Source organism: Lepidothrix coronata, unplaced genomic scaffold (assembly GCF_001604755.1).
Source record: "Lepidothrix coronata isolate B3197 unplaced genomic scaffold, Lepidothrix_coronata-1.0 Scaffold103, whole genome shotgun sequence".
NCBI lineage: Eukaryota > Metazoa > Chordata > Aves > Passeriformes > Pipridae > Lepidothrix > Lepidothrix coronata.
In genome coordinates this window covers 1,364,181-1,426,088 of record NW_016690283.1, presented here as the reverse complement: position 1 = coordinate 1,426,088, position 61,908 = coordinate 1,364,181, and the positions used below count along the sequence as shown (strand labels likewise).

At 40.0% G+C, this 61,908-nt stretch overlaps 2 protein-coding genes across 6 annotated transcripts in view; both read right to left on the bottom strand.

Moving 5' to 3' along the window:
- Positions 1-3,080: 3,080 nt before the first annotated feature.
- EPB41L5 (erythrocyte membrane protein band 4.1 like 5) lies at positions 3,081-57,587 on the bottom strand. 3 transcript variants are annotated; one of them, XM_017823511.1, is made up of 26 exons: positions 57,413-57,587; positions 56,272-56,456; positions 46,050-46,154; positions 40,749-40,791; positions 39,555-39,633; positions 37,021-37,065; positions 36,676-36,728; positions 33,855-33,975; positions 33,359-33,446; positions 32,652-32,740; positions 32,406-32,475; positions 31,532-31,701; positions 30,399-30,505; positions 29,732-29,759; positions 27,361-27,403; positions 26,145-26,260; positions 15,468-15,634; positions 14,874-14,968; positions 9,611-9,739; positions 8,991-9,052; positions 8,245-8,355; positions 7,590-7,683; positions 6,568-6,645; positions 5,697-5,738; positions 5,170-5,300; positions 3,081-4,484 (listed from the first exon to the last, which is right to left on the bottom strand). In XM_017823511.1, the coding sequence occupies exons 2-26, from the start codon at positions 56,449-56,451 to the stop codon at positions 4,427-4,429; spliced, it is 2,304 nt and encodes a 767-aa protein (XP_017679000.1). In that variant the 5' UTR covers positions 56,452-56,456; positions 57,413-57,587; the 3' UTR covers positions 3,081-4,426. The 3 variants fall into 3 exon arrangements, with proteins under 3 accessions (XP_017679000.1, XP_017678999.1, XP_017679001.1); XM_017823510.1 differs by lacking the exon at positions 57,413-57,587 and adding an exon at positions 57,208-57,281; XM_017823512.1 differs by lacking the exons at positions 6,568-6,645; positions 57,413-57,587.
- An 864-nt stretch (positions 57,588-58,451) lies between these two features.
- Positions 58,452-61,908, bottom strand: part of PTPN4 (protein tyrosine phosphatase, non-receptor type 4) — a 113,233-nt gene continuing 109,776 nt past the window's right edge. For 2 of the 3 annotated variants that reach the window (XR_001876203.1, XM_017823508.1), the window contains one exon: positions 59,946-61,908. This exon is cut by the window's right edge and continues 4,635 nt beyond it. Coding sequence is in view for 1 of the 3 variants with exons in the window: in XM_017823509.1 (XP_017678998.1) it covers positions 58,513-58,524 (12 nt within the window). In the remaining 2 variants the exon portion in view is untranslated. Of the gene's footprint in view, positions 58,525-59,945 lie in introns of those variants that run through there. The other variant, XM_017823509.1, reaches the window with a different exon arrangement.

The window sequence follows — 61,908 nt, the reverse complement described above, 5'->3', positions numbered from 1 at the left end:
ATGAAACAGAGTGCTCAAGCCAAGCAGTCAAAACAAGGTGAGTTTTGTAGGAGAATCTTGCAGCTCCCTGCTGCAGGGGTCCAGCAGTGCTGCAGAGGCAGTGCCCCCCCCCACTGGCTTTCACTAGGCTGTGCTGACCACCTGGATCAACCCCCTGAGCACTGGAGCCACTGCAGCACCCAGCGGGATCCCCCTGGCTCCGCCTCCGTGAGGGCATCGTGGGGAGGGCCCTGAACTCACATCTGTAATGCCAACACCCAGACCAAACACATGGATCACACCTGCATCACTGAAAGGCCATTAGCATGGGTTGTTTCTATTTTCTGGTTTAAAAGTTATGATTGTCCAGCTGCATTTCAAAGCAGTGATGTTACCATGTCCAATAGCTATATATATACATATATATATGTATATATATACACTACAACTTTTTAAACTAATAAACACTCTATGTGCCTAGATAGAGCTTTAAATGCTAGCTGGCCATGAAACAGAGGTGCTAACACTTCACCAGTAGATTTGGGGTGTACCAGAACATGTTCACAATGTGAAAAATACATCCAGTGCTGCTTGTGAAAGACATGCTCCTCCTAACAGTACTTCTCTGCTTCATGAAACGAGAATGAGCAGGGTGCAGACAAAGGCAGAGCAGGCAAGGACTGGAAACAGTTTGTAGAGAGAGACCCAAACATAGTTGGACTGTTCACCTGAGCTCCTCTAACTGGGCTGCAAATTTTCTTGCCAAAGTTGCGTGCCCAAAAAATTGCCCAAAACATAGCTCTTACACAGCTGTCTGTCTTTGACAAAGTATGAGTGGAATTTAAGCCAAACACATTCCAGCTATAACACATTAGCCATAACTGATTACCAGGTAAGTAGATATTTTATGTCATATAACATACCTGATATTAAATGCCTTTACCACTGAATCAATGAAGATATTCCCTTACTTCCAGTGTAAGAAGGCCTGAACTCCCACATTTTAACACTCAAAAGCCTGGAAACACACACAGACTGATGGACTAAATGGGTGAGACTGAAATGCATCTCCCCAAGGTTAATTAGTTTGAGGTAAGGGCTGGGGTGTTGTTACTATAAATGTTAAGATTTTATAAAACCTTTTACTCCAATCACTTATAGAGTGTGACTGGAGTAAAATCACTTTTAGATCCAATCATTTAACATGCATTAATTCATTCCTGTCAACTCTTAGAGCTTTCAAGTGGTTGGCAGACCTGCCAACATCCTGATACCAGATTCACACAAAAGTTTTATTTATAAAACTCTTTAAATAAATACCAAAAAATAAACTTTAAGAGAATGCTTGGACCCTATAGCCAATCAATCAATAGTAGAGCAATGGTAAGAAAATCCTTTTTTCTCAGTAGTATAAAAGCATTAATTAATATTTTATAACACTAACTATAGGAACAATTATCCCTATTTGTGTCTGATAAAATGCAGGTGCTGAGCAATGCTGTATTACCTGCTAACTAGTCATGATACAACACAATACCTCTAGTTTCAAAGCAAAACAGTGATACCAAACTGCAGGATGTTCAGATCACAAACCTGTGACCTTGGTCTTGCCAGGCTTCCTATAGAAGCAATCATTTGGGTTAGCTAAATAAGCTACATTGACTTAAATGGAGTGAATATTTGCTCTGAATATAATCAGATATCACTGAAAAGAGTTGGTTGCAAATCTATTAGAAATTGCAGGTTCCCAAATTAACAGTTGAAATTTTTGAATTTCTAAGTAAAAATTTTCAAATATGAGTCCTCTGAAAATTGAGGAAAGCCTCACCCTTTGAAATTTGTGTGTGAATGAATATGTGTAATTACAACATTCCCCTCCAATCACCACTATCCCAACCATGCTGAAATAACAGTTGGCTACTTGGTACCATTTAGATTTTAGGGGGACACACTCACCACACGTTATTTACTTGTTATTTGCTGTATGTGATTGCCTGGGAGGAATCCAAGGCTGGTATTCAACACGCAGTGCTGTAAAACTGTAAACTTCTGTTATTCCACTTTTGGGAGGAATTCAAGCTGACAGTTCACAGAGCTCCTGAACCCAATGGGAAGAGTCAAATATCAAACATGCCTAAGAAAATGCTACTTCATTCTGTCTATTTACAAACCCAACACATGTAGCTGGTGAATGCCAGCTCAGCTGCTGAGCAAACAGATCAACAGCTAGTGCCAAGTTTCCCCACACAGTCCTGGCTTTGTGCAGGAAGCAGACTGTTGCAGCCATAGCTTCCCTTTTCCTGCAGGAACTTTGCTGGCAACTGCATTATTAATCCAGACTACGACATTTGATATTTGAATCGTGAATCTTCTACATTTTAATAAGCACTACGGCTCAGACTTAAAAGTGTAAGAAAAGTCAATATAAACTGGAAGTAGCAATGACAGAACTGAAGGGCTGGTGAGCAGGAACCCTGCGCCTGCCTGGTCCAGAACAGGGGCTTCCCTCTGGCAGAGGGGGTACCTGCCCATGCAGCGCTTCAGGTGCTGACTGGAGTGGAACCTGCAGCACCTGCCACCCATTTTGACTCCTGATTCTTGAGGCAATGGCTACAAATCATTGTCTGCAGAGTCACTCTGGTATGTCAGTCCTAAGCGCTTTCTCTGGTTCCTACACTTCTTTATTAAGGCCTCAGGGGTTTTGAGAAGTGGCAGTGTGCCACGCAAAATCCAGGTGGCTTCTCCCTTAACACTCTCAGCATCTTGCAAAGAAGAGCACAAGAGCAACAGCAGCAAGAATGCCTTGGTCTGAACAGAGCAGCCTCGCAGGGCACCAGCTTACTTGCACAATCCATAGTGGTTTGGTCCAAATCTTTGTTTATGTTGAGACACATGCCCGCAGCCAGTGGGCAGAAATGAAGTTGTGCATAGAGGTTCCAGAATCAACTTTCACATTTAAGTTTGCTTCTAAGAACCACCTGCATATAAATATTTATAAACAGCAGCACTATGCAGAAAACATCCTCCAACCACAGTCGTATGTACAAACTTCTTCCTAAGAAAGAAAGATCCCAGTTGTTTCATCTGTGCTTCCCTGTTAGATGTGGAATTCATCATCATCTTTATTTCTCCTCCCTTCTGACTCTGCATTGACCTTTTTCACAGGTTGTATCCCCAGGGTCCACGTGCTCACCTCTCCATGTCCATGTGAGGATATTGCTGCCCAGGGCTCAAATGATCTCTTTCAACTGCACCCTCTACTTCACCTGAGCACCAAAAGGCCTTCGCCAGCTCTGTGGAGTGTGTGCTCTTACCTTCCTTCTAGCGAGACGTGAACTGCTTACAGGAATTTTTCATCTTTTTCTCCTGTTTTCACCCTATTCTTTCTATTCTTTGTTCCACGTAAAACTATTAGATGACACTTGAAACAGGATTCAAGGTGGCGTTAAGAACTGATCTAGTTGTACCCTCATGCCGCAAAAATACCTGGCAAGTATTCCTGAAGCACAGCATCTGGAAAAAACACCCAGAAATAATATGAAGAGAAACAAAGAAATTCTTTTCCTTTCTAGTCCTACAAGACAACAAAACTAATCAATAAGCAGTTCCTGAAGCAAGCTGTACTTATACATTCCCTGCTTTGGCATTTAAAACATACACATCTCTAGCCTAAACCAGATGTATTTGAGTCATGTAGGAAATTAAATAATCAGTGCCAAATGTGAGACCTCTGCTGTAGTCTGCTAATGCTATAAGCTGTTTGGCAGGTCAATTTTCATTTTCCTGGTTGCAATGAGCAGCAGCTCAAATCCAGTCAATGTAGCTGGTCACTGATGGACTAGATTTGCATGCTTTCCACATACTGTAATAAGGGGTGCAAGGATTATTAAGGTGTTTAAGGCCAAAAAGGAGAGTATGTGTTGTTAAAATGAAGGAAAAACAGAGGGAATAATCACACAGAAGAACATGTCCTTGGCCATATGAAACAGTCACCACTGTGAGTCCCTGTACAGAGCATGGCCACGAGGTGGCCCTATGAGTTCTCTTAAACTCTGTGATATTAATCACTCTACAGCGGTCACCGAGCTCACACCACACCCCACATCACAGTGAGAGCCTTCCACAGGGTAAGTAACAATAAACCCAGCATGAGTAGAACACAACTGTTTTCTGTTCCTCAGTTCAGAACTAGCTCCAGTGGGACATTTTGCTCCTCCCAAGGGAGAAGATCAAACGTGTATGTGGTTTTACATCCCGGTTTAGACTGAAATTCCAGTTAGATTGCAATAAATGTAGGAGTCTCTTCCTGGATCCTAGCAAACCAGATGGTTGTTTGACTCCCATTCAACATGAGTTTGATCCCAAGCAAGTCTTTTGGAAGGATCCCTTGGAGATGTGTTAGAAGATTTGAGTTTTTACAAGGTGAGAAGTTCAGAAACTCCTTCTTCTAGAGTTCAGTGGTGAGTAAACATTTTGTTCTTACTGTAGCATCTTCAGTAACTGGGCTGAAAGAGGAAAAAAAATGAGGCTCTGTAAATACATTCCTCCTAAAAGGTCTGCCATGACGCATTAAAAAAGAAAAAGGTGAGTATTGCTCCAAAGAGCATTAATGGTTGTTCACCTCCTAATTTAATGAGACCAATGGACAAAGCTTTCTAATGGACAATTGCAGAAGAGCAAACAATCACATTCAAACAGTGCAGCAGTAGCATCACTGCCACTCTTTTAGAGCCTTTGCTGAAAGGCCTGATCATCACTGCCATCATTCTCCCTCATCAGTGTGGCAGAATGGAATAGCAAGGGGGAAGGCTTCTACCAATTTGGTTTTCTGACATCCTTATAGCTTGGAAATAAGTGGGAGACATCCCTCTCTACCCCCACCAATCCTCTGACAGGTACTGAAACACTGTAAAGAGATTTCTCAGAAAATTTATCTGTACCATAATTTTAATCCAATACTAGAACATGTTAGGGCATAAGGAAAGAAACTGAAGTGAAATGATAATATACACATATTAGCTGTTCTATTTATTTGTAATATTTCAAATGCTATAAAGTGAGACACAAACTGCAGTTTATAAGCACAGCAAAACAAGGCACTGTGTCTAAATGACCAGTGGAAGCAGCAGGGGCACAGGTTTCCTTCCCACTCCATAGAGATTTCTGAAGTGAGTGCTGAGGAGATCTTACCTTGCAAGGACTTCGGCTGTCTGCTGGGATGGTGTCAATCCAGCTGACAGCAGAGTCTCTGTGCTGCCTTTCGCTGCCTTCATGGATAAGGCAAAATCATTTCCTAAAGGCCCGTTGGAAATCAGTCCTGTCTGAATGGGGGAGAATGAAACAAAAACCTGAAATAAGCACCTGCCAGGACAAGACAAGCTAATTTTTCAATATGATTTATTTATAACTGGAAAAAATAAGATTCATCAACCTCCAGTTTGGGTTTCACTAAATGCAAATTCTTAAAGAAATTTTAAGGTATTTACCTGCAGTGCAATACAGCAAAAATGAAGTTTAACTATTAACAGGGCACGTATGTTGTCTGATTTACTCCAGCCCAATTAGTTTGCTTTATTTTTGGTCTGGTACATTATTTTATAGGCTTTCATATTATTACAAATTATTGTATTTTACTGTTTTACTTGAACTCCTGTTTCTTAATGAAGACAAAAGCTTTCTTTTTTATTTGATTGCTAAGGAATGGTCAAGCAACTCACTGGCACTAACCACCTCGGTGTTATGATGGGCTGGGAAGACACCTACAAAAAAAGCAAACAAAAGCTCAATGAAAAGGTTGGAAGTAGCAGAGAACATTCTCAAAATAATATTGCCTCCCTAAACAACACTTCTCCCTAAAACAATCTCAGATATTTGCCTCTTGTTAGTCTTTGCACCACAATAGTGATGAGCTGCACGTGTGGCACCCGCTCAGCCAATCCCACTCACTCACAGACACACTGGGAGCAGCGTCAGCTCAGCCCTCCCTTCCCCAGGGTCAGGGAACCCATTACTTTTTTAGTGCTTTGTGGACAACATTAACTAAGAGCATGCTTCTGTGAACAGTTTAAAGGTTCTTCTTCCCCCCTTCTTTTTTGGTGCATGCAATATAACTCCATTTTGCCAGTGCAGATTGTAAGAGATTTTTTTTTATCTACATAAAAGGGTTGACTTGTATTAAAAGTTTAATTTTTGAGTATTTATTTCATATGCATATGTGTATATACGTATACATATATATGTGTATATACACATTTACATATAATTTCTGAAGTGTTATGTATACCCAAAAGCCTGAGAAGCAGGCTGACACTTGCAGGTGTACTAAAATAAGATTAGAGGTTCCTGTGGCACAGATACAAGTTCACTCTTCAGGTTCCTTCACTTCTCTTACAAAGCTGTAAGGTCTAAACCCCTACATCAGCCACCCTACAAGTGGCGGGGGGCACATATGCAGTGATCCATGTCCAACACTTCATTCCACTGCAGCAGATCCAAGCCTGGCAGATAGAAACTAAAGCCAGAGGAGAGTTCATGAGTAAAAACCACTATATGTGTGAAGGAAGAAGTTTGGTTTTGAAATACATTTACCCGAGGTGTGGCTTCTGTAAAGTCAATTAGATTCTCTGTCAGTGATGTTAAGGAAACGTCCTGGTCATCTGGAGTGCTCTATGGAATAAATCAGTTTTGAATTGAATTCCCAGTAGTAACCACATAGGTCTGCTGAATACTCTAGTGGCTTCTCAAGTTACAGACCAGTGTCTTTAATGAACACCATTGTTTTTCAGGCCTGTTTTCTCAAATCTTTCCATGTGAGCTTTTTTAATAGCCTTTTAATTTCAGCTATTCTCACCAATGTACTAGAAACAACGTCATTGCCATTGTCAGCAAGCAGTGCACTGTCCCATCCTCCTATCCAAAGGTGGGGTACTGTGCCATTCCACAAGGTCAGCAAGGTCTGTGAGCTGAGCGTTTGAACTCAGAAGATGAAATTGGTAATTCTTTAGTGGGATCAACTACATAATACTGGTTTAGAGGCAAAACAGCTACAGGTCACGGTGCTTTAGTCATCCAGAACAACCCATCAGTCTGCTGAAATAATAGCAGAATCTACTGTTGGACTCCACTTCTCTTTTGGAGAGGGACAAAGGAAAGCTGACCCCTGAATTACTTTGTGCGTTTCATGGAGTCTAGTTAAAAATTAGCTTATCCTTAAGGGAACCAGAATATAACAATTAAACATTTCAATTTAAACTTTTCCCTCTGTGGTTATTTTGATAGGAACTGCCTATGTCAGAATTTCATCCCTACAGTCTCTTTCCTGGAGCATCAAATCATTGGCATGTAAGAGGCTTCCCATCAGTGTGAGAAAATCAATCAGTTTGGAAAAAAAACAGTGTCAGGCCAAGAACCTGAAAGAACATGCAGAAATGGCCTTTGGAGAGATCTATGCAGTGTCCCTGCCGGCTCCAGAAAGCACTCTCTGGCATTCACTGGCGCCTGGTATTCACTGAGTTATGAGAGGCATGCGGCAAGGTCTGCTGGGCTTGCCTGGAGGCATCGGTAGCTCAGAATGTGACACAGAAACCTTCCAGGCTGGCAGGTGGTGATACCTTTGAAACAGCAGCCTCCTCAGCCGGAGCCAGATTAGCTGGAATTAGCAGGTCCTCGTGGTTAGAGGCAGCATTGTCCTCATTCAATGCATTACTGAAAGGAGAAAACATTCTCATTAGCACCCTGAGTGGTTAGTAGAAAATAGTGCTGCTTCCCAGATAGCCCAGAAACTTAACACCAACTCCACTGAGGCAGACAAAAGACTGATATCTGTATGTTAACGTAAATGCCTTCCAACTACCTCCACAGATTACTGCTCTCTGTCATAGTTTCAGCTACAGCTGTGTATAGACCCAACAGTATCGATGTCTTCTATCTCAGAGGAGTTTCTTCAGCCCTCATGTCTAATTCGCCTGAAGCCTTTCCTGTCATCCTCTTATCTTCCTCTTTAGAGCCAGGGGCACCAGGATGTCAGGCATCTCAGTCCTTTCAGAAGATGAAAGAAATTCTCTTACTGCTTGCTAGGATACTCACCCCAAGGCCTGGCCTACACTGATTAACTGCTGCAACAGGAATTAAGGATGCATTGGTAAACCTGCTTAGTTAGATATAGCCTAAATGCTCAGCAACTGTTCCTCATCTTTTCAGACCTGTTTATGATAATCTCCACATGGTCCCCTTACCCCAAAAACATGTTTCTCCAGAATCACTTACGGAACAAAGGTGTTTGAAGCAGGGATTGCTTTCAGCAGCTCTCTCGGGTCTTGAAATACTGGACTGGTTGCTGGGGGGCTATGCTGTGATTTGCCTGACAGGAGAATGTTCCTGGCACAAACCAACAAAAAACAAACAAACCAAAAAACAGGTATAACCTTCCATGGAAAGCTCTTCATGAATCACTTGTTACAGCATAGTTTGGGGATTGCTTCATGTACGTTTTGTTCAGTATGACCATGTGAGGTCTGAGATGTACATCTTCACAAATGGTCAAGAAAATAGATGTTGTAACCCTTAGAATTTTTTCAATGCCTGCAATTCCACTGGACCCAGCAATCATTTGAGATTTAATAATTCTCAGGAAAACAACTGTCAGTGTCAGAGGTTTGTACACAATCTTCTTCTCCACTAGAAAACAGCTGCTGTAAGCAGACCCACCCCCTCTCCCCACACTGAAGCTATTCACATATCAGAAATAACTACAGTGATTGAAGCTGCTGTTGCAACCATGTTCATCAAATTAAAGCATGGGAGAATAAAGAGCATCTGCATTACCTTGTAAATAATAAAACTACAGTCTTGGTTTTCATTTTGAAAGCACTTCACACTCTGCAGTTAAGCTACACTATGCAAAGGTAAAATGCAGCTATCACTGAGCCACTGACAGAGCCCACTGAACTGCAGGTTCTCAGCACTGTACTTGGGTAGCTACATCACCTGTTTCTTCCAAATCTGTTCAGTACCTGGCAGCAGCATCCTGAATATTAGAATTCTTGACACCTGTCATGCTGTCATCTTTTATAACCTAAGAGGAAGAAATGAACACAGACATATATTTCTGATACCTGTTTCCATCTTGTATCTGTTCTGGGATTCACAGTAGAGCTGAGTGTCTCTGTCCCAGAACAAAAATGTCCTGTTCATCTACAGCTCAGGGACTTAAAACATCAGTTCTGTGTGAAAACTTCAGAGCAGACATAAAAATAATTCACCAAGATAACCAAATAAAATACCATTATTTGCTAAAGAATTTACTACAACAAGCAAGAAGAACAGTCTTAGTCACAGAATCATGGAATAACTGCTTGGTTAGAAGACAACCCTTGGAGGTTATCTGGCTCAGTGACCACTCAAACTAGGGCTTGCTGAAGGTCTTGTCCAGTTACTTGTTGAGTATCATCAAAGATGGATATTCCTCCTTGGGCAACTATCACTGTGAAGAAAGGCTGAAAAGCTCTCCAACTCTACCTTGGACAAGGCTCTTGGAACACCCTTATCTGCAAGGCACCTTCTCCAACATCAGGCAATTGAAGAAAAATAAAACATTTGAGAGCGTCACAGTCCTACTCAGGTGAGCATTTACCTTGTGACCTGCTTCTGCCTGGGCCTTCAGGATATTGCTTTTGAGATCTGCTGGAAGCCACTTTGCTGCTACAATTGGGCTCTCGATTGCATTGTTAAGACATTTATCTGTCAACTTCACCACTTCATCCTAGACAGGAAAAGATCTTTATTAGAAGCAGTTCCCATACGAAAATCTCTAAATAACAATAGGGCTCTGAGTGAAAGGAAAGTCAGCAGATTTATACTGAAAAGGAGGCAAATGTTTTCCTTTATTTTGGAACTCAGTTGTAAAGTCACAGCAACACAAAGTAAAAAAGGCACAATGCTTAAATGTGGAGATGAAAAATGCTATGCTAAAAATACAGAGTGCGAGAAATGAAGTGCATCCTAAAACGGCAGCCTAGTTTACTGATTGGAGATCAACATAGCAGCCATTATATATCATATCACTATAGCCTAAGTAAAAGTAGATAATTTACTCTGGAATGCAAATTGGGGAAATTTTTACCTTAAAATCCACTTATAAATTAGAACAAGAGTTTAATTAATGTGCTATTAGCTACCTCTCCAGCCACTGATTATATCAGAGCAAAATGGCAGCCACAGACATAATGAAGACAAATAAAAACGAGATACCTTTCACTACAGTATATTTCATTATGTGAATCGTATTTCTTAATTATAAAATGTTAATTAAGCATTCAATCTACTAATTGCTATTTGATTAGTGGCAGAAGTTAATTAACTGAGTGAAAACTAAACCTTGTGACCTTCCTTCTCAGGGTATGACTCAGCAGGGGGAGACAGAGTCCTGCTTTCCTCACCATATGCCACTGTCTAGGCAGGCTCTTCCCTGGAGGTAAGTGCTGCATTTCTGCAGCACTCCCTGGAGCAGGGACAATCCTGCTGCACTCCTACTTGCACCAACTGCAGCGTGTCCAGAAGGAATGAAGCCCATTGCACAGAGAGAGAGCAGGAGAGAGAAGTTAAAAATTTGAGATGAATACCTGTCCCCCCACAGCTCTCCATCCGCTTTCAGCTTTTTTCATTCAATGGAAACACTGGTGAGAACTTGTAGGTATTTGGTCTCTAGAGAGGGGAAAAGCATTTTCTTCTCTTGTCTCCCTCTAAATCACATTTCAGAATATCCAAATAGGATCTTATGAGACTATCTAAAGGAGAATTCGTTTTAAAATTTTGACCCCAGTCAGCAATGAACTTCGCAAAATATTCAAGGGTCACTGTCAACATAAAAAGGTATGAGGACCAACAACCCACTGCTGATGATGATTACTGCTGGCAGATATTAAGAGATGCATTCACATAATTTATGAAGATTAACAATTATTAAACATTTAAGTGTTTTTATTTTAGAGAAGCTGCTGGAATTGCCAAAAGTCTGGAATAACTACAACCAAATTATTATTTGTACAGTCACAGTAACCAACTGTGATAATGCTTAAATCCCTACATGGGACCTCACTGAACCAGACGCTCTAAGTAAGAGTTCCTGCACAGAATTTCAAGTGCATTATTCCACTAATACAGTAAATCTCATCATTTTAACTGAGCGCCTGAAGCACCATTTTGTCGTTTAACTTCCTCTCAGCTTTCTCCACCTGAACAACCAATTTCATTAGGTCACTCCAGTCTATTAACAATTAGATTCTCTACTTTTGAAAAGTTTAGTACTATTACAAAATATTTTAGTGTAATTGAGTATAAATTTCATACCACTACAGAAATATTTGCATCAATATTAATGATCCATTTTTCTCAAGCCTTTCTATTTTGTGCCTGAAAAATCATGTAGCTACAGGGAAAAGCATCCATCAACTGATAAAGCCTCAAGATGTCTAAATGACAAGACACTTCAGGTGTTCACACAAAACAAGAAAGCTGTTGGGGTTTGTCATTATTCTAGCTTGTTACAAATGTTTGTTGTTTCCATGGACTAGACAAATTACATTCTCCAAATCAAAGCTAGGGAGCTAGGCAGCGATGTAAAAAGGTAAGGAAAGATTAAAGGCAGCAGCAAGGCATGCAATCCCAATACTTTCTGCTTTTGAGCAGTGTTCCTAGAGCCACTGAAAATCACTTTATGCAGGAAGATGAAGTCTAATACAGGCATGTTTTGGAGCAACTTCCATGTATTTACAGATCACAACAAATTCAGAAAAAGCAAACACTCGTGTTCTTGCATTTCTGACCCTGGAGCAGACTTCGAACACGGGCAAACAGGGTGAACATTTTATTGTTCATTTCACTTCAGAAGCTGATGAAAGCAGTGCATTGGTGTACTTAAAACTATTTGCTCTCTTTTGTCAGATCTGGTCACTGCACTGGTGAAAGCTGGGAAAGGACAAAGTCGCATTCTTCCATCCCAACAGATTTTGGCAGTGAGCAGCAGTGAAGAATGAAGCTATTCATTCCCCCCTTCCCAGTTCTCATTCTGGAAAGATTTCTCTTTCTCCCTAGAAGAACAGGGATAGCTAGATAAATATTTCCCTATCAAAGGAATCAATCAAGATAGAATGACTACAAATAAAGAATTACATAAAGATGACTATCAGGCTACCTCTGACCCCTGACAGAAGACAGGTAAAGATTTTTCATTTACAAGGTTTAAATGAGTACTTCATTGGCATATGAGTGTCATGAAGTTCAGGATACAGCTCTGCCTTCATAAGCAGAAAGATAATGCTTTCCCCCAATGCATTTTACCAAACCTCTTACGTTCTGTAACTGTTTTTACATAAGTCAGTATCTTATGCACTGGTAAATATGGAGACGAAATATGCTGAAATTTGTAACCACACACTTTCAGAGAGAACACTGCATTCCTCTGAAGTAACAGCAAGCTCCAGGATCTAAGTTTATTGCAAGGCTTTAGTGGCTATATTGCAGTCCCATGCAGTTCAGTCTGAAGAGGATAGCACAAACACCTCTTTTACTAACAGATTAAGAATAAAAGTAAGTACAGGAGAAGAGCCAATAGGTACAATTTGTAACAAACATCATAAGTTGAAATTTATAGTTTTTTCTAAAGCAGCCTTCAAAGTCAGGAAGCAAAGTGTTTTTAATTGTTATTCTTAGGTCACTCTTTTGAGGACTCGTTTCCAAACCATTAACCTTCCTCTCTGAAGGGTGTGCTCATTTGGTGCTACTGTAACCTACATGTCTTTGCAATTTGAAACACAGAGAATTTAAAGTATGCGGAGAGTATCTAATTTGTGTCTATCTTTTTTAAACAACCACTCTCAAATGACCTCTTGGTCAGCTACATCATAGTCTGAAAAATTTTATTCAATCTCCTCTACCCTAGAAAAAACACTGATGATCTACTCTTATATTTTCTTAATACAGTTTGCACTTCCTTCTTGAAAGCTGAAGTCTCTTTTACCCAATGAAAGAACTACATTGGCATACTGCTGATCCATACCTCATGTAATTCCCTGTTATGCAAATGTTCTTGCTCTCTAATCAGGTTACTACCACCCCAGTATCTGTAACCTCTAAAGTTACTCAGCACCTCATATGACAGCAGCTGGATAACTGTGACTATACTGAGTTGGCAGCTGTTTGTTAGATTAGCTCATTACAGGCATCTTAGCTTGCTTATTATATATCAGCCACAATTTAAAAACCATTGAGACATTTTTGCTCTGTTCTCTCCAATTAACCAATTAAACATTTTTTTCCCTCTCTCTCTGAACTAAAGCAGAGGTCAGCGGGCCAAAATATTCCTAAATGAGCTGTGTTCATTTGCTTTAGTTTATGCAGAAGTGGTGTTTCAGCATAACAGGACCTACAGGCTACTGACTAATCTTCTTACAGACCTGGTAATCTTTGTAATGCACTCACCAAGCAGAGAGGTGCACAAGGCATCCCTGACAGCAGTCCTTAAAGGGGACATGAGCCAAAGAGCCTGCAGCACCACCCACAGCAGCCTTCTCACACCGAGGTGGAGAACAAGTGCTTAGGAATGGGCTTAGCTCAAACACATACTGCTAAACATCTCTCTTGGCACCTGGTTCCTTTTACTCTTGAAGGAGCAAGAAAAATCACTGCGGCTTCACTGAAAGTTAGATAAATCCTCAGGCTTCCCTGGAAGGGAGGATAGCCCAAAGAGAGATAACAGTGCCAGGTGTTTTACTCTCTCTGCTTGCCCAAAATGCGATAAAGCATCTAAAGCTTTAACATCAGGGAAAGCAGAGTAAAGGAAATATAATTTCCATAATTTTTTAAAGCTCATTAAAAAAACCAGAAGAATATCCTGTATGGGTGCACTTGTCTGATAACCAGTAAATCTATCAAAGTTCACTGCTGTTGTAAAGGAAGATCCTGTCCTCTCCATCCCTTCTAGCAACACTACTTATTTTCACTATGGCTCTGGCATTCCTTTGACCCCTTCTATGAATCTATTTTACTCACTATTTACCAACTTAAAAAAACAAATCAAAAACCTAATGAAATCTAACACCTTAAAAAAACTTCAAAACAAAGGCAGCTAAAAAAATTTTGTTTGCCATTTCGTAGGCTACATTTGCTTACTGAAACATGCAGTGATTCCTGCATGTTTTCCTCCACAGAGAGGGAGGCTGGGGAAGGAAGACCAAAGAGGAGGGAGGAAGGGAGGGAGGGAGAAGAGTGCCTTCACCTCATTTAGGGCACTGAAGCTTGTACTTTGGCTCAGCTGCCTGTGAAAGTGCAGCCTGACTTGCTCAGGAGGATCTGAGAGCATTTAATCAAACCACATCACTCTTCTCTATGTAAACACAGAGAGCACTAACACCTACTTCAGAGAGCAGGTACAAACTGGTTACTTAACAGGAGGGATGGATCATCAGCAAACTTGACTCAAACCAATATCTCAAAAAAACCTTCTGGGAGGGTAACCTAGGGCAACAGAAAAATGCCAGGAAAGCAGCACACCCCTTCCAAAAAGAGAGTAGACTACACAACACCATACAGGTAGTAACCTACAGATAAAGACAACTGAGAAACATTTCAAGCATTTATGCCTTTTACTCCCATTGATTTCAGAAAATTTCACCAGGCTGCAATCTGCATACATGCACCTCTGCCCCTATCTTTACCTCACTGCCCTGTCACACATAGGTTTATATATAATAAAGCAGTTGCATTTCCTTTACTACCCTCCAATATTACTCACTCATATTCTTAAAAATTCTGCAAACAGACCAAGGCAAGTGGAAGACTTTTCAGAATCATCTGAACAAAACTCAGTGACTGTGCCAGGGGGAATGAAGCCCCAGTACCTGTATGTTTATGTTTACGTTGGGACGCTCAGTTGGCACAGGGCTGCTGCGCTCTGTCTCCAGCTGTTTCAGTTTTAGGAATGTGTCTTCAAATGCTGAAAAAGATAGAAAACAAAATCATCTTCCTGATGTTATTGTGGAGTTATTCGCCTTGTAACTTGCATTCTTCCTGAATACTAATTACATGGGTTTGAAGTTGTGCAAAAAAGCACAACTGCCTACTTGCTCAGGCTTCAGAGCAAGTTTCAATCCTACAGAGTGCATGTACCTGATCACAGTGCTCTGCACTCCTGCGAGTTCATCTACCCAACAGGGAACGAGCAAGCACACAGACTTAATTGCTTTTATGGCTGCACTTCACTGTATTTGTGGCTATAGTCAGATCCAACAAAGATCTGACTTCTCCTATGTACCTCTATCCTTGTAAATAAGCTTTGTTGTCCCAGTGGTGGGTAAAACTGTCCTTATGCATATAACCTAAGGGAGCTTCTAAAACAGTTCTGCATTTTTGTAAGGAAACACTCTCATAGCAACCTAACTATTTAACTTTGACCCCACACACCATAATATGAAAAAATCTGTAAATTTGCTTACGATCAGAGTCTGCTTTTTCAGCAGGAGTTTCCTTCGTGCCAGGATGAGGGCAACTAACAGCCTCTTCTGAATCTCCTGTTGCCAAGCCAACAACCGGACGGCCTATGGCATCATCAACACAAGTTTCTGGCAGCTCTGTGCTGTCTAGCAAATCAACAAGAGGGATGCTGCAAAGGCAGAAAGATGGGCAGAGATAGGCAGAATCATGTTACCACTCTTCCTGTAACAAGAAAAAGCTTTGACACATGCAATCTCTCTTTTCAAGCTGTCTTCTGCTAACCAGATGCATTCTGCAAAAAGTATTTCAGGTAACTAAACAGACATTGGCTCTCAGTGAGCTTAAAAACATGACAAAGGGAACATTTTATGTCTCTGTAAGTGACTTCATAAAAGAACAGGTCTGTGTTGCCTGCTGCATCATCACACAGCGGTGGAAAAAGTGAGAAGAAGGGAAGTTTTTAAACCATTAAATACACTTTTTGGAACAAACATTTGAAGTGTTCCTAACAAACTCAAGGTACCCTTTAGGATTTTTACATGAGAAAAAGAAAAGTGAGAGGGGGGGAAGTTGGTATCAAAAAAGTTGTTTGTGCAGCACTTCACCCAACACTTTCAAGCAGAACAGAGGGCAGAAGGGTGCACTGCACAGGTTTGCATTGATGCTGTTATGGTCAGGCACACCTATAACTAGTTTCAGTTTTGTTAGCTTAGGCAGATGCATGAATGAAACTTTAGCAGTCACAATATTTTAAGTGAACCATAGCACGTATGCTGTACCCTGTAAGGATCACTTGTTTCACCTCCTTTGCCTTCTGATGGAAACGTCTCCTTTTTATTTTGCCCTATGAGCTGTACTTACAATGAACAAAGAAAAACAATTATAAAAAGAAAAATTATATTATAATGCTTATATTGTGCAAGCATTCAGGAATCTCATAAATCTCTTCCAAGTTTGGGAGCAGCTAAAGCTCTCCTAACAGCAAACTAACAAACACAGGAACAACTGCTGCAGAACAAGAGGGTTAATCAGACATGGCCTGTGCACATAACTGCACCTTGATTATTGCCCATTTTAGTCTACAATTACCCTTACAATCAGTTTGGTTGCAATATTAGTTTAAGAAGAAAAATCTATCACTTTTGAAAGTCCCTAATATGAGAACAATGACACCAAGCAAGTATCCACAACAGAACTTACCCTTAAGCACAGACAAGAGACACTTCCTACTGGGCAGTTTAGACCAGTTTCTCCCTTACCACTACCAGTTTAATGCCCCATGCCTCTCTCCAGCCCCTGGAATCTGGAAGCAGTGCCCTGTTGTCACTAGAGGCTTCAGGAAAAAAACTCTCCCCCTCCAGCACAAGCACCCAAAAGAATCCTTCCTATGTTAAATATATACCTCTGAAACAGATTACAGGATATCACCGTTTTAGTGCTAATAATGTACGAATCATCTTAAGACAATTAATTGCTGTGAGGCAAAATGAGGTCACTTGCTTGATTCTCTTAAAGCAGTGGAATAAGAAGCTACTAGCAAAGCAAATAATAGGAAATTTTTCAACCTACTGTGCAGCCTCTCTGCACCACTAATGGGGAAGCAGTAGATAGTCTTGCAAAGGGGGAATGATGGATACAAAGATTTTTGTTAGAAGTAACAGACAGGAGTAGATGCTTTTCCAACTAAGGCAACAAAGGAAGTGAGACTGAATCCCATACCTTACTATCAGAGGATGATGATGTATGAGAGTTTTCTAATCTTCACATGAAGACAACAATTTTCTTCCTATTTTCTTAGAGTTTTCTACAAATAGCCTCCCAGTTGTTTAATATGACAACCATTATAGAAAGTTCAGATTTTGCCTGCAGCACAGAGAGGTGCTGACACCACGTGTTGAAGAAACTTGGAATAAGTTCCCACGAACTCTACATCAGAGAGGTGATGTAGAGCATCAGTAACACTTCTTTGTGCTTAAGTCTTCTAATTATTTTCTTAGCATTGTAGCACAGTGGACAGAAAATGAGTGAAAAATGAAATTTATCTTAATTAGAAAACTGCTAGGATGATTACACTAGCCTTTTACTCCCCATGACAACTGCAGTAATATTTACTAGACAGACAAGAGAGCTGATTCAAGAACTTGCCTGCTACAGATCAGGGAAGTCTTAAAATGTGACAACATATTCAAATAGCACACTCAGTGTCTAGTGTGTTCCAAAAGCTGCTTACACTGAGGTGACCAAAGTTTGTATAAAAACTTATTGCCATTTGTGCCAAGGGATGGAGAACTGGCTGAGGTGGCAAGGACAACCACGGTGAGACCCTGCAGCTTCACCCCTGCATCATGGCAGGGCCTCAGGGAAACTAAATGAATTTTAGGTGGACTCAAGGAAGCCTCAAAGGCCAAGATTCAAGTAGGAATTGACCCCATCTTGCCTTCAGACCCACTGAAACACCTACTCAGCTACCCTGAGATACGCAGTCAACAAGAGGAAAGTCATACTAGGGAGACTCTCAGCCACTGGAATTTGCAGGCACAAAAGACAGAGCTCTCCAAACAGCATCAAATCATTTGAGGCCACCCAGACTCTTCACCCTCTTCAGAGCACCTGCAGGAGGACTGCCATGCTGGCTTCATAAACAGCCAAACTAGGGAAATAAAAAGCACAAGATACTACTTGCATCACTACACAGAATTTCTGACATCTCTTACAAACACACTGATGAACTGTCCCACCAATCAAAGGCTGCCCAGGAAAAGTAGGAAACAGTCAGCTTGCCCTTCTCAACAATGAAAAGGGCATTAGCTTTCCACGTTCCCGTATTTACCCACGTACAAGGGGATATTTTGAACTTTGCACAGCAGTAAGTGCCAGGCTTTGTGTCTCCAGAATCAACTTCTACCAGCATATTTTAAGAAATACTCTGAGTAGAAATGCTGATAAAAGATACCAGGAGTTCATGCCACATAAATAATTATGCATATAGGAATAATGAAGATTTGTAGTACATGGAAAGGTTTAACCCAGTAATAAATCACACAGAAGTCATTATATGCTTAGGGATTTCACACAGTTAGGGGAGTAGCTACTGCATTCTCTCTTCTTTTTTCCTGACAAATATATTGATATTAGTATGTACCACACAGCACTCAATGCATAATGTGACTGAGAAAGCTGACAATTACAACTGGCGTGGTTTTAATTTCCTAGTTGAAAAGCAAAACCATACTTCATGCTAGTTTATGAAATACAAATCTTCAAAATACAGTAACTGAGTCTGCTACAAAAGAGGTAATTCTCTTACAAACAATCTAATTGCAAACAGCACGGTGTACCATGCAAGCTCCTTTATTTTTTCAAACTGGTAGTGACACAGAATAGTCTCTGACACAGACTCTGCAAGGTAGTACAGCAGTATGAAGTTCTTTGTTAATTTTCTTAATTTTGTTGCATCCAATGTTGTACCTGAAGGTAAGAAGAGTAGTGAATTTAAACCTTTTCAGATTTTTTTTCCTAAATAAAAATGCAAAATATTCAGAAAAAAAAAGAGCTTCCTTTTCCATTAAAGTGTAGAAAGCAAAAGGAAAAATCCTGGGGATGTAAGATCAGACAAACAGAGACAGCTCATACACATTCTAATCAAGCAAGTCCCACATTTCAAGACTTCTGCTGTCTTCCATTTGTTTGAAGATAATTCTGAATACTGACGTAGCGCAATATGTGCAAGTCAACAACTACAGCAAAGGTTGAACCTTTTCTGCAGCCAGCACCTTGGGAAAAGGTGCTGGCTGCAGAACATTCAGGGATACTAAGCAAAGCAAAAAAAAATATTACCACCACCCTGTTTAGAAAGACATCTCTGTGCTTCCTCATTGCAATTCCTAGAGCATGTGACCTGTCCCTGTAAAAATGCAGCATCTGCTACTGAGAGCTGTCACTCACCCTAATGGATACTAAGATAGTAATTCTCCTTAAGTCAATGAAGGCACATCAAAATAAGCCCAGCACAGAGGAAAATCTACCCTCAGGTTATATGCAAGATTCACAGCCACGTGGCAAAAGCATGCAAGGTACATCACACTGAAACAATTTAATCCTAAAGTAGATGCATTTTAGGCAACCAGGGCTGAATCTGTCATGCAAAAAATCTACTACAAAAACCTGTGTCACAGTTTTAATTACCGAACTCACAGTTAATTCCAGGGCAGTCCATGACCATCAGGAGGGTCACCAGCCCTCTGCTCAGCACTGGAGAGACATCCCAGAGGCTGTGCCCAGCTCCGGGCTTCCCAGGACAAGAGAAACATGGACATACTGGAGGGAGTGCAGCAAAGGGCCATGAAGATAACAAAGGGGCTGGAGCATTTGAGACAGGAGGAGAGGTTGAGAAAGCTGGGGTTGCTCAGCCTGGGGAAAAGAAAGCTCAGGAGGATCTCACCAATGTTTATAAAAACCTGATGGAGGGAGTAAAGACAACAGTCAAACTCTTCTCAAGGAAGCCCAAAGAAAGGACAAGAGGCAATGGGTACAAACTGAAATACAGGAAACTCCACTGAAACCCAAAAATTCCCCCAACTTTTCTTCCTGTAAGGCTGGTGAAACATGTCTCTCACAGCAGGTGTGAAGTCTCCATCCCTGTAGATACTCAAAACCTGGCTGGCGTGGTCCTTGAGCAACCTGCTCTACTCAAACCTGCTCTTAGCATGGGGGTGGACTAATTATCTCCAGAGGCACCTTCCAGCCTCCACTACTCTTTAATTCTTTGACAGCCTCACAAAACTTCTCTGATACCTGAGGAGTAAGCCACTACTTGCAGTGGCCTGACCTCTACAAAAGCACATCTAAACTTAAAACTGCAATAAAACAGTGACTTGTTATTGCAACAGTGTTCTTGCATTTTAAATACAAAAGTATCCCAAATTCCTCCATTCAAATTAGTGGCTTTTTCTCCCTCAACTACAGAGACATTTTATGATATTGTTCAGTTAAAACACCTGTTTTCATTTGCATATTCTTATGCAACTTTATAAATAATAAAGGAACACATAGGTTTGCTTCACTCCAGAAGTTTACAACACCCACCATGCATAATCTAAACCTAAAAATAACACAACAGATTGCTCCTATCACCTTGGTAGATCTCACAGATCTTTAATATACAGCTTGCACATCCTTTTTTTTTTTTAAGCAGAGTCATAAAATAGACTTTTCATTAGCAATCTCCTTCCCCCTGTCAGATGCAGAGGTGAGGAGACAAAGTATCTCAGGCAATATTAAGTTATGTCTTGGCTGACACTTACTTTCTTGGTTCTTCTGGGCTGAATATCTGGAAACAATATTTTTGGGCTCTGTGGCAATTTGAAACATAGTGAAAGAATCTGAAAATCATTCAAGCACCTTCTTTATCCTAAAACCCAAATATAAATGAATTTTAAAAGCCCTCTATTACAGCTTTTCATCTTTTTTTTCTTTATAACAGGTAAAGAATATTGCAATTTAAAAGAAGCTAACTTCAGAAAACACATGAAAACACAGTGTGTTCAAAGGTAAAGGTCTGTTCTTCATGTAGTTAAAGGCCCCCAAGAATACCAACGAGCCATGAAGCTGGAGTCTTAACCTCTGACTTAAAAATTAACCCTGTGAATCATATGGTTGAACTGGTGTCTGTCAGGAAATATTTCTGTTTTTTTTCAACTGAAGCACAGCAGCAAAAAAGAAAATATTTTAAAAAGAAAAAAAAAGATAATTACTCTTTGCCTTTTTGGGAATTCTGATCATTTTATTCTTAAAAAAATGAAAATAATTCTATTTCATTTCCAAACAATATGTTTCAGAAGAGGTCTTACTGAAAAAAAAAGGTTAGTTTTCAGATCAACCATGTACTTAGATATTTTCACGTGACCATGGTTCAAAAGGAGGGGCAGTTACATCCTCTATTTCTCTTAGATTTTTGAAACCACATTATAATCCACTAGTTTCATGTGTAGTTTTATAACAAATGTGACATCCTGCATGGCTTTCAAAGATAAACCCAGCTAAAAAAAAAAGTAAATCTTTCCATCTTAAGGAAAACCTTAACATAATTTAAAAGATCTATCTAGATATAAATATAGATAGATATATATTGTTTTTAATGTAAGAGTGACGTGTGGCTTCTGGTCTATATGTTCTTTTTTCTTTGAAGACTAAATACCAACAGCACAATATGCAGAGCCTTTGTCATAAAGCTTTTCTCCCCCTCTACGGTCAGCTTTGGGTCCGTTGTTCTTATCTCAGAGACAGCTCAAGGGGCAATTTCTCAGGCTCTGCTGGGAAGCAGTCCCAAGCTCCAGCAAGGCCCACATCTCAGAGGCTGGTCATGGTGGTTTGGACAGCATAGGCACCAGCACTGCTGTGCATCCCCGCGTTCTTCACATTGCGCTCGTGGACGAACGCGGGGCACTGTCCGTCCGCGCCGCGCGTCCTCGGCGGGGCCCACGCGTCCCACGCGCTTCCACCACGGAGACACCGGTCGGCAGCGTCAAAGGGCCTGGAGTGTTGGGGAGCGGGAGGGGGCACAATTAGTAAATGGGCACGGAGGAGGAAGAGGGTGGAAAAGTAAGGCAAAGGTAAAGATAAGGAGATCGATGCAAAAAGATGAGGAAGAAGGGCATTGCTGGGAGGTAAACGCTGAAGGAAGAGGCATGCGATGTACGTGTACGTGAGGACACTGCCAAATAAACCCCTTTTCTGCACAGTATCATGCACATTTTTGCACAGTTCTGAAATGACAAGTTAAGCTCTCTCATGTATACATTGCCTACACTTACCAAATGAAAAGCGCGTTATATTTCAAAGTGCTTCACAAAACTGAGTACGAGCTGTGTGCATTTTACAGATGGGAGGAAATAACGCAACGGAGGAACAGGCCTGCCAAGTATACAGCATGCTTTGTTTGCAGAAAACAAGTTTAAGAGGCAGGTCTAAATGTACAGCTGAAACCAACATCTGTAAGCAATATCAGTTTTCAAAGTCACTGGAAAATGCAGATTTTAATGCAAGTTTCAAAAAGAAAAGGAGAAGAAAATAGAAACTCAGAAAAATGAGCATTACTATGCAGGAAAAAACAGTAGAGCAAACACAAAGAATTCACAATTTAGGTGACTAAGGGACTAATACTACTGAAGAAGTTGACTGCAGCTATGACTTGGATTAGCATAAAAAACTTAGTTGGAAAAGGACCATTTTACAAAAGGTCACAATACAAACTAAGATCTTGCTTTCTAATTTTGCATATGAAGGCATAATGGTTTGTAAATTTTAAATTTTGAATTACTAAAATCAAACCCACAGAAATGCCATGCACAGTTATGGCTAGTCTATACCATAGTTGGAATAAGGTCCTCCAAAAGCTAGAAAAAAAAGCAAGGGAGAACACTCACCACCTTAAACAGTGTTTTGAAAAATATTTTTATGCAGGAGCCCTTAGCTAGGAAACTGAAAGGCTTTAGGCACAAGCATCTCCAAAGCAGCAAGGATAAGCAATTTACTGAAACAGCTGAATTTTAAAATACTTAAAAAACGGGCAATGATCAGATGAAAAGATAACATGTTATCTGTTGTCTGTGTAGCACTAGGATCCTTCACTGGTACGTTTTAGGAGCGGTTGATGTGAAGGTACAGTCAGGTATCAAAAAAGTGCTTGGAAGAAAGCACTTCATAAACTATTGAAGCAAGGACATTCCTAAAACAAAGGTATTCCTTCAGCTTAATGTAGAAGACTCTACTTAATGAGCCAAATCTAAACAAAGTGAAATGATTGTTGCTGTTCACATAGAGGGGTCAGACAGCCTTCAGCTCAAATTCCACCTTCTCATGTTCCAGAACAGCCAAGCAGCCAGAGCAGGAGCTGGAAGATCACAGTGTTAAGGCAGGGAAGCAGGAAAGCATGCAGGATTCTCAACAGTGGTAAATGATTAATGTTCAGGGATAGTCCTCCTTTAGAAAAGAGACAGGTTTTATATAAAGGTCACCCATGGGTAAATTCAAAATTTTGGTTTTTGTGAAATATGCCAAGGGAGTGACCTGTACATACTGAGGGCTCCAATCCTCAACAGTTTGTTACATTGTTTTCCCATCTCTTTCATGTACGCAATTAAGGGAAAGCTACATCCAACAGCAAGCAAAGAAAAAAAAAAAAAAAGAAAAAAAAAGGAAAAAAATCCCCTACTTATTCCACAATAAGGATGAAAATATAGAACTTTTATCTCCTGTCCTATCTTGGCACAGAAAGAGCTTCTTGGAAAAAGACTAAACTTAGAACAACAGAGTTCATGTTTTAGGCTTCCCAGACTTGCAGCTAATATTCCAGAACACTTTCAGATCCTGCAGACCAGTACAGCTTTCCTGTACTGACAATTTTACAGGAATGGAGCAAAGTTAAAAAAAAATAAAAAAAAAACAACAAAAAATCCCACACTAAAATCCTTCCTATCTGGCAAAGTACTTTCTACAATCTGGTACAATTGCTGTTGGCAGCTGCAGCATTAACATTTTAAATTAAAGGAAACATTGACATTAGGACGGATCTAAGCTGCAAGGTAGCCAGTACAGGCATCTGCCAAGCAGAGCATGGAAACTCATGAGGTCGGGACCTTACTTCTAAACTCCTTCAATCCAACTATCTACCAAATCCACAGTCCAAAAGATTTTGGTGTTCTCAACAATCCTTGGCAAGCTCTCTCTAAAAGAAGACTATTTTTCTGACAGAAAGCAAAGGTAATTCATGCAGAAACAGGCCAATTAAAGACAGTAGCAGTTGGAAGGAAATCTTGTTAGCAGCACCGAGACACCCTTGCAGGTGCAATAGCCAAGTCACAGCCCCCGGCAATAAATACATATGTTCTGGCAATTATATTAACCTAATCCCACTTCCCATCTAGGCAACCAAAATGTAGCTCAATTGCTGACTCAGCTCCAAACTGTTGTCTTCTTCCTACAGCTGGATGTGCCCTTTATTACAGGCAGTACTGTTTCCAGTGGGTACACTAAAACCAGAAGACAACCACTTTCAATAATTATATGGCTCAAAGACACACAGCACATTTGCAGTACAAGCACTGCACTCTCAATTAAAATATATCAATTGCCAAGAAGCTTGTCTTCTTTACAACACGCTGTTTTGGGTTACATGCAGGTGTATTTCACATTCACTCCCACTCTTCTATACAAAGGCTACATCCTGCAGCAGCTGGCACATAAGCTTAGACGCCTTGACAATGTTATGACAGACAGGCTTAAATTCTTAATCCTAAAACAGGCATACCAAACCCAAAACTGAAACAGATTGGCTATAGAGCCCTCTCTGCTTCAGAACAAAAGCAGTGAGATTTCAATAAGCAACAGCAGCCTTGCAAATACGAGCAGGAACAGTAGCACCAGTCAGATATCCAAGGAGAGCTGCTTGGAGCAAGAGTCAAACATCTCCACCAAAGGAAATACAGGTCTCTAGCACTCATCTTGCAATTAGGTCAAAAGAACAAAAATAAAACCATATTGAGAATGCTGAAGAATAAAGAGACCACCACCTTTCACCCACCACCACGGAAGGAATCGAGTGACCAACAGGATCCCACCATAGACAAGCACAGAGTTCAGATACTAGATAAATCAAGGGCAAAAGAAAGAAAAACAGCATTGATCATATGTTCTGATTGAAATTTCAATAAAATGCAACTCAAAGCAGAATTACCATCCCCCTTATCATCCCAAATCAGTAGTACGAAAAGTCTTTAAATGAATACAGTTTATGAAATTAAAATACATCTGTCATCGTACTGTTAGAAACAGGTATCATCCACTTTTAAGAGATACTGAAGCAAAGCAGGTTCATATACCTGACAATGGCAGAAAGACTTTTTCTCTTGAGGGCTGAAACTGCTTGGGATAAGAGCTTTTGTGTCACTCCATTCCACTGTTACTGCTCCTGAGGAGTCTGGCAAAAGCCAGAATGATCCTTCTAGGATAAGCCATATTGCCTCTGAAGGCAAAAGAAGCTGAAGAAGTTAAGATGACATGTGCACAAGAACTGGGTTGATATATGTCAGTTTCGGTTTGAAAATAGCTTTGTAATATAGAATTAATTTAAGAAAAGTTAAATGATGTGTACATTTATCTATCTTCAAACAAATCATCCTCGTTTTGAGATGCATCCAATCCATAAAACAAATACTCTGATTACACGAAATCAAAGCTCTTATCTTCAGCTTGTGTCATTTTCCTCAAGCTCCCATTCTTCCCAAGATCATGAGAAAAGTCACCCATTTCAAAAGGTTCAAAAGTGATTCACAAAGATACCAGTTTACAAGATTCTGTATTATCCTAAGGATCAAGGTAAGCCCTTGGGCCCATGATACCAAGCAAAAGGTTACAAAGGATATTGTGGCAAATGAGAAGGACATAGCTGTCTCCAAGACTTGAAAATGCTACTTCAGTCCGTGAAGAAATTTTCTTTTGGTTGGCAGTGACTAAGCCACACATAATTCATAGGAAAAAAATCAGCTGCATGATCACTAAACTTGATTGTCAACTTCCATAAAGATATAAGGAGAGTAGCTTACTTAAGTACAGATAAAGGAACAGCTACTTGAATCATGCATAAGCAAACAAAATCCACTTCCCAGCAAAGCAGAACATACCACTTCTTGTCTTGCTGGCTGGCTCCTGGGCTCCTTGGGAGGTTTTCTATTTCCACTAAGACTGGGGTGGAAGGAACCGCTGTTACGACAGGTAGGTTTGGTTTTGCATTCCAGCTCTTTGGAGACAGAATATAAACAAGTTATTATACACAATTAACGACATGATGACATGCTAAAGAGAACACAACAGATCACCACTCCTTATGCACGAAACTAAAGCAAGGCCATTGTCTTCCCTTACTTCCATAGCACTGGATACCTATGCCCAGTCTTTTCCAGTACTGCACACAGTACTGGGATCATAGGGAATCCAAGGCTGCTCAAAGATTCTGATAAAGAGCTCTGTGTCCTTTTTAAGTTCATGCAGTAATGCTTTCCTTCTGTAGGAAACTTTTTAATAATGACTGGCACCTTTGTGTTGCATGCCTTTGGGCTGCCATTTGAAGCATAACAGCTCCTGAAAAAAACCACTCCTTTTGCACAGAAGGCAAAAGGCTGGGCAGAGTAGCAATCTATCAGTGAAAATTGAGTATTTTAATATTAAAACAACCCAAAACCTTGTTTCCACCAATATGTGACCCCTCCTGGTGCACTCTTCATCTGAAATGCTCCAGAAAGCTAGACATTGTCTCTCCAAACTCCAAGTCTTTTTTTTTTCTGATACACAGAGTTACTTTACACTAACATCATCCATTTTCAGTGAAACAGGATATTCTGTGCACAAGTACTGAGGAGACAAGTATCTCTGATTTCCTTCTCAATTTCAGAAAACAAAGTATTTTTGCTAACAATGTATTCTTTAATTTATAGGTGCATTCCCCTCTTTCAGACAAAAAAAATACTGTCACCAGGAGCAACATAGGTGCTAATGAACTACACCCCCACCTTTTTTGTTTTAATTGTAATTACCATATAGAATTAATATGCTTTGGATAATAACAACTCTCACAAAAGTACTTTGTGTACCTATGAAAATCTGTATCTATAAATAGTGTCATTTCTAGAGTACTGGGGCAGGAGGTATCTTCCTTACTCCAGCTAAATTAACCAATTATCTTGCTTGTCAATTAGCAGTCATTTCTTGGTATGCAATTTAGTAAGTTAACTGTTTTAACTTTCAGTTGGTCAATCACTGGATTTTAAGAGCAAATAACAAAATTCTCACATCTGTTGAAACACATTAAAACTACTAAAACCAATGAAAGAGAGTCCTTACTTGTGATCCATTAGTTTGGCTGATAACAGCATTGTTTGCAGTACTGAAAGGCAAGAACAATTTAAAACTGAGTCAGATCAACAAACTGCTTTTGCAGACTGATAGAACTGTAAAGATTTTCAGAAAGAAACAAGAAGACTAACAAAGATATTTTCAAAGTATTTAACTGTTCTCACAAAGAAAACTGAAAAACTTACACTTTAGGTCAGCTGTCTCATTCTATGTAGCTAAGGGTACCACATTATTTTTTACTTGTTCAAGCTGTAGTTTATCTGTAACTCATCTGTTTTTCCCTCTTCCTTGCCTTAACTAGTTTGGTTTAAAAAGCCTTCCTAATTCAGCAGTAAAGTGGGGCACATTTAAAGCAAAAATTATACAGTTTTAGTTAAAGTCCCAGCAAATACGACATTGTTTCAAGTTCACCTACATGCTGTAGATACTATGTTCCATAACTAGAACCCTTCTGATTTGAAGCTTCACATCACAAAGTTTATCACAAAAATTTATGAGTTTGTTCTGCATACAGAATGAACTCTAATGGACTTAAAAGCAGCTATTCAAAGTTTCGTGCACAGCAGCTCAGCACAGCATTAATAGTAATTCTATATTATTAAATATTTATTGTATTTGATAAATTAAATATCTATTCTTGATGATTTCTGAATCTGCAAGAGACATCTCACATTTTCAAGAGATTTAAAAGCATTATACCTTATACAATAACTATGCATTATAAATCATGCAAAGCAAACTTTCTCCCCAGACTTCTAATCTTCTAAAAAAAGGTTCCAATCTCCTACAATCCATTAATCTGCTGATTTGTGGTCTGGACAATAATTATCCAATCTGGCAAGGTGACAATTCAAACAGATTTCTGTATCTACTTCAGTGACTCTTTAGAACTATTTTATTTAAAATACCATAACATCAACACTGAACAAGCTGTTCCTTGTCTGTTCCCTACTTTGTCCCTTCTCTATTCAGAGAATGTGGAAGCTACCACAGAACAGTCCACATTTAACAGAAATATTAAGGAATGCCTTCTGGGTAGTACCTTCCCCTGTGCTGAGTTAATACAGAAGAATGGAACAACATACATCTTTCATGATGCATTTCAATTAGCAACACTGAAGTGTAGAGTTTCAGAAATGGCACAGCTTGCTGTGGAGACTAACAACAGTGCCACACCTAAGGTGCAGATCAGGAGACCGCAGTCTTATCAGAAGAAACTGCTCACGAAGTTTCTCTTTCCACTCTCAGAATGACCTAAGCAGCCTGAAACTCGGAGAACGGCTTGACAACATAGCATGATGAGAGTAGTCATTAAGCAAATAGTTGCATTTTGCAGCAGAGGATCTTTAAGCACTCTAATGACACCCAGTTTGGAAGAATACTTTCTCATTTTATAAAAATAAAAAACAATACAGGATGTCAAAGAGAGCAACTGTAGCCTTGTCCCCACACTTCTCAGACTTCTCCCCCTCTCATGCAAGAATCAACCCTCCTGCTACAAACAGAAAACGTTCAGCTGTATTGAGCATGATGTTTTGAAACGTTATTTTGACATTTCTTGCCCAGCTCGTCACGGTGCTTAAGATCTACGAGCACTTACTTTTTAAAAAATAATACGGTTGCAATTAATCACTGTGATGTTCACAAGTTATTAGGGCAAAGGACAAAAACCAGAACTGAGTGACTTAGTTCCTTCACTATCAGTGTTCTTAGTTCCTTTTTAGGCTTCATACCTTAAGGAAGGGTATGAAAACTGTGTGATTCAGATACATATGAGTAATTTACATTGCAACAGCAAGTATGAACTTACACATCCAGGAAGACCTTCGGTACAGAAATAAAGAACCAAAAGGCCTCCCACTTTAAATGCTGATCATGAATAAACATAAATACTAAAGTATATAAAAATAAATGCAAATATTGTATAGAATATAAAATCACTACCCTATTTCAAATATTTATTTTACTATCTTTTCTCTGTGACCTTCACTTGATGATGTATTTCAGTCACACAGCCAGAGTAGGCAGATTCCAGAAGGAAGACATTCTCACACACTTTTACCTGATCTCTTTACATGGCAGCACACAGAACTACAACTCATATCCAGCAAGAATCACAGCTAGTCATAAACAAACTTTTCTGTCTGCTAGTAAGCAAGTCTGGCAAAATTATCTATGTGATGACAACACAAGAGCTTTGCTTTGAACGGTGGTTTTTACGTAAAGCAAACAAACACAATACCCATGGCAAAATCACAGTTAAGAGGCTATCACTGTATATCCTCCTTCTGCAGACACATGCTCAAGTACAAGTGGCAAACATCAAAGAGAGAAACTCAAATACTGGAATGCACCTTACCTCGTTTCTTCCAGTTTAGCAGTGTGTGCTGCAAAAATATAAAGCGTTAATTAAAATTTAATTTATAATTAGGTTATTAATTAAATATTAAGTATATGATTAATAAAAATAACCTAGCACTGCCTAAAAGTAGGCAACCAAAAGAGTAAAAGTTGCATGCATCCCACATAAATCTGAAGAGCAAACCAAGGAGTCAGACTTAAGTAAGTGTCTGAAAGCAGACATGGCAGTCACACTTGACCTGTGCAAGAGTGGGAATAAGAGACAAAGTATCACATGCTGTCAGGTTGTGACAACAGACTGCAACCCCCAACAACAATGAAAAAAGCCTCAATGACAAAAATTTTTAAGTCTATTCATAAATTTCAAGTATTATCATTAATATATCACTGCTTCCTGGACCCAAGTTTTCCATCTTCATACTGAGACCTACTGTGCAATCTTCACGGGTGTTTTACCTGAAGAGCAAGCTGGAATGACATGCTTTAGAAACAAGTTCTTTCTAATAAATACACATGGTCTCCTAAATAAGTAAAAGAAAAACTAATTTTGCAAATTCAAGAGAAGGGCAAACAGCTACAGAAGGATTCCTACACAGAACTTTTAAAGGAGATGATTACTTGATTCTCACATTGGATTATACTTCTCAGGATGGAAGTTCTTTTACCTTTCATTTGTAGGGTTCGTCTTGAATATCTCTTGCTGGGCCGTCTTTCAAAGGATGCTGATCTCCTGGCTTTGTTGGTCTTGGTGGTTTGATATTCTGTTTTCCCACTAAAAATGCCATGCAAAAGTATAAAGCAATAAATCACTTATTTTTTCAATTTGTAGCCTAATATCTGATCTCAGTTCTATTAAAACACCCCAAAATTCACACCTCAAAGGGTCTTTCATAAAAGAGGGAAAGAGTTTTACAAACATTCTAATATTCACCCCATTTTCCTAAGACAAATGGTTGTAGTAATGACTCCTTAAACCTTAAGCTGTTCATAAAACACGCTTGCCCTTTGCATATTTCTGTGGTCACAGTGCTTGATGTTTGGGAGAGCCTGAACAATGCTAGGAGAGAGTACAGCTTAAGTAATGTTGCTGAAGGTCATAAAGAAAGATGATAATAGGACTAAAAAGCAGCATCTAGATGCTCATGTTCCCAGATAAGTATTTCTTTCCAAGTTTGGCCAGACTCTACCCCCAGGTCAGCAGCACCCTCATGTTCTGCTGACTCCTCAGTACCACCGATCTTTTTTGAAAAGACTACGTGGTATTGCTACAGTTGCTGGAAATGGAAGAAAAATATATGCACACTGCCTGGGGTCACACCCCATCCCCTTCCACATGTTCTCACCAACTCTGCTGGGGAATCAACACCGTCCTGCAGGCTACTCTGGAATCACAAGCCATTCCATAGACTGTTACCTGCACTAGGTAGTGCCTTACACAGAACAGGCATTATCTGAGGCTTTTGAAGCATTACCATGCCTCAAACAGCTGGGAACTCAGGAGTCAAAAAACTTGCAATGTCCCCAGCTGTGCAAGTTAATCATCCATCCTCTATGGTACGTTTAAAAAAGTGTGGCCTTCCAAGATAAAGTCATCTATGAAACACAATGTACTACATATAAGGAATATAAACCTTGAGAAATCCATATGATTTAATAAACCCAATAATACAACTCACTCAGCTTGCAAGTTTCACTGTCCTAGATGAAAGAAAACCAAGTATCTCCCCTGTTTTCCTGCATAATCCAAGAACAGCAGTAACTGACAGAAGAGACGTGCTAAATGACAGACCACACCAACCTGTATCGGAACCGAGACCCCAACCGGATGAAGCCTGATCGACTTGAGCTCTTTTGGACAGGACCTCGGAGCCGGAAGAAGGCATGATGTTCCACTGCACATTTCCACAAGTGTTTGCAGGCTTTGGGATGATCCAGTCTAAAGACAAAAGTGTGCTCCTGCTCCTTTCCCTTAAAGCACATAAAGCACACTGACGACTTACAAAGGGACTAAATGAGTCAAAGCTACTATTCCATGCAACCCCAATAAAATTTGGGTCCTATGAATACTGAAATATATGTTTAAAAATATTTTAGGCAGAAATATCAATTTTTTCAGAAGCTTTAATGAACAACTGCTTCGTTGTCCAAAGTCGGAAAGGGCTAGGGAGTCCATATATTTAAGAAGTCAAACCTCTGAATAACTACAAATTAAAGACACCATTACAATAGGAAGGTATTTCTCAATCAGGCTAACATGGTTTTACTTCCAGATTGGATCTCCTCAAATTACCAATGCTCATTTTTTTATTGTCTCCGCTCTATGCAATTTCTTTCCCATGGGAACAATTCTGGAACCTGCTTAAGGAATTAATTCCACTAAATGTGGTACATGGCCTTTTTCTAAACTTTTTTGTGCAATGCACACTCTTCCCAAAGTATTTGATCTAGTTTCACAAGGCATTCCACTTTGAAAAACAGGTGAGAAAAAAAGTAATTAAGTCCATTTATTTTTTACTTAAGTCCCTTCATTTCCCGCCTCCCCCACCAAGTCACATTAAAAAATCTCGCAGGCATCCACCTTAATTCTCAGAAATTAAATATAGAGATCAGGAGTATGTAAACTAGTGCTGTATAACTAAGACTGAGATACAACTAAACAGATACTTATCCACCTGTTCATCATCTTCAACAACAACCAGAGTGAGTTTGTTTTTCTTGAAGTCAAGCCTTGTTATCTTTGGCCTGCAAGATGAACAGAAAGTGCAGGTTACGTCTAACTCTCTTAGGAACTCACTGAGAAGGTACCTAATATTCACAGTGCTCTCATATCCCAAACATAATTTTTTCTTCTGTTATTGCAAAAAACCACAAAAGAGTAAAAATTTAAAATACATTTTAACATACATTAAAGAGCTTACCAGAAAAACAAACCAATCTTTGTGTCTCCTTCAAAGACAAGAACTCCTGTAGGTGTCAGTCCCAGGCTGTAATCATTGCCATCTCTTGCCTAATTGCCAGAAAATACAGATTATATTCATTTTGGTGTTTGACCCTTTATCCAATTTACTCCAGTGGATCATGTAGTTTATTTGCCCAGTGTTACAATTACACACTTATCTGCTAATAAAACAAATCCCTCATGTTTCGATGATCTCACGCATTGAATTTCTCCTGTTTACAACTCTTCGATAAGGTTGACTAAAGTGGAAAATTAAAGTTTCTTGATTTGTCTGTGTAATAAGGACCTCCTTATGCAGTTCATTGCACTTCCTTCTCCACAGGAGATCTATTTTTACTTGTAGTTCTTCAACTGGCAGCTGATTGGACCCCAGCCAACTTTAATTACTAGGATTTTTCACAAAACTCTTAGTTAAATACAAACTGTAGCACATATTGCCACACCAATCACATATTTAACACAGAGCAGATATGCCTGGACTAGAGATACCCTCTAGAAATGTATACCAGAGAGTGTAATGTTGACACAAAGCCAGATCACTTGTTGCAGAGATTGCATGAGTACAATATTCCCTTTTTTCCCCCGTCAAAGTAAAACCCGTGTTGAAATGCAGCACAAAGCCAACATTATCATTTCCAAAGGTCACCATGCTGTGGCTAAACATACCTTGACTATGTGCATGTCTACACCATACATTTCCAGCCACTTAGCTTTGTTTAAGTAGTTAGTTTCAGCCTGCGCTGGTGTTTGTCCCCTGAAATAAAATTTTTGCTGTTAGGAAGGTGCCTGAAAAAGCCAGAAAGGAAAAACTGGTATATGAGAAAAGAGGAAAAGAACTTTGCAAAAGTTTGTGAAAAACCTAAACACTGCTGACACTTGTATGCTGTCATGAACACCACGGTCACTTCTCTAAGTTTTAATCTGGAACCGCAGCTGCAAAAGTTCCTGCATTTTAAGGTTTTGCACCTCATCATTTTACTCAGACCTTTGAAAAGCTTCATTTTTCACATTATATCCACTTACAGAATATGACAGAACCATATTAAAATTATGTTTCTGAACAAAACCACATAAGAAAAGTCAGCAGCATCTTTTTAATACATTATTTTCACAGAAAAATCAGTGCAAACAGCTGGGTAGCATTCACTGGAAGATCTAGTACCTGCATTCCTTCCACTTCTCAAAAACAGCTAGTTCCATCTCTTCAGTCTGAGTGGGAACAAACCTGAACTCAGACACCAGTTCAGGGACATGTTCAGCAGGATCATAGTCTCCAAGTTCAGCTACAAAAGAACACCATGGTTAAACACTGTTCCCAACAGACACAGTGGATATTTCTGCATACAGTGGAACTTCTCTAGTTAATCTAAAATACTAAATTTCTTCTTGCATTCCTCCTTCTCCTCCAGTTCTCCTTATTTTTGAAGTGTCACCATCTTTGACAGGGAAATTATGGACACTGAACAAATGGCTGTGTGGTCTGCACAAAAGCTTTGTGTTAATTTTTACTAAGTGCTACTGACATATTCCTTAACAAGCTTCCTATAAAGAAAATTTATCACCATCCTTGAAACTCACCTTTTTTCTGTCTTGCAGAAAGTTTTCAGCATTTTAATCACTGAATTATCTACTGAGATGACAGCTGACTAAAGTTGCAATGGAATTTTGCCTTAAGTTATTAAAAAAACAAATCTCTTGAGATTTATAAAATGCAAAACCAGTTCTGACACTTTTCATAAAACTATCTGTCCATTCTAAAGATCAGTTTCTGGTTTTATGATTCAATATCCCCATCCTGCTAAAATTACTCTGTGTCAGGGCACAGTCACGCAGCTGTTATTAGTCGCTCTCCTTTTCATCTCAGAACATAATAAATGTCCTACAGGGTCAGTCAAATGGTTCATCTAGTCCACTGCTGCATGCTCAGAGGGGCACTGAGAGATGCTATTTACAGAGCATATTGGAACATACTAGTCAATGGGTGTGCCACATCAAAAGCACCACCTCCATTTTCCACAGATGTGGAAAGTCCAGCTTTTAAAGACAGATATCTGCCTAAATGCTCAAACTCACAGCATTTATAGTCTTGATAAAAATAGTCTTGATATTCAGAGTCACTAAGCACTTGCTCCTCGCACTGATTTTAAGTTGCTTCTTAATGTTCAGCTCATATCAAAAAAATTAGGAATAATTCTGTAATTTGAAGCTTGGGAGTCTGATACAGGCCAATAACTGCTCTCTCTGAAAAAAGGAACTACAGATGTCTGTGTAGGAAAAAAAACCAGACATCTTAGTGAAGACCTGGAGAAGTCAAATAAGTGCACACAGTATTCCATAGGTACAGAAGTGACAAATGATCTAAAACCCTGTTTCTTGGATTTCTGAACACTGCAAGCATAATAATAGTCTTTTCACCTCCTCTTTTTTTTTTTAATGCTGACTGAGGAAGCCTGTAGTTCTATAATAATTTACTCCCACTAAAATGCCTGCCTCTGTTGAAAGGAATGCTGTCAAAGCCAGCTTAGGTTCCAGCTGATTTAAATAAAAGTACACAGCTGTCAGACAGTAAGATTAAAGCCCTGCTACGGACCTCATTGTGGAGAGAGGAAAGAAAAGACCAGCAAAAAAAGCAACGGACATATGGCCTAATTAGATCACTTTGTTTTTCCAAAAACTTCTTCACTGAACCTGTATCTTAAGGTTCTAACAATGCTAATTTTTAACCATGGAATGTATTCTAACTGTTTTTCTTCTGCACAAAAGAGCAGGTTAAAAAGGCAGGTAGCTTCACAGTTTAGTCCCAGCTCTCTATACCTAAACATGATCAGGGCCATTAGGAGCTCCTGCCTGAAAAAAAAAAAAAGTGTTTTGGAAAATACTTGTAACAGAAAGAATTTCAGTGATTTAGTTCTGTTACCTAACTCCTGCAGAGTAAGTACAACAGTGCATTGATTTATAAGATGAATGTGGTGTAGAGAATTTGTGCAGCACAAACACATGGCACATCTCCAAATTGCCTCTTCATCAGACAGGACTGTACGTCAGCTTTACAGCAGAGGTTCCAGGATTTTTTGCAGACTCAAACTGGGTTGAATAAGGCCATATATCTATATCCTCCAATAAGGACCCAAAAGCCTACTCTAGCAGACACTTGTAAAACTTCAAGCCACTTTCTTTTGTGAGCTTTCCTGCTTTAAACCACAGCAAACTTCATATTTGTTAAAATCACACCCTCATCCAAACAACAGAAGACACTGGCCAGGAAGATCAGTGATGTAGAACCTATAAAAGCAACTTAGGGTCAGACACAGCTCTCAGCAAAGCCATGGATGCTGGATTCTCAGCTGGAATCAAGAGTTAAAGACAACTCATTAGTAAGTCTCAGCTGGCTTGAGCATGGTGCAGTACAGCTGAGAAAAAAGACTGTATGTCACGTCTTGTGGCTGAACAAGGGTCTGAAATATCAACAAGAGCAGTTCAACCGTGAATGCTCAAGTATGAGCATGAGACATGCGGCACTAAGATGTTCCTACAAATAAGCTGAAGTCAAAATCTGACATTTTACATACGGGACTTTTCAGCCGAGTGCAGAACAAAACCAATTTTGTACCTCATTTGGACAACAAAAAATACAACAAAAAAAATCGTACAATGAAATAAAAGTGAGCTGTGTTACTACATCAAAGCAATTCAGGAAGACTGTAGACCTCATAACTCATGTGAAAGTGGACAGGTTTGCACAAAAGCACTCGAGAAAACAAGTTTAGGGCAAAGCTGTTTATTTTCTGAACCTCCTTGTTCTGTTTCAGAGAAATTGAATAATTTTCTGCATATGCTCTCAGCACAGCCACAATCAAAAAGAGCTGTGTTTCACACACTATTGTCTGGGCAGAATCTATTTTCTGTATTTAACAAGGACAGATTAAAAGAGTTAATAAGAGCTGCTCATGAAACTTCATCCTTCCCCTCTCGTACCTACTCACCTTGCATGTTATAAGCTGCCAACTGGACGGCTGTGTCAAAAGGACATTCCAATCTGCCGTAAGAAAAATGCATTGTTAAAGCCTGAACTGACATTATTTAGCAGACAACTTATATAACTGACAGTAATGTTTGCGATAAGAAAATGAAAAAGAATTAGTAGATTTTCAACAAATTAACAGGAAACAAGCATTACATTATTTAAGCATTCCTCTGCTGATATTCATGCATAGAAAAGTAGTATTTTAGAGAAAAAATAACATTACTAAGAAAAACTTACTAATTATCAAATAAAAGTTTAATAAATTCCATGCTAGACACACTGTATTGTTTAAAAGGCTGCTTACTTTCCACTAAGAATATCCAGTTTCAGCTGCAGAACAAATAAATACCTGCAGGATTAAATAAGAAATAAGTCATTGACTAATAGTTTTAATATGTCACTCAGCCAACAGGAGTAAGTTAGAGCTTGACAAATAAAAATGTTTTCTACTCTTTACATGGGTTTTCAAGACTATAGAAACTGTACTATGACCTTTCAAGGCTCATCAGTTGGGTTTGTGTGTTTTGCATGGATTTCAAATGAAGGAAACCCAAAATGAGAAGTTGTCAAAAGCTGAACTACAGTGTTGCATCGAAAAAGAAACAGGATACCCAAGTAAATATTATTTTTTTCTCTTTTGTTCCTACTTGGGCAAAACCCGACTTGCATCTTCCGCATTTCCTTCATTATTCATAGACATACCAATCTCATAAGAGAATGGTTATTTTAAAGTCTCTCAAAAATAAATGCTTCTAATAGGGATTGCTCAGTTAAAATCTAACCCAAAAAACTGACTGCAAAGTGAGAAAAAATAAAGAGTAGGTTGTGGCCTTTCCAACTTTTTACTGTTTAGAGCCAGCTTTCCTTCATTGCCTTGCTTATTCTGTACTCTTCTCACTTAAAAATTGGGCAAATATTGAATACAAATGCCTTTAGTGTGCAACACCAATTCTTCCAATCCAATACCCACAAAGAGCAGCTCCTTTGCTCCATTATAGTACCCAGCCTTCCTCTAACAAGAGAAGAACTCTCATCGAGCATAAAGCACTGGGATCTGTGACGGTATCCACTTTGAATTCTAGCACAGATGCCCAGAAGCCTTACACAACACCAAAGACAATGCTTCTGCTTCAACATGTGCTTGTGTCTCATACTTACACACACAGACACAAAACAGATGCAGGTGTTTTTCCTACAGGTCCCACAGAAATTCACAAATACTTTGCCAAACCATTTATATTCCAAAGCCTTTTGAACACTAGCCCCTACATGGGGAATACACTTGTTTGGTACTGACCCTAGATATCGAAAGAATGAGCACAGTGTACAGTGGGTGTGACCAGTATGTGCTTATCAGCCACATAACACTTGCAAACAATTCAAGCACTTCCCATGCTGTGTTACATGACCTCTGACTGGCAGCACCTGAAGGGAAGCTGCCACAGAACATGAACAAGCTGCACCTTGGAAGCTGAAAACTGGCTCCAGCTTGGTGTCCTGCTGCACAAGGGTGGAACCCTCAGAAAGGCCCCAGTGACAGTGATACCCCATAGCAAAGCTCTGCTTCCCACTGCTTCTGCTTCTTTAAGGTGTCAAACTGTCTCAAGACAGAAGGAAGACTTGCTCTCCTGTTCTGGGGGGATTAGCTAAGCAGGCAGACAGGGTTTAAAAGCCCTCAGGTTTCAAGTCTGCCCTGGTAAAACCTGTATAGCAAAGTCTGACTGGCAGAACTCAGTCAAAGCGAATGAAAATATTTCATAGTGGTAGATACAGATGTAGGTCCGAATTTTGTTTACAGTTACTGTTTTTAAAGAGAGTTAAATGTTTATTTATTAACATGAATGGGGAAGTAAAACATTCTTCTCAGATCGGCAGGAAAGCATTAAAAAGCAGCAGTTATCACATTATGTTACCACATGTAAATATGAAGTTGCAAAGGGTACATATGGCTGTAAGGGGTAATGCTACTATAATCTTCCTGGTAGCACTCTCAGGGATTTGGCTAAAGTGCAGATCGAAGATCCACACAGACATAAACCTGAACAACAAACAAATACATTTCATGCCCTTACAAATGGCTTAGGGTATTAAATGTCCACAGCTATCACAAAAACATAACTTAAGGGATCAGCAGCAGTGGCAATAATACAAGGAAACATCACCTTTTATAATAGATTTATACTGCAGACAGTTTGTTGTATTCTCTTTCAAAATACCCCAAGTATGTCTCAGTCCAACAAGAAATGCAGTACTACGAATGGATCTGTAAAGTGCTTTAATCAAGAGAAACTGCTGCTTACCTGATATTACAACCCTACACATACAGTACTGTCAACTCACTTGTCAACATGGCAGTAAAACACTATTTTCCCTTTCCATAAACTCTACAAAGACCACACAAGCAATGAAATGCTCACTCAACTTTTGCCAAAGAGAATCTCTAACTTGCAATTCAATGCTTTTCTGCCTAGAGACAGGATGACTGCATGCAGTTGAAACTAAATACAGCTTAAGAAGAATAAAGACAGAGCAGTAATGTCTGTTCTCTTCAGTAAAAACCTCTGTCCATTGTGTACAAGCTACTCAGATCAGTTGCCAAAATTGTCTAATGAAAAACAGTGCATTAAGTAATATATAAATATTTAGTGCTCTTTATGTCACAGCTCATTCATTTCAAGATAGGTACATTACAAAAAGAGGGCAGCATTTACAAAAAGCCAAGTTAGCAAGCAGCTCTAAGGAATTCTCTGAAACATCATACAACTGTTTCAATAAGTACCACAAAGCATTTCCCTGGCCTTATTTGGGTACCTCTCTCTCACATAAAATCCCTCTTACCTTGTTAGCTCTTCACGTAGATTATTGGGCTCTGATGAGTAAAACTTTACACGAAAATGCAGACAATACGGTGGGCCAACTGCGAAGCAGAATTCATTCAAGACAGCAGTAACAGTTACTGGATGAGACATGTCTATTACACAGAATCACATCACAAAACCTGACTGAAATTGGTTGGCTATGTCCTACCACAAAGTCTTAAGGCAGGAATTCCTTTGTGACAGGGAAATCCATGAAGAACATCAGGGTGAAAGGACACAAATATGCACATGAAATAGTTTTAAAAGTTACAAGTCAACCCAACAGTCATATCACATTAACTTGACTCATCCTGCCAAGAGTACATGAATCTAGGTTAATCCCTATATTTAAGGACTATCCATCACCAAGAAAGCTGTGCATCTCGGCTCTGCAGTTGACTAAAGCCTCAGGCACGCTGTTGGTCTCTGCAACACCTTCCCAGGGCTCTGGAAAATACTCACTGCTGACATCTCAGGCCCTTCTATTCCACAGAAGTTTAGACATATTTTATGGGGACTTAAGAGATCCTTCTACTGAAGAATCATCTTTTCTGGAAAGCAAAGAGTTAATTCAGCAAAAGGATGGATTAACAGCTCTTTAAAAATGTGCAGCGCTCTGCTGATTCTTGCATTTGACAGGAGGAATTTCTCTCTCAGTGCTTCCAAAACCTCTGTTGTATTAACACAGCACCACAAGTCCCTGGAGACTTCCCACAGTGCACAGCAAGGAAACTGCTAAACAACAATCAGCCAATGCCACAGCACACCCAAGCCACAGCACTGAAACAACCAGGCCACACTAAAGGCTTGTGCAGCAGGTAAGTACTTGGTGGACTGAACACAGATTCGGGCATTCAGGACTGCTCCAAGGGATGGAGGCTCCAAGACACATTTTCCTACACTCAGGATAACAACCTCTAACACTAAAACATCTTCAGCTGTCTTGACTCCACTTTAACTATAATTAATAAGCCTATAACATGTTCAATTAAGAACATTAGAATAAAGCAATATGAGCTACAGAGGGAAAAGGTTAATAAACAATCAGTAGCGTCATGCGGGGCTTTTGTCACTGGGTCTCATCACCCCTCACAGGACACTGCCCCCACCACCCATTCCAACTCTGTGCTTCCTGTACGTCAAGACCCCAAGAGAAAATGGAAAGGACACTTACTTTTAACTTGCTTTTTAATGCTTTTTGTGTTGTCCAGCCAATGCTGAAAAATAAATTAATTTCACTGAATTATCAACAAAGAATTGTCCCAGAAAGAACAAAAAAGGAAAGAAACCCCTATTTGTTAGTGAAGACCATCTTGGAATAACAAGTAGTTTGTTAAAACCATCTAATCCAAATCTATTACAATTCACAGCTCTCTCTGTGCTCACTGAAGATTCTTTCGCTCAAAGTTTATAATGCAAAATGTCAGTTTTGAACAACATCCTGTAGTACCTTATTTAAAGTCAGTTCTCGAGAATGTGTTTTCTACTTAAAAGAAAAGAAAACCATTCTAACAAACCACTTCACTAAAATTTTCATCCTGTCCAAACAAACACTTAATTCACACGTTAGTAGGTCAGCCAGTGACAATGTGCAAGAGAGGCATAAATCATAGCTGGAGACTCTGGCACTCAGTTGTGTGTGATGTTTACTTGAGGCAGGAAGGGGAGAGACAAAATAAATATTGTTGGCTTCCAGGCATTTTCTTTAGATGACTCAAGTGCAGAAAAAGCAAAGCCATCTATGTCCCAACATTAGGCTCAGCTCTACCTAATTCTCGAAAATCTATTCACAAGTGACATTTTAGCAACTATTATGAGAGGACAGAAGTTACTGCCTCACCTACTAATGCTAATTATAAGCTATATACTACACATGAAGCCAAAATAATGGCCTCACTTCTACTGTGTACGACAGCATGAGAAAAAGAAGCTATAGATGGCACATTGAGAGAAACACCTACACATATACACTGTGCTTCCCAAAATAATTGTATATTATCACAGTGCTGGAGAGTTTACCCCAGAAGTTAAAGCTGGAAATCTAACACATGGCTAGTGGGAGAGATCTTCCCAATGCTGTGCATGGCCAACAGCTCCCTCCTCCAAAGGAGGTGACTCAGTTAAACAGGAAACACAGCACCCTAATTCAACATAATTGCATTGACTCAACAGCCAGAGCAAACTGCCTAACACACCATGTCCTGCATAGTTCACCATGCCCAGGGAACACCACCTCATCTGATCAATCCCAAATGTCACCTTGCAACTAATACAGATAAATTATATACTTAGCAACACTCCTTTTTTTAAACTATGTGCCATGAAGTTCACAGAGGGCCCCATAGAGGACAGAAAAGCAACAGTAGTATGAAAAAGAACCGGTATTTTCAGGTTGCAATGCCAAGTGCAAACACATTCCTGTCTTCAGAACAGCCCTGCCTTCTGCAGAGAGTGTGTGAAGTCAGCCTGTAATACAGCCGGGATGTGCAGTGATTGCTCTATTAGCTGCAGATCAGAACAACTGAACCATCTGCTGCTGCTGTGCACACAGTTGAAAATGCTCTCATTACCTATTAAAACAAAGTGGCTACAGAAAGCTATCTGAAATGTATCTAATAAATTTTTTAAATAAAGCAGGAAGCTAAAGGAAGAATGAAGTAAATATTTACGTCTATTTTGCTTACACTACCAGGGAAATGAAGTCGAATGATATTTCTCTCTTTCAGAAGATCATAATCTTTTTTCCTATTCCATTAACTCTCTGTAAGAGACAGCCTGCTTACTCCTTCTTCCACCACAAAAATATACAAACTACCAACTTGGAGGCTTGCAGGTGATTTAGATGCAGGAATGACAAAGAGAGCCCTTTCTAGGCTCCAGGACAGGCTGTGCCCGCCTGTTTCATCTCCCTCCCGTTTTCTCTCATCTCCTCCACATTCCATGGGAAGGCAACCAAGAGGCCCACGACAGGCACCGATAGCACTTCATTCTGCTCGGCTCCTACCACTGCTGCTCACAGGAGCTCTGTCTGAATGGTGAGGGTGTGCACGAAGAAGGGAAACAGAACTGATTTAAAATGGGGGTGGGGGTGAAACAAAAAAAAACAAACCACCAAACCAACACAAAAGTGAACAGACACAGACGTCAAGAAATTTGAGATTTATTCTAAGTGATTAAAATGGAATTCAAGTGGACCTGGCAAAAAAGTTTACTTTTGATGAGAGTTTGCTCAGCACAGTCTACTGCTGAAATCCAGAGATAAAGTTTGCTAAACAGAAGGCAATACAAAGAACAGACTGCACAGGGTACTGGAAGTCCTTACTAAAATAGTTTGCTGCTGCAGAAATTGAAAAAAAAAATCACATTAAAAAAAAATAAAATCAAAATCTCAACCCAGCAAGGGTTTTCAAGAAGTTTGTGTAAATGAGGTTTGTTTAATAAGACAGTGAGGCTAAAACTGGTCCCATACTTTATGGAATTAATGGGTTCATACTTAGCGCAATGCTATGCAAATAATTTTCAGCATTAAGCACTACATCAAAAAAAACTGCAAGAGTAACAAACCAATGTGTTGTAGAATTCCATCAGGAAAAGCAAGTACCTCATGGTTGCAACCTGTGGGTTTGCATTAGAAATTTGCTTGAATGTTCAGTGCCTCTTAAGCACTAGAACACCTCTCAAGCATTGCTGGAGGAAAAGTCCAATAGCCCAACAAGTTACCAGGAATCTTCATCTTTTGCATCACTGGACATGCTGCACTGTTCACTGTAACTCAAATTAACCTGTTCCCTTGGCTCCCAGACCAAGTCTGATATATGGTGGATATTGCAAACAGCTCTTTTTGCCATCTCCTGCCCATTACTTGGAAGAAGGAATCCATTCCTAACCATCAGACTACAAAGAACACAGAAATCACAAGAAAACAACAATTCTTTCATTCAATTCAACTAACTGTTTCAAGAACTTCTTTAAAAAAGCTATTATTTGAATACTAAAATCCAAAAAGTCAGGAAGAGTTTATACTGTGTTCCCCCCAAGCCCCAGTGCATCATAAACTCAAACTAGTGACTACTTCAGTAGCAGAAAAGAAGAAAAAAAAAAAGCAATCCTTTAGTGTTCAAAATGGATCTATTGAAAACTCATTTGTAGTCAAAACAAGTGGGAAATGTCTCAAATTTTTGTTTAACTACATGTTGCTAGTTTATGTCAGCAAGTGTAACCTAGTTCAGTAATATATTTAGATTTAAATGGGGTAGCAGAAAGATTAACTCCTTCAGAGCTAGTGGACAATTCTGTCCACAGTAAGGACTTGGTTCTTACACTGTTTATTTAACAGGTCTCCTGAATAATCTTTGACAAGTCACTTGATTAGTCTCTGTCTTTGTTTCCAGCTGCAGACTGGGTTTCTGCTAGAACTCGCCAGCTCCTCTTTGCAGGAATGGCTGCTATCGCAACAGTTCTTCATTTCTCAAAGCAATTAATTATCTCTGGCTGTTGCATTCAGCTCTTCTGGCAAAATCCAGTCTTTTCTGCTTCGTTATACACAGTACATCATTAAGGTCCAGTTTAAACAGATTGTTATCTCTACTCTGCTGCTTTTCAGTCACAGATAGATAAAAAAAGGAAGCAAACCAAGCTCGAAATCCCCTGTACCTGGTAGACTGTGCAGTATCAAATACTTGATCAGGTGCTGTCAGGACTGGAAGTAACAATTTGCTGGACAAAAGCAAGCCAACAGCCATTGCTGAGACAGAAAAGATTAACTCTTATTTCCCCATTTCAAGATGCAATGGCCTTATTTGCTAACATCAGTAGGAGAAAAACATTTATCATACAGATAGTTTCACCAGTTAAAACTAACCCACTCTATGAGATCCTAGAGATGTGGAAATACTTCAGAAGACAGGATACCTAAACCATACAGGTACAAAAAGATAAATGCAATGGAGTCATTCACTATCAAAACCCAACATCCTGGACTGTGTAGGCTTAACAAAATTAACATGATTTTTATAAATATAAAATGGTGTGCAATGAGCTGTTTTCTCATTTCTATTGGTATGCATGGTTCTGAATGCCATCCCTCCACTACTGTAGTGGTCTTTTCCTCCTTAGTGTTAAATGTCTCTGTTCTGCAAGAGGTTTAAGATCAGTTTTCACTGCTGGGAACTTCAGCCCAGCAACAGCTAATCCCACCAGCCATTAGTTTGCTTCAGATCTTGATCACCAGTGATCTTCTCTAAAGAGAATGTTCTCTACAATTACAAGCTAAATATAAAATCTGATCGCTTCTTTGAAAAGAAGCCACCAGGTTATAAATGTGTTTTGGGGCAGTGTACTGTGTCCAAAGCTTCTTTCAAAGATTCAAGTTTGTGGAGTTTTCTGCCATTGTACAAAGCTGTAATACTTATGAGATCACCTTCAAATTGTTCTGGACATGGACCTTCACATAAGTAAAGGAATATAAGTCACTACCTCCATTTTCTCTGCTGACCTTGAACAATTCAGATGTTTGGCTCAGCAGAAACCGCCTGTGCTTCCCCTTTGCCATCCTAATCATGAAATAACTCTGAAGTGTCTTTGAAAAACAGAAAATGTTAGGTCATAGATCTAACAAATAAGATTGACATATACAGTATGAAAACTCAGATCTCATTCTACCTGGGGATGCTGGGCTAAGTGAATACAGGCTTAAGTTATAGGGATGCAGGACAGAGAAAAAACCGCTCCTTGCCTAACAGCTCACTTAATTTGGAGCTATCCTTGTGGGCAGGATTAAGTACTTGGCTCTAAGAAGAATCTATATAAAACTGCACAGCCCCCAGGTGAAAGAACTGTGGTTGTTTCTGACAAACAATGCTCTGCTTCTGTTGTCAAAACCCTTTACATTTTTACAAACACACAATAAAACACAATCAAATGAGGGCTTGGAAGAACCCTCTACTCCAACTGTCTGGTACATACAAACACACCTATATCCTCCCAACAGTTTCTAGCTGCAGGTCTGAGTAACAACTAATTTGAACAAATCAAAGGTATACCCCTCCTGCAAGCAAACATTAACAGGATGACTTTTGCTGATGAGAACGTTGATGGCATTGGCAAAGGAAACCTTTCTCCACTCTGTAGAACAACAAAGAGCCAAGCACACACTCTAGTTCTGCCCCTTTCTCTCTGCATCAGCAGCACCACGAGTTTCTACATGATGCCAGGCTCTGGGGTCCTGCTGGACCAGCCTGCCCAGTGACAACAGGAGGTGTGACAGAAACACGCAAAAGACAAGAAAGGAAGAGACAACAGCATTGTAATTTGTTAGTGCTGAAGGTGGAATTAAACTCAGGGACACTGAAACTAACACACCATAAAGCTTCTGCACAAAACCTAACTTGCAAAAGGCAGCTTTCCTGTAGGATTTCTGTCAATATTAAGATTTAACTTTTAGACTGTTGCTTAAAAAAAGAGCATTGCTACTCACCGCCACTTGTGCAGAATCCATGAACCTTAATCCAAAGTAGTCACTTTCTATAAGGTCCAGATGATACATGATCTGTTCAAACAGCAGCTGGCCTTTGGCTTTTTTCTGAAAATATAAAAGGTTTAAGTACTCATCAGGCAGGTTTATTGTGGTATCTACCTTCTTCTAGATATACTTTCTATTCTAATTCCAGTAGTAGGAGAATCACAAAATTTAGCTTCGGAAAATACAATATGGACCTTTTTTCCCCCTCATATTTTTTGATGGCTGTTTTTCTTAAAGGCAAATGTACACCCCACAGGAAGCACAACAGTGTTAAAATGCCATTTTATCATTTTCCCTCTTAGGATCTCCTTACTCACTGAAATTCAACAGAACTGGAAACACTGCTAGTACAATTGCAATAACTAATGCCATGGAAAATTTTCAGAGCCAAGTACAGCAAATTGCTTATGAATTTACTACTGTTTGATATCTAGGCAATTCACCAGTTTTGAAGCAGGTAGCAAAGCCTATTGAATTAGGATATAGCATTCCATTAGCAAGTGCTTTTAACAGTTACCAGGAAATAGTTTGGGGCAGGCAACTTGAACAAATAGTACTTAGATAACACATTTACAAAACTAAGTTCATAAAACTCACTTCTAGGTGCAAAAGCCACCACATATGCTCATACATAATTTATGAAAAAACTTAGGCCTGGCCCCCAAGGAAACATCATTTTTACAGTGATGATCTAAAAAATTAAGCAGTTCTTTTTAAAGAGAAGGCATATAAGTAGCACCAAGAAGTTTCTACACAGTATGCATTTTTCATGCTATGAACTCTTTTATAGCAATAAACAGAAAGAACAGTTTAACAGTTATACCTAAGATGCCTAAACGTAATAAAATACATTAATAAATTAGTAAGTTGGAGTACAAGTCACGGTGTTGAAAAGAAATATTTTTAAATGCAAAGAAATGCAGAAAGGATTTATGCTTACTCTGCAAGAAGCTTAAGGATTCCTTTATTTCCATAATGCTATCATCTTGCAATCTTTTTATCCTAATATTTATACATTCACAACTTGAGAAATGGGCTTACTTTCTAAGCATATTTTTAGTGAGCAACTAATTAGCAGATTTAGTCCAACTCTCAAAATTCTGGGTCAGCCAAATTCATATTCTCAGAAACAATCAGGTTTAATCAGCAAGTAATATCTAAGTAAGTAAAGTTGCATGTGTAATTTTTGCCACCTTCCTCTACCCTGATCTTCAAACATTTTATATTTAACTTTGCAATCCTAATCACTGGTTTACTTCATGCCTCACTTAAATCCAACATGATATATCACAGTTCAAAGGAAAATATAAAAACAAGTCTGTAAACTGAGCCTGCCTAAGCAAGTTCTCACACAGTTATTTATTTCCAAGTATTGGGGAGAACAGGGGGAATAGAAGGGAAGCATACACACAGAACCCAGAAACATTGTGCAATGAAAATACTGAGATTTTGGCCTAATCAAATTTGTTCAGGGCAAGTTTTTTCTGTTCACCTAAGGAAAAAAGTACTTTTCAGGCAATAACAGATTAATTAAACACCAGCAAGAGTCTCCTAACAGAAGCCCTAAGGCAAACCATATATATATGTAAATCCACGCTTTTCTTCCACTATTTGAGTCTGTTGCCTGTCTTTACAGACTAAGACATTGAACTGTTCATATTTTTCCTCAGCATAGGGTATCTTCTGCTTAAACAAGAATATATACTAATACAAATGAAATAAATTCAGCACTTGCCACAGTAACACTAGAAAAACACTGTTCTGCATGAAGCTCTCTGCAGCTTGTCTAAAACTAGTGGAAAATCTGCTCTTATTGAGCAAAATGCTTTGGATCCTTCTCAATTCCTCAATAGGTCATCTTTTAAAACTGTAATTAACCAGCTATCTCAGCCAAATTCCCTGTTGGTGACAGAAACACTTTGACTCATGCCTGGAATACTGCACATACTATCTCAGACTACCAACAACTAGAACCAAATTTCTGTAGCATCAAGTTAGTTTCACAGTGTGTTCACCATTTCGGTCATCTCAGCAGAGGACTTGAAGATTAAGTGGACCCAGAATAACTAATGTGGGAGAAAGTCCCTGAAGAAGCATTGAATCGGCTGTGGAAAGATTTCCAAGGCTACTTGTTGTTTTCTGACTTAAATCACCAGGGCTGTCAACATGGAGTTCATCATGTACTACTCTGCATGTGAACTAAATCATCACCAACTGCATTTGGTGCAAGTCAGCAAAAGTGTCACACATTCTTTACTTACTGCAGTCTCTCCTCCTTATATTTAAACAAACGGCAGGCAAAAATATTATTGCTTTGTAACCAGTCAATTTTTAGGAATCAAAATTAGTTTCTTTGTATTCAATGAAACTGCGACATCAAGTGTTTTTAAAAAGCTACACTACAAAAAGATACATTTTCTTGTGAAAAATTGCCCTAATTTTTAACGGCAACATTCCATTTAAGTGACACTGTTGTCCTGCTGCTAACCCCACGTTCTTCCCCCCCCCCCCTTTCTTTTCCTTGCAGCAGAGCTCAGGTTACTCTCAAAGGACAAATACTTTCAAACTGCTTAATGGTTACCGATGAACTATTAACGACTCCACTCACAAACAGTCCAGTCAGTGGCTGGTCCTCCCTTCTGGGCACAGATTAAACTCCTCACGGGTTTACAATTCAGTAAAACCTGACTACTTGATTTACACGCTTTGCTATTCTCTGTAGGAAGCAACAGCAACCACTTCACAACAGGAAAACTTCAATAAAATATATCATATATATATATATATAAGGCTATATATCTAGTGGGTTTGCCACACTGTGGAATGAGATAAAAGTATCTTCTGATCACTTTGGTATGAACCGCACGGCCCCCGCCCCCCTTCCCCGAATGAAAGGGATGCTCCCAACTATGTCCTAATGACACCTCCTGCTGTTCTTAATAACTGCAATTGCTGGCTGAGTAGGTGTTACAAAGGCCGGGCTTAACCCCGGTAACTCGGCACCGAGGTTGGGTGTTCACCTCGGAGTGCTGGTTTCTCCCTTCGTTGCCGGGATAAGGTGATTTGGAGACATCCACCTCGACTCAGGCACCTCAGTCACTGCCTAAAACTTGAAGAGCAGCATTTATACCCTCCTCTCACAACCTGCCTCACTGACGTAAAAGCCATTTTCAGCACTAGAGCAGCCAATACAGACCACCACTGGTGAAGGAACACGGGCTTACAGCAGCTGGGCAAGAGAGCTTGTGCTGGGTGGGCACCAGCTGAATAGCTCACTTAAGGTTTTTATTAGGTTTTTAATCACAGAGAACTCTTTTTTTCTAAAACTTGAAAAAAAACCCAAACCAACAACAAACCAACCAAAATGCCCACCTAATTAATTTACTAACTAAAATGCTTATCAGAAAAGGATTTTCTCCTACTTATTTCTTTTCTTTGTGAAGAAATGGAAGTCCCTATATAAGATAAACTCTGAAAAAAAAGAGATCAGTAGGCATTACCTTCATGGTGACTTAGAATCCCTTGTGGTTTTGGAGCATTCTTTTCATTCAGAAGATTTCTTTAAATGATTAAGTTAATATTTCTTATTAACAGTAGTAGCCATTGCATCCAGTAGCTATCAAATAGCAAAACCCTCCCTTCCTAGTTTTTGTCAACTTATCAGGAGGGTTACCATTCATATGCATACCAGTTTCCTTAGAAATACACTGTTTACACACACCCAGGGCAGAGATGGATCCCCACTCAGAATTTACAGCTACCCAGTTGCTAGGATGTCACCTACGCATGTTTGCAGACCAGAGCAGTGCGGAAGCAGCAGATGAGCCTCTCCACTTTTTAAATGAAGTAAATCCCCTTCTCCCAAACAACATTTTTTTTGGAAAAAAAAAAGACATGAGAAAGCTCCAACAGTAAGCTTTAAAGGAAAAAGATTTCATCTCAATATCATGCAAACGGTGTCTATAGTTAACACCATTAAGGTTTGCTGGAGAACTGGAGGGTCAAAATCCCTTATCTTTACAAAGGCAGTGTTAGAAGTACACATTATTTGTATCACCCTGATCTTCTTAGAGCTTTAAGCATTGACCTACAAATGGAGCTGCTCCTCTCCTCAAACTCCAAGCACTAGTCTTTCAAATAACTTTTCCAAACTCCCCAGCCAATTTTCTCCTTCATCTAAAGATGCCACTGGCAGCAAAACACCAGTTCTGCTCTGTCTCTGGTTTATCTCCCATCTTTGACAACATGTGCCATATACTCTTGTGAATATAAAGCCTTGCAGCCTGAAGGCTGCAGAGAATTTCCACCTCCAGAGACACAGCTTATCAATTCTTCTGTTTACTCAATGTCTCACAAATACAGAAAGATAATAATTTGTGATTAAACATTTTATTCTGTTATTCTCTGGAGAAAGAAAAAGACATTTCTGAAAAATCTTTATAAAGAACTGATTTCAATACCCATCATTACTGTACATATATTAGAGTGCTATGTAGAAGGATTTTAATGTACTGTGCTCAACCTTATTGAACCTATTACATAAAAAGACAAAGACTCAAAACACTCATACTTGTCAGTTTGTTTTGTGGAAGTCTCTGATTCATCTCCCTGAAAGTTTATATCTTCCAGCTGATTTACCCCATTTTTGAATTCTTTCTGATACAGAATATACCCAAACTGCTTGTCCAGCATTAAGGTTTAAATGCCTCCCTGCAACATATTCTCAAACATTTCAGTTTTATTTGGTGTTCCACCTTCAGGCTTCTCAGGAGCACTCTGATTAAGAGCATTCCAGAGCCTCAAGTCCTTGAGCTCTTTTGCAGGGGCAGTTCAGCAGGAAAGCAGGGCTTCAGACAAAATTCACTGTTACGCTGTGAGTTAAGAATGCTGAACCTTGAGGCAACTACACTGGCCTGCAGCACCATCCCCAGAAACACTCTGGCAGCACACTGCAGGCCAAACGATTCACTCTGGTAGCAACCACAGCTCGCTTCCAGCTGCTCCCTTCCTCCCTTTCCAACCGTGCCAGGGCACAGAGCATCGCAGCAAGGCTGAAATGCTCACCTGCCACTAACCCCAAATGCCTGGACTCCCAGCAGGACCCGGGGCAGGCAGCCCGTGACTCTGCAGCTGCTCACATGTGCTCAAACAACTCAGCGTGTCCTGCCTATGTCTTACACTCAGTCTCACTGTGCATTTAAATCTGGCAGCCCAGGAAGCAAGGGATCACCCTGCACTACAGGTGGAGCCCCTCACAGCACACAGATGGCACCTCTGCTTCAGAACACTCGGCTCAGCACTGATTTGTCCAGGTTCAGTTCCCTAAAGGCCTTTCAGTAGTTTAAGCAAACCCTCAAAAGCACGTCAATAGTTTCAGACAAAAGACCACACGGGAAAAAAGTTTTAATCCAAAGCTTTATAGCCTTAACACACACATAGGGGCATGTTCAAATATTTGTGTCCTTACTACATCTGTCTGCTGAGCTTTATTTTGAAAATTTCAAAGCCACCCTTAAACACTCAGAGTACTCATTTTATTTGATGACTGATTTTCCAACATTTTTAACAGTATTAGATTTTCTTGTTAATCAGCATCTGTGCCACAAACAGCATTATGTATTTCATATTTACAGCTTCAAATATTCATCAAGCGGTCATAAGTATTCAAAAAGCTCTTTAGAAAAACAGTGCATTACTGAGTAAAATCAAGTATCATAATACATCTCTGATCTTGTAGTCAGATCAACACAGATCATCTCTCTCCAAACAAAAAGCCATTGGCACTCATTAATGATTTTTGCATCCCAGATAGATTTCTTTTTTAAAAATAATCACTACAAATACAGACCTTTTTTATCTTATTCCGTACTCCACAACTCTAAACAGCTCATTTCCACTCTTCCAGAGAGCTCTTGGATTGGTTTGTACAAGACCTTGTTTTAATGATACTTCATTATAATAAGGACAAAAACATCTCATTTTGCAATCTCCATATCAAATTTCACGCATGCATAAGTAAGGAATATTCCAAGATGAAAAGTTACTCAGGGAGCATCCATTCTCATAATTCGTGTCTTTCATCTTATACCACTAAGAAGCTTTTACCTAAAACTTAGGTTGCACTTGCAGAAACTGGAATACAATTAACATTCTATTATCCATGAGAAGATTATGTAAATTGTGGGTTAAGCAGGGTCAGCTTCTTTTACCGAAACACCCCTGGCTTCCACAAAGTACAGTGCTGCTTCTATAAGACCCTGCACTTACTATCTGTCACTATCGTAAGGCTGACCTTGTTTCTCCACAGAAAGCAATCCACTAATTTTAAAAAAGGTGCATATTCCAAGTGTATGTATTTATTCATGTTACCTTCTCTCCCCTCTATCTACATTATCTTTTCCCTCTCCAAATGAGTGTTATGAATAGCATAGAATTGACTATCTCTACAACAAATACTCAGTCTTAAGATATTTTGATATAAAAATCCTCTGGAGATCTCTAGTACTCAAAACAGAACTTTATTTGAAATTCTTAACAAACATTTTTGTTCCCAAGTATTTCACAAGCTGTCAGTGACCCCAGTGAAAAACAGCTTTCAAGGAAAAACACTGCTACGAGCTTCCCCCCTAACCTGTCTTTCCCCACAAACCATGACCACCAGAATAACCAGTATTCCAGAGGTTGAGGGGTTTCCCTGGGAGACCAGATTGCTATGACTAAGCTGATGGACTCTTCAGGTGGCAAACCAGGGCTGTCAATGGCTTTTGAGTTTTGGGAATTCCGGAGGTTCAGTGGGGAAAGATGAGTTTAGTTTCACATGGGAACAGGATTAACAGTAAGATAAGGGATGTCAGCAAACGAGTTCTTGTCCTCTCACCACTCATATCACTCAGCAAACATTCCACCCAAGGATCTTAAAAAATTGGAAGAAAAAGCATAACCCAACTTTTATCCAAGTTGAACAAGGCAAATTAAGAGTAAAGCAGAATGTATAATGAACATCAACAGTAGCAGTTACAACCAGTATCTATTGTATACAAACTTTTTCTAGATTAACAAAATAATAAGCTTCTTAGTGTTTCACTAAGCAGATAAGTCTGTCAAAATCACTGAATGCATTTGGACAAACATAAAGCCTCAAAAGAGTGGTAACAGATGAGGAAAATTACCAGGTCAAAACACAACTTTACATCTGAGAGGAAGGTGTGGGAAAAAACCTGACACCTTTCGATCTGCCCCAAAAGAACACTGATAACTCGTGTGAAGTTCATGCCTCCCACTTTGAACATACCAAAGTGTCAGTAAATAGTATACATGACACTGATATTCTTCAGTCTTTGACACGGCTATGAAATGAGTAGATTCTTAAAAAGAACCCAGTCTATGCGTTGTGTACAACTGTGGCTTTGATGAACGGTTCAAGTCAGGCAGTTTTGTAATTAAAAACAACAGAAGAAATAGAAAAGCAGACAGATTAAGTGGCTTGACAGACACCAGAGATAAGATCAGTGGACAAAAAGCAGAGTTACTGCTCAAATCCTGGCTCAGTGTTTAATAAATTAAATCTCAATTGCATCCTTTACAATGTGTCCCTTCTGTCTCATTGTCAATATTCGTAAATCATCAGTCTTTGATGCTTAAAAACTCTGAAGTGTGTTTGGCTTAAGTGTTCCTTGTGGTTGGGTTCTTTTTCCTTGTCTTTTTTTTTTCTAATTTAAACAGAAATTCAGCAACCTCAGATTCAATCATATGAATTGAATACTCTTCTCAGTAGCAAATTGACTGTAAGGATACAGCTCAAGAGCATTTTAAGCAATCTTAAGCCTGGTATCACCTCTAAATGCTTCTTCACCACATTTGGGGAGGCACATGGGGAACCAGATTGCAGAATCACTCCAGCTGGAAACTAACATAACAAAATTATACGGATTATTTTCAGCCACAGCATTTTCTTGACTTAGCTTACTGCCTGGCTGCCAAAAAACTGTTTCTTCTGCCAAGGGGTACACGAAAACAAGGACAAACGCAATAACGAAAGCAACATCTTTTCCTCCTGTGGCAGCAACAACTTATGCCACTGTAAAGTATTTGCGTAGCCATGGATTTAAAAAGGTATGGCATTCATTCCTGCCAAGGCAACTCTTTCCCTGGCTGTGAACTAACCTGTTTGCTAAGTGACTCATTCTTAGGAAAAACTTTGTTATTTATTTTTTTTAATAAAACAACTTCACAGCACTGAGGTAGACAATGGGAGCGTGCACAACTGAACTGGCAGACCAGAGAGCACCTCTTTGAGATAAAGAGCTCATTTTAAAGCAAATCTACTGCCAACAAAGTAGCAGAACCAGTCTTGGAAAAGGTCGTAATTCAAAGAGGACAAAGATTCCCAAAGAAAGTTTTTTTAAAAGAAAAAATATATATACACGTTTATTTTTAATTTAAGCTTTAGATTTTGGAAAGCAATGTTGTTTTGCCAAGATTTTGTACCCCACACTTCATCCCCTGTTCCCCTACCTTTTGTTGCTTTCCTCTTTAAGAGTCAACCCCAAAATATGAACGATGCAAGTGGAGAAACAAGAGTAAACACTTTAAGGAATCTGAAATTAAACATTTAATCTACTTTTATTTTAATCACCAAAGAAACTGGTACATATCAGTCACTGACGATGCACTGCAACTACAGCATCTGGCTACATTGACTTAGCATATTTGGTACTGTTACTCATAACTTAGATTTCCACAGTCAAGGTTTTATATTGGTGTATAAAAGAAAAAGCAAAAGTGAAAAAAGTTTCCTGTAGAAATAAATAGTTACTATTGCACCCTGGTCTATATTTTATAGTCCAGGTGGCAGGTCGTGACACCTCTTCGGGTTCAATTTATGCTCCTCAAAGCCTTAGAAATGTTGTTAGAGCCGCCAGGAATTTGCCTACAGAGCCAACTCCAGCTCCAAAGATTACTGCTCTGATTATGTAAAGACACCAATTTAAACTTGAGTACTTTTTAAATGTTAACTCTTGCTATAAAGTGTTTGTGGGCATTCCTGGCCTCAAATCAAACATCCTAGGCACTAAGCACCACTGGATATGTTCATTACATTGCTTCAGAGATGTACAAATTAGTTTTACTGCCCTCTATAAACACCTATCTCTATAGTAATTTTGCAAATAAAGATGCCAAAGGGTTTCTCTAACTCTAGATTGGGGTTCTGGATATCTGCTGGATATATTTCTGCTCACTACATCAAAAAGTTGACTTCCTCACACTACCGAAACACTCCAGAATTGCACTTAAAATAGGAAAGAGAAGAAAGAAAAGCCATTTCAAGACTGCCTGTTCCACATGTTCTTTCTAGTCAGCAGTTCCAACGCCAGCACCCCTGTGATTGCAGCCCAAATCCCATGGAACTAGTCAGGTCTCGCAGATTCACAGTTTCCTAAGTTCCTAATGCTCAGCCCTTGGAGCTCAAAACAACTGGCTAACAACTATAACACATGGTAATGGAAAAACAGAGCACATGGCTTCTGTTGTTACTGCTCATCCTGTTGGCCAAAACCAGGTATGTAATTAGGTAAGCAGAACAGGCACGTGCATATTAAGGAAGCTTTAGAAATGTAAAATAGTGGCTAACACCTCACTCCCAATAAAACACTGTGCTATGAGACAATCCCTGCTTTATAATCTGCCCGGAGGAGGGAAAGGAAGTAGATTTTTTCCTCTTCCCCTCCCCTCTCAAGTTAGAGTTAAAAACTGCATCCATCTCTGACACAGAACCAAGACAAACAAAAGCCACACAGAAATTACTGCTCATACTTCTGCTCATCCCTGCTCTTCAACAGTTACGCCAAAAGATTTACCCTCCTTCTCAAGATAGATAACTCACCAAAAAGAAAATCCAATTCATCCCACATGTTACCCTCTCTGATTTAAGCCTTGGCACAACAACTACATTAACACACTAGAAAGCGTTCAAAGGCTCGAAGGCATCTAACAAAACACTCTAGTTTCAGTGAATGATAAGGTTAACTATTCTTTCAGCACCTTTTAACGACCAGTAACTTGGCGAACACCAAGCCTGCAATGGCAAATAGCTGTGCTGTTTGTGCAAACAGCAAACACCACAATCACATTGACACAAGCCAACTGTATTTAACAAACAAACTCGCATCACTCGTACCGGCAGGTCCACGCTGACGTCCGTCCCGTCCAGCAGCGCTACTCGGCAGGTGATGATGGATTTTGCATCACCAGCCGCAGGGATGTGGGTGGCGGCCCTTTGGGCCTCTCTCAGCCGCTCCTTCTCCGCATGTTTCCGCATGGACCGCCGGCCCAGCGTGCGACGGAAAAAACTCAGCATCTTTGCTACGAAATCCAAGAGAGAAGGAGAACATGTTAGCTTTTTACAGGAAAAAAAATAGCCTGCATTAAAAGTTCTTAGAAAATAGCAGACTTTAATAAAGACGTGTCAGAGAGTCAAACAGATGTTCCACTCTGGTTTAAACATCCTCAGTCTTCGGCTACTTTTGAAAAACAAAACAAAACAAAAAACAACCCAGCTCAAACCTTTAGCGGTGGTTGGGTGATTCTTTCGGGACGATCTAAAAGTACTTTTAGGAGAAAAAACCAGCGATCGCGTAGATCTCCTGCAATTATCTGCGATCTTCCCCTGAAACAAACGCTCCCTCACACTCCAGAGAGGCGGGGATGTTCCCTGAGAGCTGGAAAGCAACTGAGCCCTACATTCCACCGGCTACTTTCCTGGCTGACAAACTCCACCTCTCATGGAAAACAAGCGATAAGCGACCCCTTCCCGCCCCGGAGCGGCGCGTGCAGTTTTTCCCACAGGGAAGGCTCTATCAGGACCGACGAGCGCCTCTCGGGCACAGCCGTTCCCGTCCCACCGTTCCCGTCCCGCCAGGGCTGCGACCGGCGCCGGGCCGGCCCCTCCGGGTCGGGCAAACAAACACCTGGAGCCCAGCGAAGACTCAGCGCCGACCCCGCGGGCGGACCCAGCCGGGACGCGGCCGCCCCTCAGCGCGGCCGCCGCCCCGCTCGGCTGCCCCTGCCCTTACATAACGCCCGCTCGGCGGCCCCGGCGGTCGGGCGGCCTCACCTGCCGAGCGGCCCCGCGGCGGGAGCGGCGCAGCCGGGGCGACGGGAGCGTCCCCGCGGCGGCTCCTCCAGGCCCCGGGGGCGGGCGGGGGGCGGCGAGGGAGCCCCGGGAGGGGCCGGGCCGCCGGACGTGGCGGAGCGACGTGGGAGGCCCTTAAACGGGCGGCGACGCGCCGGCCATTCCCTTCCGCTCCGCGCTCGCTCACCTGGCCGCTCCCGCGGCCGCGCTCTCCCGCTGAGCCGGGGCGCGGGGTTGGAGGCGGAGGGCGGCGGGCAGGGAAGGCGGCAGCCGGACGGGAGAGGGAACGCTATGCTTGCCGCCGCGCCGGGCGGCCATCGCCCCTTTAACGGGGCGGAGCCCGGTGGCGAAGGGGCTCCCCCTTCCCGTGCCAGGTGGTTTCGCCCGGCGGAGGGGCGCGGCGGGGGGCGCGGCGCGGACCACGTGCTGCGCCGTGGGGGGAGCCTGGACCTGCCGGGAGCGGTGGGGCAGCGCCTGGAGCGGGGGCAGCTCCCCGGGAATTGAGGCTGGGGCACGCGTTCCGTTTCGAATTGTTTCGCTCAGTTTCTGTAGTTTTGCTAACGTGTCGTAGAGGTTTGGCTCCGCGGCGGCTCGGCCAGGACTGTGACCAGCCCTCGGCTGCCCAGCGGGGACTGGAACCTTCAGGCAAACGCGCGCCTAAACCATTAAGTTTAGAAGAAAAGCGCCTCTTCAAACACTGCCTGCAAGGACAGCGGGAGCAGTGTATTAAATAAAGCAGAGCCGTCTACCAGCGAACACTGTTACTACTTATACACTGAAATACACTGAGATTCGCGACTACAAAATGCAGTTTGTATTCTAAGGTCCTTCAAAAACACCAGCACAGCCTGTCTCCGTGATCCGCGGTACTTCTGTTACTTCTCTTACGTGTTACTCCAGTCCCGGGGGACAAGCCCTGCTCCTTGGCAGCAATTACAAAGGGCTGGACCTCACTGTGTTTTTCTTAGTACATAAATATTTGTGTCCAAGCCAGTATTTGAGATCTCCAAATGGAAAACTTTAGGAAAGGCAATATAAACTCTGCGTGCATAGTGCCAGATAACAGTGACAAAGCTCTGAGTAAAAGAGCTCCAAATTCCTTAAAAATCCCAGGATAAATAACAGGCTGGGAAAGCAGAGACTTTGGCTAATGATAACACAGCATTTTCTACGCTCAGCTCTCAATCCCGGCCTGAGATAATCAGTCACTCACCTGCCATGCAGAGGAACTGGCATAACGAAACCCACATTAGGACCATGCCGTGGCACAATCAGCCCCAGTTACCGTCATGTAAGCCGCTAAAATGGAGAAAAAAAAGCTTCCAGGTAATTGCCCGCAATTTGCTGAGGAAGCAACAGGCTGATTTTCATGTTAAGTACCTGTGTTGACAACTGAGCAATCCTCCTGCTGCGAGCAGAAGCAAGGCAAGCTTAGGGGAAAGGTGAGATTCAGGTTCGTGCCTGAATATTTATTCAAGATACTTTTTATCAGTCTTTTGCTTGCTCCTGGCAGTCTGTCATGAAATACATGTGGGAGCTTGCAATAAAGTTCCCAAAGAAGCCATACAAAATCTTACTGTATTTAATGTGGAAAAAATAATTTATAATTTATCTGATGAATTCTCAGAGCAGATCAATTAACTGATCATTTGGATGTCAAGCTGCTTAGTTTGTAGTGGAAATCTGTGAGGTAAATACATAGGAGTCTCCGTGCTATTACATCTACACAAATTCAAATTTTCCTATTACACAAAGAATTCTGGTGAAATCCCTGATTCTTGGAGGTTGTTCCTAAATTTTCTAACCACCTTCAACTATTTCCTCAATTTGAGCTTCTTTCACAAGCTCCCATGTTGCCACCAAGAACTCCTTCCTTCCTGTTTCCTTCCTGTAGCTTCAGCAACACAAACTTCTGCTCATTTTTGTGCTTCATACTTCACATCAGCCTCGTGCTACTCTTCGTGTAATTACAGTCTACTCCTTCCTCACTGTTTGCTACTCAGTGCTATACAGTCCAAGTATATGCACATTCAGCTGTGGCATCTGTGACTTGTCTTCCATCCAGTCTTCCTATGCCAAGTTTAAACAAACCCCTTCCTACTGAATTTCTCTTTTCTGTTTTTCTCCTTGAAATTCTTTCCCATTAGTTTATCTTTTTGTACTTCAAACACCTTGTCCTCACTTTAAAGTCCTACATTAATCAGTGAAATTTAGAACACACAGCGATCTCTTAGATGCTCATCCTGAAATTTTTGTCTTGCCTTTTAAGTCCTCTCATCATCTTTTCCCACTTATGCTTTGAACATCCCCCCACTTTTTGGCAGTAAGTATTTCATCACAAGCTTCCATCTGGGATTTTTGTTCTTTGCATCAGCATTCCTCATTACCATCAATTTTGGGATCAGACTATAATCTCTATTGAACACTGTCTCCAAATCACTCACTGTATAAAAGGTAATTAAAAACTTATTCTTCCATTAGAGAAAAACTTTCAGTATATAAATTCATGGAAAAAAATGTAGGCTGACACTGTAACCAAATAATTTAATTCCTGATAATTTAGCATCCTCTTCTAGTGCTCTATCCATAGGGATGTATTTATGTCATACAATGTCAAGAAGTAAAATACAATGTGAACATCATCTGGCATCAGACATGTATAAATGTAGCACAGTAAAACCGTGTGTAGAGTAGCAAGAAAATCACACAAAAAATTAAACTTTAAATTACTAAAGCACATCTTTATTTTGCAATTAAACAATTAAGATCCACAAGTAAACTATATATATATTTTCAAGTCTGTACCTAGACAACTATTTGTCAACTGAAATTAAATATATCCACAAAATATGCATAACAGCATTTTTTCACATAATAGAATGAAATTTTACTTAAGACTAAAACAAGACTTGTTAAATGTTAATTAGCATATTTATCCTGGGAACTGCTGGTTTTCGGTAGAAATTAGTGTATCATTTTAATGGCAAGAAATTTCATTTTATCAAAATGAGGACAAATACATAAGGCCCTTTAAAGCATACAGTAGCTGCAGTGACAAAAGCTGAATTTATTTTCACATTGTCCAGTGTTGACCAATTTCAAGTTTCAATCATTTGCCATCAACACCCCGGCTGCTTAGCCAAGATGGTGCATTTAGGTTGTTGGCTTGTTTTTTTTTTCCTCCCCCCCATGTGCTTTTAAACAAATTTATAGGCAAAAGTCTACTTATGGGAAGAACCTTTGCATCCCCCCAACGTTAATTAAGATACACAAGAGTTAGTCCAAACAACAAAAGAGCTGTACAAGTCTGAGATGATTTACTCCACACTTGCAGTCCATCATTCAGCAGTATGAAACTGAGATGAAATTTGACAACTGAAAGCCGCAGCTGGAAATGCAAATTAATTACCAGAAGTAACTAGCAAAAATATTGCCACCATCTGATTGTTAATAATGATCTAAATAATATTCTTCCCTTTGTATTTATACATAGTATAGCACCTGTTACAGAAAAGAACCCCAAACCTTACACAAACAGCCCTGCCAAATTGACTGGTTAAAATGGGATCGCTGGTAAATGAAGCAAACCAAATGGAAAACAAATCTGGATACACCGGATAAGACAAAACCTTCACTCTCTTACCTTAATTTTCCTGTAAGATTATTATGGGTTGTTCCTGTGGTGCCTCAATGTACCGAGATAATCACACTGGATCATTTATAGTCTAGTCTTTGTGGATATATTCTAGTTAAAGAAAACAACAGCTCAATGTAAACTGTTTAACCCTTTCACTCATGTCTCAGGCCCCTGGCCTTGGTGTAAAAGGGTGACTTCTTTAAACTTCTTTGTGCATTACCTTTAGTTACCAAAATTCAAATAAGTTAAGTAAAAAAAAAAAAATACTGATTTCCAGGTAATTGATCTAATGTTAAAAATAATGCTTAGCAGAAACACTTACAGTAAACATAGCTAATTTGCAGCTCACTGAGAGAGATCACAGAGATAGGTTTACAAGTACCCTGTAGGCTTCTATTTGCACCTTTTTGTTTCCTTCCTCCCACACCCCAAATGCAGGCTTCATATTCTTTTTAAGACAGGAAAATTGAGATGACAGAATTATCTTGCTAATATCTATTTTCTGAAGGTCCCTCAGAAACACATGAACAATAAACAAGAAATGGCTGGAACAAGAGAAAGCATTCGTACCAGGGTGTAATCCAAATCATCTCTGCACAGAAACCCATTAAGCATCTCTCTCCAACCCCAGTTTATTTTGTCCAATAGTTCAGTCAGTAGTAAGCATGACATAAAGTGCTACTATTCAAACATCAAAACGCTTCAAGAAAAATTACCCTTTAAAATGCGTAAGCTTGCTAAATACGAAATACCACAACCAACAAGCTGTCAGCCAGTCCGTGGAAACTTAGTTGATTTTACAGCACACCAGAATCAGAGATATTTTAGTGACCTTTTTTTAAATGATGCTACTAATCGAAAAGTTTAAATTTTTTAAATTGAAAATTTCAGAATTTTTTTTTTGAGAGATTTATGTCTCCTTTTTTTCCACTGGGCACTCAATAAGCAAAACATGCCAAAGTCAATAGCCAGAGCTTACAGCTTTATGCACCAGATCAAAACTTGTAGCTGGAGAAGCCTTATGAACTGAAAAGATGGACACTTGT

What these genes read in the sequence shown, in the direction of transcription:
- EPB41L5 (XM_017823511.1), bottom strand. Translation starts at nt 56,451, where the DNA reads ATGCTGAGTTTTTTCCGTCGCACGCTGGGCCGGCGGTCCATGCGGAAA. An exon ending in ACGTCAGCGTGGACCTGCCG is followed by an intron (nt 46,155 to 56,271) that starts GTACGAGTGATG and finishes TTATATTTTCAG; the next exon opens with AAAAAAGCCAAAGGCCAGCT. An exon ending in AAGATTGGTTTGTTTTTCTG is followed by an intron (nt 32,476 to 32,651) that starts GTAAGCTCTTTA and finishes TTCATCTTGCAG; the next exon opens with GCCAAAGATAACAAGGCTTG.